At 40.2% G+C, this 72,089-nt stretch overlaps 1 long non-coding RNA gene across 1 annotated transcript; it reads right to left on the bottom strand.

The window, feature by feature from the left end:
* Positions 14,029–60,006, bottom strand: LOC110389273. The gene is made up of 5 exons (XR_002433103.1): positions 59,927–60,006; positions 54,770–54,959; positions 53,441–53,625; positions 22,269–22,324; positions 14,029–15,048 (listed from the first exon to the last, which is right to left on the bottom strand). It is a non-coding gene; the product is annotated as an uncharacterized LOC110389273 (long non-coding RNA).

Here is a 72,089-nt window from a genome sequence, read left to right as displayed (position 1 = left end):
TTCCATGTATGTGCAGTGCAATACACCTGGTCACTGCAGTCAGGGTCCTGCTAGAGACCACCAATACGATGAACAGGTTAGCTCCTGTTCTGGGCCTAACCCAGCACAGACCTTTCACACCCACAGGGCGGGCACCCTATCCTGTCACTTGCCACCTACAACTGCAATTAGATATCATTATCTCTGCTTACCTTTGAGCACTACTGTCAACTTCTGAGTGTTGACTGGAATTTAAACCCANTAGATATCATTATCTCTGCTTACCTTTGAGCACTACTGTCAACTTCTGAGTGTTGACTGGAATTTAAACCCATTGTTCCCAATTAAATTTATTTTCTTTGAATAAAGGCAAGCTAATTTTCCTTATGTTGTTGTATTGTACATTGTAATAGCTATCTAAAATGCCTGTAAAATGATAAAATATTTGTTTAGGTGGAAATGAAGTATATTCTTCTTGATCGTACTTTTCTTCTTTAATGGATTTTGTGTGCAAGAAATAAGAAACAACGATATCACAAAACCCACTGGTAAAGGCACACAGAACTAATTATTCAGTCTCTGTGGTTTTATGTGCCACAAATTCTAGCAAAATAATTTCATATTCCACTTTTTGTTGTTGAATGAATGGCTTCATTTGCAACAGCCCTCTACTTGCATTCCACTGTGAACCCCAGTTTTATTATCCAAGTGTGAGCTAGGCATAGCAATGGGTAAATTATTCTGAATCAGAATAAAATCATTTTCTTCCCACTCAGATGTGGATGCAAAAATGGACATAAAGATTCCCACAGAACAGCAAGAACATTTGTTGAGCCGCTTTTAACCGCTGAATTGCTGCAATTATCTAAAATGGTACAGAAGAGCTCTGCCCCTCCTCCACAGAGCTCAGCAGGGAAGCAGTGCTCATGGCGTGTAAATAAGCACTTATTTAAATACTTGCAGCGCAACGCGTTGACCACGGGCTGCCAGCAGCTCTTTGTCATGAGGTGTAACGGAAAACACAGCAGACACTGAAAGGTGAGGAACAAACACCCCACCGCCACCACCATGAAGAGATCTGTTTGCAGCAAGCACCATGGGTGCTGTGCTGAGAACGCAGGGAGCAGCTAGGAAGGGCAGTGGGCAGGGCAGTGGGCAGCAGCAGCAGCAGCAGCAGCAGCAGCAGCCCCAGAGCAGCTTGTGGCTGGCGTACTGCCACATGGGGAGCACAAGAACCGGCCTGTCACTCAGGACAGCTTCAGCACCAAGGCTTGGCTTCCCTGCCAATTGTGCTAAAACGCCACGGAAACAGCTCAGCCTCCAGTGTTGATCAGGAGGACATTCCTTTCATATTAAGCTGATGTAACCTGCTGCCTCATCTCCAGTGCTGCCCAGAGCAGCAGAGCGGTCTGGGCTGTAAACTGCGATTGAAGGCACTTGGACGTTTGCATGTAGTGTACTCGAGGGAATAGCTCTTGTATCAGCACGGTGCACAGCAAATTTATTAATTGTGGTGCTGTCTTCAAATGTTTGGAGAATCACCCCATTTGTAGGCCAATTATGTGATGTGATTTTCCTGCTTACTAAAGTGTTCCAGTTAATCCAGCGCCATTACAATTAATTTGTCCATGCCATGACCTCCAATTTTCCTATATTTTTCTTCTCAGTGCATTGCTACAGAGTTCAGACTGGTTTGCATTATGGGAGAGAGAGCTTTACATTAAATATATCAACAAAATCAATGTAAACTATTTTTCAGCTGAGTAGCAGTAGATATCTTCAGACCACTCAGAATATTTCTTCTGATATCAAACCAATGCAATACAGTACAGTTTGGGTAGTTCTGATTTTATTTATTTATTTATTTTACAGAAAACAAAATCTTTCAGGAAGAAAGAAAATTGTATTTTACTAGAGAAATCTTCAATTTTACAAGAAAGGCATCCTATACCTTCTGCTAAGGGCTGAGATAAGAATTCCTGATCAACTCTATTTTCAGCCTGAGCCATGCCCATCCATGCCTATACAAAAAATGTTCTGTATCAGCAGCAACAGCGGCATGGGGAGAAGCTATGATGTGCCCTTCCAGTGAGCTCCCATAACGTGGGAGGAAAAGTATCTCCAACAAGTTCCTCAGAACCTGGCAGCCCATCCAGCTCAGCTGTCTCCATCCCATGGCATCTCTCACTTCACCCTTGAGAATAATACCAATATTCATATGCAGTGCATCATCACATGCTACTCAGGCTTTTCAAGCAGCTCCAGAAATATCAGTTTTATTAACTACAAAAAATTATGTCTGGCTTCAGATCACACAAGTGCTTAATGACTTTTAAAGTGATTTTCTCAGTTCTTTTGCAGGCTGGGCTGTGGGTATGAGCCCTTTTGATAGATAAATTCATATGCAACAGAATGTTTCACAGACTGAGTAATTCAGTAAGCATTATCAACAACACAAGTGGCACATGAACACCAAAACATGTAGTTTGCTGTAGTACTGCAGCAGTCCAAGTGGTAATTATGGTCTTGGCACTTCAAATGCATCTCATCAGAAAATCATTCACTAAATATTTAAGGTAGGTGTAAGCAAATGGTCCTTCTATCCTGCAAAACTTTTCACTTTTTTTGTATTTGCCCTTTTTGGTTTGGATGCAGCCATAAGGTTTCAGATTCACTCACACTCCCTTGCCCACACACATACAGCACAGGTATCTCAAGTCCATGGACTGGTGATCCTGCAGTAAATATTTGTGACAGATTTTGCCCTCTCTGTCTCTCATTTTTGACCATTTATAGTTGATGTAATTAAGAGAATATTAAAGCACAAAGAGGTAACCTAACTGCAAGACATATTTCTCTGAATAGAATTTTTATTTTGGAAAGTTAATGTTTATACAAATATATATTTAAAAAAATAGAAGTGGCTTCTATTTTCCAGTAGAAGTTTTAACAAACAAAACATGGGTCACACCTGGGAATAATTTTCCAGACAAATGATATTTTTGGTAAAATGTTACTGGCTGGTTTTAATTACTAAATCTATTTAAAAGGCAGAGATAATGAAGGGCAGACAAAATTACCTAACTTCCTTGTTCTTGAGTCAATGGGAAAGACAGAAATAGAACCAGAGAGCCTTCAGCAGCACCCAACCCATAGTTGGCATCTCAAACACCAGAATAAAGTAGTGTCGGAATGATTGGCATTATGAGCCAACATTCATGGGCAGTTCCCACACTGTGGCATCCCTGACCGAACAGGAAATATCTGTGTTATCTAAGATCCTGCCACATGGCAATAACTGGCAAGCGCTGACTTGTTACCAGCACACTCTGTGCACCAGTGTTGCATCTCCAGAATGAAATTTTAAAATGATAACTTATTTTTTTGCTAGCTGAAGTCTAAAGATGATGAACATTGTTAATAAAATACTCAATTGCTGCAGTAAGATTATTTTTACAGTATAAGTCAGTTTAGCCTGTCGATTCTGACATAGAATGCTCTGAATAGTGACTAAGGTTCAGATATTGTTAATCACAGCACCTCTTAAAATCATGGAAAAACACAGATAAAGAAGTCAAATGCTTCAGGATGGCTACATTGACAAATATTTTCTCATGATAAAGTCACAGACTATGACTCATGCTATAAAGAATGTTTCTGAGACTGTATAAATATGGAATTTTCTCTTTTCTTTCCCTAAAAAATGTCAAAGACCAGATTTTGATCTGCTGTAAAACTGGTGTAACAACATCAGATTTAGCCATCCCAGGTGGTGTAGCAGAGGTTAGTCCCACGTACATCTATTCGCTATGTAGAGAATAGGAACTTTTGGCATTGTCTCCAGAGCTTTACAGAGCTGCAGAGTTCTACACACATGTGAAAGTGTGATCTGAAAATGTGTTTCAGACTGTGTTTCTGGGTCATACAAGTCCTTAATATTCCAGAAGGAGGAGAACTTGCAAGGCTTAGATGCCTGCTCTAAATGTATTTATTTGTCATTTTAATTTGTGCATTCATGCATTCTCTGGCATCTAAAAGTCTGATTCACTGAAAGTGGTTGCATAAACACACCATACCTCAGCTCTGTCAACACATTTCTTACATATGTTTCACCTGCCTGTTATATGACTAAAAGATTTTTTTTTCCAGAAAAACCAAAACTTTCCTAGGAGATTGGATAGTCATCTTTTATTTCATATATGACATAACATTAAAGAGCATTAATCAACTACCCAAGCACTGACTGCAAGGCACTTACGTTTAGTACTAAGGCAGAAAAGACATATATGTGAATTTCAGATCCTTGATTGGAGCAGTAACAGGGAAAAAATAATCATTCTACTCACAACTTAAGCAAATTTCCTCTGAAATTAATAAAATAATCCCCAGTGAAGTCTTTTAGATGTATGTAGCATTGTACAGTTGCATTTAAATAAAAACTTTGAAGATCAGAATTCATCTTTGAGGGGGTTGCTGGTCGCTGGGTAACCAGATGAATGAAGGGACTCTGAAAAGAAGTTTATAACATAGCTCAGAGATTCTGCTTTGTGATTCTTTACAGCTGGGTGCAAGCACAACAACAGAAATCAATGAGTTAATTTAAATTATATTCAAATTACTCCTTTGCTGCTTTATATATTTCTGTAAGACTCTGAAGGAGGCAGAACAGGCATTTCTGCTTCCTGCATCCAGTTGTGTGTTGTATTTGGTTGAAGGATGTGGGCAGAGATCAGGGTGAGAAGACAAACTTGTGTGGATACCAGTACCTAGGAACTACTGCCCTTGATTGGCCCTCTGGATTGGCCAATTCAACTCTGCTTCCTACCACTTAGAAAGCCCATTCAGACTTTGCCTCATAAAAAAAGCTCAAAAGGATGCATTTACTGAAGCAATCATGTGCCTACCTATCTACACTATTTAATCCAGAGTGAATTTATTCATGGGAAGAGGCATGGATTCAAACACCCTTGATAGTTAAAGGGATTTAGCAGCTCTGCAAAACTAATGAATGGTCTAAAAGAGGACTATCTCCTGTGGAAATTGTTCCTTTTCTCATAGAATTTATAAATATTGATTGGACTAGGGGTTCAAATACCATGTGTGGTTTTGTGGCTTTTTTTTTTAATTTCCTTTGTGAGTTTCCTAGTCATTAGGCTCTCCAATGCTTCCCACTCCCCAAAGAATCTTTAATTATACTGCATAAAACAGATGATCTTCATTACTCTTCTTTTTCTTATTATTAAAATAATTAGGAGGAAGAAAAGGAAAGGGATTCATGTTTCCTCAAAGGGAAAATGTGAAATGAATGGAATATAAAACATAAAATATTCTAATTATAAACATGACCTTTTTTTTTCAGTTTTAAATTGAAAAGTTTATATTGATTTAAGCAAAGTACATTTGATTTCAGAGTTTAAGACTGTGAACAGAACTTGAACTTAAAGAGACATGGCAAGAATTTGGCTTAACCTAAAGGTAAAGTCAGAGGCTGTCAACTGAGGTACAATGTGCAAGTGCAACCCCATCAGAATTTTAGTATTTCTTTGTTTTCTTTGAGTTTATCCCCTTACATTGGCATAAACTGGCAGCACAACACAGTGAAGGCTTAAGAGAACAGCACTGCACAAAACAAGGATAGTACAGTTTATTCATTATCAAAATAACACTATGTGATTATTTACTCGTTACACCTTGAGGTAAAAAATAACCACACTGTCAAAAAGGACCCTTTTTTCTTCTGTGTTTGCCTTCTCATGTTCAGCTATATTGCTAACGTGCTTACCACAATAGGCTCATGACTAGTCAATGACAGCAGCAAAATAACACATGTTCCCAGAGACCCTTTTAAAAAATTATTAAATGTGTTACAGACACATTGTGCCTTGTGAGACACAATGGACATGCCCACAGCGGAATATGTGTTTCTGTCTCTAAGATCAGCGTGTAAAGGTACTTTCTGAAGGAGTAGGCATTTATTCTGTTTTACAGAACATCATAGCTGACTGTTCTCACATTGATAGCATTGTCTTGATAATAAATAATTTATGTTAATGATTTATTTTATGATAATGAACGTCCTTGTTTTGCATCAGATTTTTCATTTAAACCTCTAGTGCCCTACATAAGCACATGTTCACACAGCTGTCTGCTACAAAATTTTCTATCAATCAAGGTCCTTGTCAGCTGGAAAGCTTTAAAACCCTTGGGTCATATTCAGTGATTCTACAAAGCAGGCTCAACTTGAGTAACATCAAATTTCAAGTTGCTTGGATTTGGTTTGGCATTTTAAGATCACAGCCATGCTTCTTTTTCAGTCTGATAAGCTACTATTTTCATCAGTGGGCATCCTCAAAAACAACACAGTTTTTAAATGAAAGACAACACAGCTTTAAATGAAAGAGAGAATAGAGGATTATAAGCAGGCTGATGATTAAACAATGTCATACTATTACTGAAATCTCCTGTCTCTACAGATCTGTCATATATATCCTCACTATTAATACTCAATACAAAGACTGTAATAGAGCAACACAAAAACAGATGAGGCAATTGAACAATTTTCCTAAAGCATGAACCAAAAATTATACATACACATCTACTGTTGAAACAGACACTTTATTTTTGACTCTGGACTAATCCATAGCATTTCTGCATATGCACAATCTGAAATTCTGCATAAAAACAGTTTCTGCAACTTTAATAATACTTTCAGTCTCAGTAATTACTTGTATTTGAGTTGTGAAAGTTTGACTCTTGCTTCTGCTTTAAACTTCCCTGAGTTCATACAGCTCAATTTGATACAGAATCAGTTATCCCTTCACTGAAGTGAAACGAACTACTCAGTGACAGTGTTTATGGTTCATTGTGCATCATGGGAAGCTGGTAAGAAAACTCTCATCACTGGAACAGTTGCTTTACAGACAGTCAGACACACACAGAGAAGAGTAGTTTCAGCACTAGTTCTCATGTTGACTCTTAAAATAATACTAACAAAACATCCATGAACAAGCAGTATGGAGGGAAATGATAGATTATATAACAAAATCGGGGGGGGAAAAGTCATCCAGACTTCTGCTAAAGCCTTAAGATTCAGGACTGCGTTAGTAAAATATTGCTGAATATGCCAGAAAAGCAACATTTGATTTTATTATATTCCAAAGAGAGAACAGTTATTACACTGATAGAAAAAAAAAATAGCTTGTAATTTAGAAATAATTATTTCTGCAACGTTTCAGAGCCTTTTCCATATTAAACTTACGACTGCATCTGTCCAGTACTATGAGGATTTATGCTGTTCCTGTCTCCAACCTGCATACTGGTGAAGGGAAATTGCCACAGGTTAAGCCCTGTTACTCTCAAATGAGGTACTTGGCAGCAGGAATCATAGAATCATAGAATCGTAGAATTGCTCAGGTTGGAAAAGACCTTCAAGACCACCAAGACCAACCACAACCCAACCATACTACTTTAACAACCCACCCCTAAATCATGTCCCTGAGCACCACATCCAAACGGTTTTTAAACACGTTCAGGGTTATTTTTCTCTCTTCAGTGAATTACCTCATGCCAAATTGATAAGTCTCACAGCAGCATTTGTATTTTCTAGGAAAATTAAGGTGTTGGTTTTATTTCTTCCATCTTAGCCTCTGTGCAATACTCATCCTGTGCCCACAATGAAATAAAATAAAATAAAATAAATAAAAACAGAACAAGAAAAGCGTTTTAAGACATGAAAGACATGCAACAAGCAAATCAGAAAATTCACTGACACTAATTTGCTAAAAGACAGTGCAAGATGTTTCACTTGAAGAGTCATTCTTGGAAAGATCTTGATGATATCTGTTAGCTTTACCAATCATTAGAGAGCTCACCTGAACTGAGAAAGCATACATCAGCAGTGCTAGCAGCAGAGTTCTGTGTGCTGATGAATGACCCACAAACTTCTCTGACTGTTCCACCTGAGGCCAGGAGCCAAGAGCAAGGGCAAGGCAATGAGGGAACAAGCCAGGTGATACAGCAATTCAGGGGATCCCAACAATAGTTGGGGAGCAAGAGGTAGAACTGCGTTCAGGCACAGCTACAACATGGCTCAGGGCAAGGCTAGGGATCTTGGTGGCCTGGGTGGTTTTTGAGTTGCTTGGTAAGGGTCCAACAATCTACTACAATTTTGCAATGTAAAGGCAAAAAGAAAAAAAAAGTAAAGGAAACTCTTCTTAATGTCTATAAGAACTATTATTTCTCCCCTTTGATGTTGTCTTCGTGAAAAGAGAAGGTCTTCCAGAAATATCACCACAACTGCTGTGCAGCATGTTTATTAGGCTCAGATAAACATTCAAATGATCACTTGAAAGTCAATAACCTTTCTTAAGATCTGAAAAAGTTGGATTCAGTACATTAAAGCTGATTTTATTTTCTGAGTGCTTTAGTATTTCCTGCTCCCAGAGCAACTCCAAAGAGAGCATGCATAAAATCTCAGGAGGAAAAGAAAGTAGGTTCTTTTGCATTTCCCATTCAACTCCAGGCCTGTTCAGAGAAGATCTAAGCAAACCTTTGGATTTTCCAGCACTTGTCTGAACTAAAGTGAACTCTTCAAACTTTGAAGTTTGCTCATTACTTTATCAAATGGAAGTCTGATTTATGTTTCATACTCACACACTGTATTAATAGCTCAGATGACTTACAGAAAGTGAAAATAAGGGCTGCATGTACTTATGAAAATTTGTTACTTCAAATATGCCCCTAATAGAATTTGCTGAGTTCATCAAGAGGCATCAGTGAGCTGTCAGTATGATTATGAAGGCCAGTTCTTTCCATATACAAAGTGCTGGAGGCAGAAAATGTACCTGGTTTCTTTATAAATAATTGGTCATATATCAACTGCAAAGACTCAATGTGCAGAGCTGCACGCGTGGAGTTTATTCAGATAACAGCAGTCCAGCAACTTTCCTCTCCATGCATACATTTGCATTTAGCAAGTTGAAACTGTGAAATTTTTACAATTTCGTACTTTCCTAGATGGCTTATTAAAAGTGTTGGAATGTTAATGCACAATAGCAGGGAGTGTATGGCAGGATTACAACACTAGAGAAACTGTACTATGAAGAAGTAAGAAGATATTAAAAACTAGACTCTTTTGAGGAACATTTCCAGGTGATAAAAAGTAATTTTTGTCTTTATTTTCAAATTAATATTACATTGCAAGCTGCAGCACAAGAAATACAACCTACAGACCACATCACACATGCAGTCTATCTCTGTAAGACCTGTTCTAGATAGCCTATGAGACAGATGAACTTTCCTAACTCTCAGAGCTCGTTTTCTTTCAAAAAGAGCCCATAAGCTGTTCTGACATCAGGTCACATCTAATCATTTGAAGGGCCAAGAGTGGCAAGAAGAGATGTGAGAAGGCTCCAGCACTTGCTCAGGTAGCAGTCTGCTTTCAGTTCTTTCAGGGCAAGGATGGACTAACTAGCCCTTTACCATTAGGCCAGTGCAAATCCATATATGCCAGATACCTCTGGGAAGAATCAAAATGGTCACATGTGCTGGTTGTCACTGATAAGACAGGGCCTCCCACTGCCGCATCTGTTGGTGCTGACCATCATTTCTGCCACACAAGGACACAGGGGATGCAAGCCTCCATAGGATATGTGGTGAAGTTCTGCTGTCTCCTCCTCTGTCACTGTTAAACTGAGGAACAAAGAGACATAAATTTCCCTGCAGAATAGACGGGCATTTCATGTAGAAGTTTGCTTTTCTCTTGTTCTTTATATCCTCTTAGATTTTCCTTCAGGCCTCTTCCTTCTGTGATAGATCTTTTGTTCTTATTATCTTTTCTGTGTTTGTGCCAGTTTAAACCCTCTGCGTACTGCTTATGATTTTCAACATTACTATATGAATATGTATTTCTAATCCCCTTTGTGGCTGTGAGAAAACAACAAAACATATGCTAATAAAATCAAATTATCCAAGATAGTGTTGGTTAAATATTGACCCAAATACTTTTGTGATAAACCAAAAATCCACCATGAAATCAATGGAGAATGTTATATTTCCAGCACTGGGCCAAAATTTTTGGTGCTGCAAATCATACCACAAATTGTAAATAATGTATTTGGGTATCATCAAATCATGACCAAGGTATGATGAAATCAATCTTTTCATTTTTAATATGCATTTCTAAAAGAGGCCGGGTATGTGTGATATCCCCATGTGGTTTTGGGTTCAGCAGGGTCCTTCCGAGAACTGGTAAATGTGGAGGCTGCAGGGGTAGAGGAGAATGAGAAGGGTGGATCATCCCCACATTGTGCTCCAGATGCCAAAATACCTTACTCTGGCTTTCTGCCATATCAGTGCTTGCCATGTTTAATGAGAAACACTGAGGGAGGATGCTGTCTAACTTTATAGACACTTTAAAAGAAGTCATGGGAGGAAAACCTTAGTGCATGCCCATTCCGGCACTGGAACAAAACAAAACAAAGCAAAACAAAAAAAACATGCTGGAAAAGTCTGGTGTAGTATAATGTGGTCTGTAAAACATGTTTGTACAAGCAATTAATTCCAAGATTCGAGTTTCCATTTGAGGGAAGGAAACTTATCTCTTTCTCCAAACATACCACTAGTGAAACAAAGCCTTTTTTTTTTTTTGTGTGTGTGTGTGTGTGTGTGTGAGAGAGAGAGAGAGAGAGAGAGGTGAACTGGAAAAAATAAAGAACCTAATTTTTACTTTAAAAGTTGTGACATGGTGCAAAGTATATTCACTAGGTAGAGAGAAAGTCTCTATCGAAAGTCTTTTTTGCAATTTAAAAAAAAAAAAGAAAGAAGTGGAAATTTTTAAATGCTAAAATGTTTTAGTTCAGACTTTAACTAGTTCATTTCAAAGCCATTAGCATATTAGCTGAATAAAAGCTTTACAAGAATCAAAAGCTGCAAGGTTCTTTTGACCTCATTGATAGGTCCCACTTAAACTAACCATGCATTTCTCGGTCTTGTATCTCCTAGCAAGGCAGTATGGTTCCTTGCTTCATGGCTGCTCTATGTTTATTCCACATTTTCCTTTTGCAGGACTCCAGACTTTCAGCGCACTGATATCACTGCATGGTGTTCAGTATAAAACTGCATATGCTCTTCTCAAGCAATTCTCCCTCCAAATATTTACTCAAATGTATAGGTCTCCACTGTCCTCCTCTTTCATTTGCCCCGAGAACAACTACAACAGGCTGACAGAGCAAGAAGTGCTGTGACCAGCTCCTGAGCTAGAAAGGCCCAGGAAGATTCTACTATGCACGGGCAGATGTAAGAGAAAAAGAGCTCAGAAGGGAAAATAAAAGCTGCAGGTCTCTGTCACTGCCTGGTATGTAAAATGCAAATAAAATCTAAAGACACTTTTAAAAATAAAGATGGTTTTCATGTGCACACTGATATTTGTTCCCACGCTGCTCTGAATTTCAAAAAAGACCAAAACCCTCAATTGTTATTAGCATTTGGCAGTTCAGACCACAAGCTTGCTAAGTTTCACTTTGTAGAGATTTGCAATTTTCTTGTTCTGTGATGGATAAAAACCTTGTGACCGCCTACACAACTGGAAGAAAGTGGAAATGCCACACACTGGAGGATTTAGGGAAATATAAAAGGCATTATCAAGACCATCTACCAACTTAAGCCAGGAAACAGAGATCGTGATGTATAAATCAATACTTTATTAAGAAGAGACATCAAAACTTCACTCAGCACAACAGATAAAATTCATCAGGACCAAAATGCATCAGACATCACGAACAGGCAGTTCCAAGATCTTTAACAAGCTGAGGCAACACATTACAAGGTTTCTCCCAATACACAGCTTACCACAGGTACTGTCAGGCAAACATCATGGGAATTGCCACAGGTGAAATAAATGGGAACATATACAGATCATTAATTTCCATGCCCTCCCTTTAACTTTGGCCAGATTGCTTTGGGGGTGATCTCTTTGAGAGTCAAGTAAGGACTCCAGTGTTCAGGTCCCACCACATGGGACCACAGCAGCATTTTCCCCAGTCTTTGATCTACAGAAGACATTCTGCTATCAGCAGCACTGCAATTGGTGTGAGTGAAGCTGCCTGCCCAGCTTTGGTTTCAGAAGTAGCAGGAAGAGAGGATGGAGTCTTCAAATGACAAATGGCATGTATATATTTTGACAGTCAAAGTATTGGGTAAGAATAAAGTGATATTTTGTCCAGTCTTATCAGTGCCTCGCTCACTAAGAATCACTCAGCATGTGCACCATGTCTGTCCACACCTTTGGGACAGGCCATCTCCTGCACAAAATCACTTCAGCAGGCTCCTCAGGCACTGGTCAGGCACCCCACCTGGCTGAAGATAGGTTGGCTGCTCTTGTGAAAGCTTCAGAGCAATTATTGGTTCTCCTGTACCTACAAAATGATACAGCCTGTAGACTGTGCTATTTTTCCCACACTACATACTCAGCTGTGCACGTAGCTACAGGAACATACACTACACCATCCAGAAATACTACAGTTTCTTCTTTTCCATCCTGTGCACATACTGTTCAAGAAAATGGTATTCCACAGTCTATGTGTGTCACATAGTCATAAGGTGCAAATAATTTTCATGCTACTGTGTTACTGTGAACACACAGAGGTGGTTGTGGTTGGGCCTCCTCCTGGGACAGAAAGTTCCCCTTTGCCCAGAGGGAGCAAGGGCAGGATGAGCCCCTGTTCCAAAGCTAGTATGGATTCTCTTGAAGGAACAGGAGCTGGAGAAGACACTTGCATGGTTGAACTAACATGGTGCTCTTGCACTGACAAGTTCATTTGATCTGAACTCTCTGCAGATTTACAAATTGTTGGAAAAGTCTAAGTATTTTACACCAAATTATTCCCGCAGAAACAGAATCATAGAGAATCATAGAATCATAGAATGGCTTGGGTTGGAAGGGACCTTAAGGATCATCAAGTTCCAGCCCCCCTGCCACAGGCAGGATTGCCAGCCACTAGATTGAGTACTAGATCAGATTGCCCAGGGCCCCATCCAACCTGGCCTTAGACACCTCTAGGGATGGGGCATCTACAGCCTCTCTGGGCACCTCACCACTCTCTGAGTGAAAAACTTCCCCTGACATCTAATGTAAATTTCCCTTCCTTTTGTTTAAAACCATTCCCCCTTGTCCTATCATTATCTACCCATCTAAAAAATTGTGTTTGTGACACCATTTTCAGTTTATACAAACACATGACCTGCAAATTTTCAAATGGAATGTACAGAGTTGCAATCAGATATTCAGCTCATGAATCTGATCATGTCTCTTCATTAGACTTTTCTTACCAGAGAAAAATACCCATCGCTTCACAGTCACACCTTTTCATGTTACTGCTTTTTGGCAGTATGCACACTTGTGAACAACTGTCAAGGACGAAGTAGAAGAAGAGTAAAAATTCATCAAAAATGTCTGATGAACAGCTCAAGAGCTCACTAAAAATTGAAACTACTGCTATTAAACCAGCATTGTGTGTTAGTTCCATAAAAACAAGGCTAGTTTTATGTTGTTGTTCCTTTTTTCTTAATGTTTTAAGAAAAATATGAAAAATTTAAATGTTGCATATTGTATATATTGTATATTTTATGAGGGCAGCTCTGAAAGTAATGCCTCCTGTTTTATTCTGTTGGCCCACAGTGTCAGAGATGGATGCTGGTGGTATGACAGTAGAGGTTGAGCCTTTCTGCCAATGTCCCGTTACATTTTGTTGCCATGTGACAGATGGCAGCAGAGGGGCAGTCTGACAAAATGACATCTGACATGGGAGTGCATATGAAGCAAAGGTGTGTCACCGAATTCTTCCATGCAGAAAAAATGGCACCCACTGACATTCGAACTCGCTGAATGTTGATGGAGACCAAACAGGATACGAGCACAGTGAGGCAGTGGGTGGTGCATTTCAGCAATGGCAATAGTGACAGTGGGTCACCTCTGCTGGTGCAGATTTTTATGAACACAGCATGCAAGCTTTTGTTCATTGCTGGCAAAAATGCACAGCTACTGGTGGTGATTGTTGAAAACAAAACACAAATAGTGTTATTGTGTTCTTTGTATTTCTTGTATTTTCCATGGAAAAATTAGGGGGCATTACATTCAGAGCAACCTATATATGTGGCCCAAGAAAATTCCTCTTTACTCAACGGGGCCTAGGCAAGCTAAAAGGTTGGACATCCATGCTATAGAGATTCAAAACCTAATACCTCTTTTGTGCTCCACAGTAATTTTTAAGAAAGAAAGGATTAAAACAAAATATGATTTTTTTTTAACATACCTTGTTTTCAAAAACCCTTCCCACAATTGTATTCTTTGAGTAGTCAGCCATGAAACAGCACAAGACTCTCCAGGTAACAGAAAGGAGGCTCTCACAGGGAGGTATTTTGGTGTTCTGACCTGAAGGACTCCAGAAACACAGACACAGCACTAGAGTAGGACAAGTGCACAAAATCTATAGTAAGCTATCCTGAGATAGCTTGACAATAGTTCAAACCCATACATAAGCATCAATTAAGAAGCAACAATTACTGCAGCCGTTACTCTTGTATCAATCTGCTTACTGAGGAAATTATATTTCTAAACCTAAATGCGCCATTGTGGCCAACACTGATACTTTTGGGAGAGTCTGTTGAAACATCTCATGAGAATGGACAATTTTTTCATTTTCTTTTTGTCAAGAATTCACTTCCATGTTGTCAGAAACCATCCAAGTATCTATGGGGAGGAGGGTGGAAGGGGGTGAATGGAGAACAATCCCGAAATAGAGAACTCAAATTTAACAGGAGAAAAAGAAAATCTTTAAGAAAATGGAGATAAATCTCAATATTTTGGGATCGGCTTAAAGCAATTCTTCTAATATTTTCACTTCCAAATATTAAATAAATTACTCAGTAGGTTTCGTACTTCATTTTATCTTATCTAATCACTCGCTCCGGTGAAAATACCTATTCAAATATGTGACATTTAAGGAAAAGATTTGTAGACCTTTCTGACTTCCATGAGTCTCCAAAGGGAAGCACTCAGCAGCCGGCAATGACCTGCCATATAGAAGAAATACAGGCAGTCAGTTTCTTCAAGAAGCTCTCACATGTAAAAGCATCGTTTCTGATCTAAAATCATCTTATTTTTCAGAGTTTTAGCATGGCAAAGAAAATACAGCAATTTAGTAAAGATATAGTATCAGAATCCAAATTTGGTCTCAATTATAGGTTTTCAAAAGGTATATAAAAAAACCTCTCATTTCACAACACTCCAGTTGTCTGTTGAAAACAGAAATGGCCTCCATTTATGGAAGAAAAATGCCTTGGAATTGACAGCTCCATCATTTAAAGGTTTTCTTTCTTGTGCTGCTAAAATACTTGAAGGACTTAGGGAAGCAATAGTGAAAGAATACACAATTTCTTCTGAAAATTTTGGTTAGACATATACTTGTTTGGAATTACATTTTTAAAATGACTCAACTTCTGAAGTCAAACATATGATTAAGAGTCTATTTGATAGATGCAGTCAGCAGTTATCTCACTTTTCCAAGCTAATGCATGTCCACACTAATCTATTACATAAAATTTATTTCTGCCAAGATGGAAAAAAAATTCTATACTCCTAAAACCTTTTAAAATCTTATTAGGAATATAGCAAAATTGGTGTAATTTAATCATTTTTACAAAACACACTGCATCTGTGCAAAATCAATCTATATTTCCACTTCTGATCATTTACACTTTCAGTTAAACTGTTATGTTATTTTCTGTTAGGAAGACAATACAAATTGTTTAATATCAATGTTAGAAAGCACTATTAATGAACAGGATTCATGGATCACTGTGGAAACATTTGTTTTGCAGGGAAATTGAGATTCCATGTTTGGAATGTAAGATTTATTAAAAATCATGAAGTATTGTAGCAGTGTTGGATAATCTAGGAATATGATTTTCAGAAAATATTTATGTAGCTACATAAAAGAGTACATTGCTTGTGTATTATGTACTAACAGTATAATAAACATTCATAGCCTGACAGTATGTTCAGTCTTTATATAAAGAGAAAGTCTGAGAAGTTTCCAGAGGGAGGGACAGAGAGACAAGGTTTTAAAAGTTCAAAATTTTAAAATATTATTTCATAGAATGGAACAACAGAAGGAATGTAAAGAAGGTAAAAATGAAACTAAAGAAAATGTGTTTTGCTTCTTTTTGTTTGTTTATTGGGTGTTTGGGCTGGGTTTTTTTATTTTTTTAGTTATAGCATCACTAGACAGAAAAGAGGCAGGGATGTATAACTTACAGGACAATGAACATCCTACATTCTTCATGAGCTCCCTAGACAGGTCAAGCCAATAGTTTTTATGTTTCCTTGATTTCTTCAGAAAAGACTGGGAATCAGGAGGTAGTCATGCAAATCAAAGTCAGCTTTTTAGCCTAGTTATCATAGGCTAGAAGAGAAATTTTCTGAGAAACCATATTAATCAGTCCCAAAAAATCATTTCCTTCAAATGAGTTACCTAGTTCATTTTCCCCAAGCCACTGTGAGCAGTGAAAGGTTTGTTCTCACTGCCCACAGCCTGCAAGCACAGCACCACAGCTGAGGTCCCGAGAGTACATGCTGGGATTGCTATCCTGGTACATTTAAACTTGTTTTACCAGTGGTTTGAATACTTACAAACAAGTAATTTAGTACTATTACTAAGTGGAGAGGTTTCTACTATTTAAAGTCCAGACATTTCAGAGTCTCAAATTCCAAAAGCAGAACAGAATGTTGTGTTAAGAGCTGCCTGGGTACTGCAGTGGCCAGCCCACTCACATTGCTGGAGGCATGCACAAGAGCTTCATAAGCAGCAGGAGAGTCTGACATTGGGGTGATCTGAGCTAGACCCATAAGAGGTGACCTTTCTGCAAAGACCTAGCAGAGCTGAAGGGATAGAGGCAGTGGATGAAGCCTGCCTTGCCTTCTCAGGAGATCTGTCATGATGAATTTGACGAATAGCAATGTTATGCGGAAACATTGGGACTTCTGATCTCAAACAGAGCCTAACAGGCTGACTGAAGTGGGATGTGCCCCACACGCTCATGGCTCAGTCAATATGAGAATCTTCTGTCTGGCATGCCACTAGTGTGACCAGCAACAGAACCTGAGGGAATGGCATGAAGCTGCAACAGAGGATGCTCACATTGGATATCAGGAAAAGGTTTTTTAGGAGAGGGTTATTAGGCTCTACAGGATCCCTACGGCAGTGGTCATGGCACCGAGCAGCCAAGGTTCAAGAAACACCTGGACAAATCTCTCAGACAGATGGTCTGATTTTTGAGCGGTCCTATATGGACCCAGGAGTTGGACTCAATGGACTCAACTTGTGGGTCCATTCCAACTTGAGATATTTTAAGTTTCCATGATTTTAATCTTAGAACATTTTATATTAAAATTTTAAACACGTTGGAAGTTAGTGAAGGTCTAAATAACTCATCTGAGACCATTAGCACTCAACTTACACTGGCTTCAAGGAGAATGGAGGATGCTCAGCAATATTTTGCAATCTTCAGTGCTTTCTCAAGTGCTTTTAATCCTTATCCCTAATGTTCTATTCCTACATGGTGCCAAACCAGGAAGCATGCTAGGGACAGTACACAGAGTCCCCCTCCAAGTTTGTCATTCATAGATATGTCCACTCTCACAAAAAAACAGCAAAAGCAGCTCTGGTCACACAAGATTGCATAAACACCAGACTTAAGGTAAAAGCTGGAACAGAACAAAAAGGGGATGATAACACATATCTGCCCACTGACAGTGTTACAACGACACTTCGTTCTTCACCAGATGTCATGAGTACAGCAAAACCACTGACACTGCCCAATGTTTTACTTGCATTGTCCACCAACAGAAGGGTTGCCAGGAAACCTGGACCCATTTTGAGGATGAAAACCTCTGCAATATACTCTCTTCTGGCTCTTCCATCACTGCACGGAGTTTTGCAAATGCTTTTGAAATTGCTTGGACCCTTCAGTGCTTTCACCAGTTCTAAGGAAAACACACAATCTCTTTTGCATGCAGCTTGCTTGAACAGTTTTTCCAGGTCAAGCTCTCTCACCGAGAGCTCTCACTGCGCTCTCTCCGCTGGCTTTCTGCTCACCTGCCTGACCGGGCATGACTTCCTGCCTGCTGTGTGAACTGGTGGCTGTGCTGGCACTGTGCGCCGGCTGGGGCCAAGATGAAGGGGGTTGATATTCTACAGTAAACTTCCCTTTTCCTATTATTATCATGGGCTGAATCACCGAGTGTAATATCTACTGCAGATTTCAAAATAACTGGAAGTAAAGTATTTTTACCACTGCTACAGTCATGTAAGAAAGCAAAATTTCAAGCTATGCCAGGTAACCAAAACAATCATGGACAGGCTATAAGTGCATACTTTATGTGAAATTTCATGTTGTCATGAAGTTTCTGAGATTCTCACACAAAACAGCATCAAAATAAGGAGGGGTGAGAATTTCAGGTGTTGTTAATTCTCCTTTGTCTACTTCCTGATGGTGTTTGTTTCATAAAAGCTCAGTTACATACCTGAGCCATGTCTACTCACAGTGAATATCTGCATGCTTATTTTGGTAGGTCCCCAAAGCATTACCATTCCAGGAAGAGCTGACAGTCTTAGCAACTTCTGTCAGCCGTGTTCTCAGTATGGCTCCTGTTTCATTGTCGGTAAGATTTTTTTTAATACAGTGAGACTTCTGACATGACTCATAGGTTTTAATATTCATCGCTCCCAAGGACTAGATGTAGACTGCTTGATTAATTTCATTTGCAATTTAAAGTCTAAAGACTTCTTGTCTTTGTTGTTCTGCTGATGTCTCAGTCTCTCCCAGAGCCTGTGATGGTTCCCAAGACGGAGGAATGTTGCACTGTTTGCAATCAGCAGTCTCACAGAAGTGATAAAGCTCTCTCTGGCACACACCATTACCTCCAGCTCCCCAAGAAAAATCAGTATAAGGCAAACTGATGCATGACCTGACCCTTGAAGACATTCTTGAAAGATGGTTTGAATCTCGGGGGCCTCAAGGTCCGACAATGTAGGGCTTGAGGACTTAGTAAGCAATAGCTGGGCACTACTACAAGTGTGTCTCAATTCTCCCCACTGAAAGTACCTGTTTATAACCTGAAATGAACATAGATTTTCTGAATTTTGTATTTTTAAACCCCTTGGTTAAAACAGTCTTGTAAAGAGTTTTAATTACTTCCAAGAGCAGCCAAAAATGCTTGACGAGGAACGTACCAAATAATTTTCCAGTCCTTAGGCAACCATGCGTCTTGAAAGGAAGACTGCTTTTGAAATATCTTTCAAGCCAGGCTAAAGTTAACAAACAATATTGAAAAAAGCGTACACATTCCCTCAGAAAAGGCACTATAGAGGTCAAGAACTCACCTTCCCTTTTAAGGGAAACATGATGTAAAACATGAACTGCAACAAAAAAAGACTGTTTTCTCACATTTGCTGAGCATTCACCATCTGAGATCATAAGCACTTCTGAGAATAAAGCATATTTTATTAACATATTCCGTGAAACAACAAATGCATTTGTTGAGGTTTTTAGCAGTTGTTTTTTCACTTCAGTACAATCCTAGCACATCTGGATCAAGTATACAATCATTGCCCAGATGTGTAAAACTAATTGAATTTTCCCCTATCAGTGCTGTGCTTTAAAACACCTCATAATCATTTCAGCTTTTAAAATAGGCAACAACCATTTCACAGTTCACCACCTTCTAAGAGTGATCTTTCTCTGGTAGGCGCAGTAACATATTAAGCAAATCACTACTGATTGATTAGCCATGACAGATCTTAAGGGACATGAAAGATACAACCAGCTGTCTAAATAGCAGACAATATTTTATATTAGCAGACAACCTTTATCAGGTTTAGTAAGTCCCTCTACAGTTTTCCCAATGTATAATGCCTTTTCTGCACTGAAGCATGTATTTAAATGTAAGCACAGAATCAGTCCCAGCAAGCACAGTTGAGCAACATCCATACATAAATCTAAACACAAAGAAGAAATACAGCCTTTTATTCCGAAATAGTACTGCAGATTGTATGAAAGAGCTGACATGTGAAACTGAAATCCAAATAGCTCAAATTTCAGTTTTGCAATAAAGTTTACCTACAGCAAAGGAAGCGTAAAATTTCCAGAAATATACTGAATAAAGTCAGCAGTTTTAGTTATACTTTACTGACTGAACTAAATTTTAGCCTCCTAAAAATAGATAAACAGTGGTCTCAAATAAGAAGCAACTGCTGTTGCATGAACAGGAGTATGATAATCAAACCATTATATTAATGAAGTATTAAAAACTTTATAGAATTTTTTAAAGTGTATTTCAGGTACTTTCTGCTAACTGGCTACTTTCACTCAAGAGAATTAAGGACTGTGAAAGATAACTGCTGTTATCACACAGCAGAATGTGTTTTAGAGGTAGTCCTGGTGTTGTTGAGAATGTCTTAAAAAATAATTTCTATCACAGGAAGTGTTGGTGTTGATAATACAGCGGATGAGCTTCTTGCCAAAATAAACCAAAATGCTATTCTGTCAGAGTACCTACCAAAAAAGTCCGAAAATCTGAACTCAAGGGATAAATCACTTGCAAAAGCCAAAACCAGAACTTTTCATTGAGTCCTGGCAGATCTTGCAAACTTAGCTGTTTTGTTTCATTGGAGGAAGCAGAGCTTTGGCCATTGAGTTAAACAAGTCCAGCAAAACAATCCAAGAATTCCAGGCTCCTCCTGCTCTGACCTCAAATGCTGGAAGCCACCCTCCCCCTCTTATTGCTGTGATTCTTGTAAATCATGGATCTTATTTCCAGATTCCTAAGTTCACAGGAACTGGATGTACATGCACTTAGGCTCATCAGTGCAAGATGGCTGGATGTACATAGGCTGGTCTTTTCAGAAAGAGGAAGCCTTCTTTCAAGTTCTTCATGGGCACATTATGAAAACCATAGGCATGCTTTAGATTATATCATTCTTGCCATCTCTGTGTCATTGCTTGAAGGCATAAAAATTCCTTCCTCTTCAAGTTCTCACAACACACCTGTTTGGACAAACTTCAATTTCTCTGAGAAAAAAAAATGTTCACAGAGACATTTTCCTTTGACCTGGGACTCCACCTTTTCCCCGAGGTCAGCTGGCAAGGCCATATCCTCCTCAGCTGTTTGAGTCACGCCCAGTAATCATAACTACTAAGCAACTAGTTATTTGGGCTGATGGAGGTCTCTAGTGGAAAATAAGCAGAAACACAAGTTCATCTCTTAACTCCAAGATAAGATCTGTCTGAGGAAAAAAAACACCAACGTTATCCCTCATCCAGCAAATCAAGACACACAGCAGAAATGTTTTGCTAAACAATTTGCTCCAGAAATAAAAAAGCACTGTTGAGGAGTAGTCTTCTTGGGCAGGGTACCGCCGTTGTGGAAATCAGAGCCGCGGTGTGGTTTGGAAGAAGGAACACCTACCGTCATCTTACTTTGGCAATAAATGCTCAAAAAATATTTCTTCTGAACAAAGCCAAGAATTCATGGGCTTGTTCAAAATGCAGTAGCTTGTAATCTGTGGCTCCACATTGCTTGTCTCAGTGGATAGAAAATATTTTTTCAAGGTGGAAAAGGTAACATGATTTTTAAAAAATTAACTGCATTATATACATGAGAACTATTATGCAACTATATAAATTATCAGGAGTCCGCTAACTCCAGTAATTATCTCAATGGGTAAACTGTTTGAAGCAGCACACAAACTAAAACAGCACAGAGTGACTCAGAGTAGCTGAGAGTAAAAGTTCCATCTGGGAATCATGATGGAAAAATCTGCAAGCAGATGCCCTACCTACAAATCGAGGTAAACACCGACCCAACACAGACAGCTTTGTGTTGCTGTGCACCAAAAAAGGTAGTCTGTACATATCAGGAGAAAAGAAAGCAAATCTCAAACAACACATGGATCTGAACTTTTCTTTTGGCAAGTCAGGTTATTTACCAAAACTTGCTGATTTATAAGAAACTGTTATACTGTGATTTACAACTATCAATGATATACATTCATCTTGGAAATAACTGTTCTCTAAATAACTGTTCTGTTCTACGCTAGCATCTCAACATAGACAAAAATTAAACCTTACAAGGGAGAAGAAAGTTCAGGGCACCTGGTAGTTCTAGAGAACTTCTCAACTAAATTCAGCATAGCCGTTGCAGTTGGGGACATGGAAAATAATTTTCCACTTACCAGTAGGATTTTTCATCTCCTATTTGATCCTAGGCCAGATTTCACACATGCTTAAACTGAAAATCAGAACAGTTTTTAGTTAATTAATTATTCACTCTGATCCAGTATTATTGTTTGAGAATAGAAGCTAATGTTGATTTAATTATAGATTTTTTTTTTAAAGTAGCCAGCACTATTGAAATTCAAATATATCCACTTCTATGGCTAAAGAAGAGTGCACATGCACACAGCTATACTAATTTAACCAATGTGTATCATCAAAATAGCTTGAGGAAGGTAAAAAATATTGTACCTATAGCCAACTACAGAGCAAAAAAAAAAAGAGTTAGGGAAGTGGACTCGTTCTTTTATTGACCTCTTCAGTGTTGGGTATTGTTTTTATGCAAGTCAAAATTAATCCGGTACTGGATGCACAGGATCAAGCTACCCAGAGAGGTTGTGGAGTCTCCTTCTCTGGAGATATTCAAAACACTTCTGGATGCTTCCCTGTGCAACCAACTGTAGCGAACCCGATTTAGCAGGGGGTTGGAACAGTTGATCTCCAGAGTTCCCTTCCAAACTCTTGGCGATTCTGTGATTCTGTGTTTTACTCATGCTCTCTTACTGGAATTAATGGTGCAGCGTAATGCAATGAGAATGGAAAAGAGAGATCATCAGAGAATCACAGAATGGTTTGGGTTGGAAGGGTCCTTTAAGATCGCCTAGTTCCAACCCCCCTGCTATAGGCAGGGACACCTCCCTCTAGACCAGGTTGCTTAAAGCCCCATCCAGCCTGGCCTTGAATGCTTCCAGGGAGAGGGCATTCACAACCTCACTGGGCAACCTGTTCCAGTGTCTCACCACACTCACAGTAAAGAATGTCTTCCTAGTATCTATTCTAAATCTACCATCTTCCAGTTTAAAACCATTTCCCCATGTCCTCTCATTACCTGCCCTTATAAGAATTCCCTCCCCAGCTTTCCCGTAGGCCCCCTTCAGGTACTGGAAGGCCACTATAAGTTTCCCCTGGAGCCTTCTCTTCTCTAGGCTGAAGAGCCCCAGATCTCTCAGACCACTGTCCTGACACCATTTTTATTTTTTATTTTGCAGAATTTCTTTCAGTCACATACACTTTTCCAGTAAGATAAATTGATCTTATACAAAAGTATTAGTTTCTATGCTCCTTATGGTCCCAAACTGCATACATGAATAAAATATTAGAATTAAGCAAGTAACTCACAGTCAACAATTTCTCCCTTCTTCAATACCTTCCAAGAGGACATTCTTTCCCTACTGTTACACAATTAAAGGGCATAATTCTAGAAAGCTGTAATACAGCTGAAAAGAAGTAACTGATATTCAAGAGTCAGTTACTTTTATTGTATGGTGACTGATCCGTTAAATCGTGGTTCCATGTCAGAGAGGAAGGCAAGAAAATTCAAAGAGGAGGAATTGTGTTTATTTACGTAGTGAATAAAGGTCTGCATCCTCCCACCAGCGCCTCCTCACAACAAGCCACAGCTTAGACTTCAGCCCCCCTGGGCTTGGAATTTTACAGCTTACTGCTTTGTGAACACTTGGACAATATAATCAGAGGTCTTCACATTCCTTGTAAATGAATGTGAAAGAAATGCAAGCACAGCTCAAAATTAAATTCAGGATAGATTTTGTAGAAGTTGTTTGTTTTTTTTTTCTTAATATTCACATTACTTCAAATAACAGGTCATCATAAAAACATTAAGACTACATGAAATTGTTACATATTTTCAGCTACCTATCTATTTACAATACAACCCACAATTTAGCAATTTACCCTAAAATTCCCTTCAGGGCAGAGACTCGGCTAAAATTTCCTCCAATCTTAGGAAATGTGATAAATTAATGGTTAGTATAGATGTTCTCTTGGCCCTGGATACCCTCTATACAGAGATGAAGTGTTACTTTTTCTGTCCTCATATTACCCTACTGGCATTTTTCAAGATATGATGAAGTGATTTTTTACAAATAAAATCACTCTGTTGCCAAATGTAATACTTAAAGCCATTACAAAAACTTCTAAGATTTAATTTGCATTGTTTGTTTTGATTATAAATAGATTGGTGCAATACTTGAATTGTCAGTTTACTGAACTGAAACCTCTCCTTTTATTTAGCAACAGAAAACTGACAATATCTTTCAAAAGGGAAAACAAAAAAAACTACTGTTAGCTGTTAGCAAGGTACTGGATAAGGAAAGCAAATACTTTTTTCAGATAAAAAAAGGATAACAGTCAGGACCTGCCTTCAGCTGCCCATTTGTAAGGAAAGCAGACACTGACAAAAAGTTCTCATTGTTTTTCTCATATGAATTATTTTCTTCATCTGGATTGAAATATCTAATGAATGCCTGTGGAACAGGAGAAAGCATATCTATAGTAGGATTTGGTTTCTCAAAGCTAAAAATCAGCATGGCTTCACCAAGGGTAAGTCCTACTGGACCAACCTAGTGCCTTCTATGATGGCATAACTGTATCAGTGGACAAGGGAAGAGCCACTGATGTCATCTGTCTAGACATCAGTAATGCCTTTGACACAGTTTCCCACAACATTCTTCATTCCAAATTGGAAATACACTACTACTCCACTTGGACTGCCACAAGTCCATGGGGCCAGACGAGATCCATCCGAGAGTACTGAGGGAGCTGGCGGAGGAGATAGCCAAGCCGCTTTCCATCATCTATCGGTGTTCCTGGTCAACTGGAGAGGTCCCAGAAGACTGGAGACTTGCCAATGTTACTCCCATCTACAAGATGCGTTGTAAGGAGGATCTGGGGAACTACAGGCCTGTCAGCCTGACCTCAGTACCAGGCAAGGTTATGGAGTTGACTGTCCTGAGGGAGATCATGCGGCATTTGCAGGACAACCAGGGGATCAGGTCCAGCCAGCATGGGTTTGTGAAGGGCAGGTCCTGCTTGACCAAACTGATCTCCAGTCTGGTGGATGAGGGAAAGACTGTTGATATGGTCTACCTAGACTTCAGCAAAGCCTTTGACACTGTCTCCCACAGTATTCTCCGGGAGAAGCTGGCAGCCCGTGGCTTGGACAGGTACACTCTTTGCTGGGTAAGGAGCTGGCTGGAGGGCCGGGCCCAGAAAGTGGTGGTGAATGGAGTTAAATCCAGCTGGCGACTGGTCACACATAGTGTTCCCCAGGGGTCGGTGCTGGGGCCTATCCTCTTCAATATCTCTATTGTTGACCTGGATGAAGGCATTGAGAGCACCCTCAGTAAGTTTGCAGACAACACCAAACTGGCAGGAAGTGTCGATCTGCCTGGGGGTAGCGAGGCACTACAGAGAGATCTGGACAGGCTGGATCTCTGGGCTGAAGCCAATGGGATGAGGTTCAACAAGACCAAGTGCCAGGTCCTGCACTTCGGCCACAACAACTCCAGGCAACACTACAGGCTTGGGGCAGAGTGGCTGGAAGAATGGGTGGAGGAAACGGACCTGTGGGTGTTGGTCAATGCTCAGCTGAGCATGAGCCAGCAGTGTGCCCAGGTGTCCAAGAAGGCCAATGGCATCCTGGCTTGTATCAGAAATAGTGTTGCCAGTAGGAGCAGGGAAGTAATTGTCCTTCTGTACTCAGCACTGGTGAGGCCACACCTTGAGTACTGTGTCCAGTTTTGGGCCCCTCACTGCAAGAAAGACATTGAAGCCCTGGAGCGTGTTCAGAGGAGGGCGACGAAGATGGTGAGGGGTCTGGAGCACAGGCCTTATGAGGAGCGGCTGAGGGAGCTGGGATTGTTCAGTCTGGAGAAGAGGAGGCTCAGGAGAGACCTTATCGCTCTCTATAACTCCTGAAGGGAGGTTGTAGTGAGCTGGGGGTTGGCCTCTTCTCCCTTGTAAATAGTGACAGGACAAGGGGGAATGGCCTCAAGTTGCGCCAGGGGAGATTCAGGCTGGACATCAGGAAATTCTACTTTTCTGAAAGAGTGGTTAGGCACTGGAATGGGCTGCCCACGGAGGTGGTGGAGTCACCGTCCCTGGAGGTGTTCAAGAAACCTTTAGATATAGTGTTGAGAGACATGGTTTAGTAGGGTTATTGGTGGTAGGTGGATGGTTGGACTGGATGATCTTGTAGGTCTTTTCCAACCCAGCTAATTCTATGATTCTATGATTCTACATGGATTTGATGGGCGCACTGTTCAATTTATGAGATCGTACCCAGAGAGTGGTGATCACTGGCTCAGTGTCTCGATGGAGATTGATGATGAGTGGTGTCCCTCAGGGGTCAGTACTGGGATGAATACTCTTTAATATCCTCATCAGTGACACCAACAGTGGGTTCAAGGGCATCCTTGGCAAGTTTGTGGATAACAACAAGCTGTGTAGTGCTGACAACATACCTGATGGACAGGAAGCCATTCAGAGAGACCTGGACAGGCTCAAGCAGTTGTCCCATGTGAAACTCATGAGCTTCAACAAAGCCAAATGCGAGGTCAGTATCAATACAAGTTGGGATAGAAAAGGATGGAGCACAGCCCTGACAAAAAGAACTTGTGAGTACTGGTGAATGGCAAGCTGGACATAAGCCAGCAGTGTGCCCTCACAGCCCAGAAAGCCAACCGTATCCTGGGCAGCATCAAAAGCATGACCAGCAGGTCAAGAGAGGTGATCCTGCCCCTCTACTCTGTGCTGGTGAGGCCTCACCTGGAGTTCTGCGTCCAGATGTGGAGTCCTCAGTACAGGAGATACATGGACCTGTTGGAGCATGTCCAGAGAAGGGCCACAAAAAAATGATCCAAGGGATGGAACACCTCCCCTACAAGGCTAGGCTGAGAGAGCAGGGGCTGTTCGGCCTGGAGATAAGAAGGTTCCAGAGAGACCTAGAGCAGCCCTTCAGTATCTGAAGGGGGACAGACATTTTAGCAGGATCTGTTGTGACAAGACAAGGGAAATGGTTTCAGACTAAAAGAGGGGAGATTTAGATTGGATATGAGGAAAATGTTAAAATGGTTTTTACAGTAAGGGTAGTGAAGCACTAGAACAAGGTGCCAAGAGAAGCGGTGGATGCCCCATCCTGAATACATTCAAGGTCAGGCTGGACAGTGTCAGCGCTTAGTCCATTTAGAGAGTTTTCTCAGTTATTGTGGCATCAGAATAGCTGACAGGACAGGGCTCTGGTTAACCTGATCTAGCTGTATGTGTCCCTGTTCACTGCAGGGGAGTTGGACTAGATGAACTTTCATGGTCCCTTCCAACTCAGGCAATTCTATTATAAGTAATGCTCTGTCATAAACCCAGTCTCAGACTTCTGCTCATTTTCTTTCCCATACACTTTTGCAGAGCACTGATCTTGTAGAAAAGATAGTTATCAGGAAAATTTTTAGAGATACCACTCACACTGCCAGATCCAGACACTGGTTGGAAAGATGATGGCCTCCATCATTCACCAGCACCCATCCCAGAGATGTTACCTGCAGCCTTCTGCTGCTGGAGAGGTTTGCACAAAATCACCCTGAATGATTGAGGCTGGCAGGATCTCTGGATTTCAGGGTTCGTCCATCTGATCCAACCCTACTAAAGTAGGGACACCCAGAATGGGTTGCCCAGGACCATGTCCAGGTAGCTTTCAAAGATCTTCAAAGAGGAGACTCCACTCTGTGAGCAACTTATGACAGTGCTCTGTCAGGATAGGAGGGAGAAAAATTAGGACTAACTGAAGTTTAAAACTTCCCCACTTGATTTTGCTAGACACAGTGAGAAGGGAGAAACACAATTCATGGCCAGTGATGCCATGCAGCACCACAGGGTAGAAGAGCAGTGATAAGCCACCAAAGGGTCATGACCCCTTCTACAGGCACAACTCTCAGAAGACCATCTGTCATCCCAAGGATGCACCACCTCAGAACTTCACAGCCTGCTACTCATGTATCCCCAGTGTGTGAAATATATCCTGTTGCATTAGGAGTTACCAACCAGCTAGTGCCAGGTGCTTGGCAGAGTATCTCCAGAAGAGCCAAATATCTGCCTCAGACTGATTTCAGCTATGTTGATTAAAATCAGGTGAAAATGTGGGAGCAAGAGTTAAGAAACAGAGGAATGCATTTTGCAGTTTATGTTGCAATTTTGAGGTTCTCTCAACAGCAGGAGAGAGAAACATCTGGTAATAGCAAATGCCCTGAAGACAAAGACACCACATATTAATATTATGGGAACTGTTCAAGACTGTGTTTAGTATATGCGAAAAACCATTTGCTAATCTGATGCAATGAAGTGCTTTGTTGAAAAAAAAAAGTAGAATAAGAAAAGCCAAGTGCATGCTGTGTATTTCACTCCCTAGAATCCAAGCTCTGGTAACTAAGGAACAGCAGGGACATGGGCAGAGGGGTCTGGGGTGGATCACAAGAACAAGAGACCAGCATCAAAAGCATCCATCTGCTCCCACGTGGCCACACGCAGGAGGGTTTGCATGGTGTAAACTGGTTTGTGCAACCTGCAGAGAAACCCAGCTCCAGGCCAGACTCACTTGGGAAGCACGTCAGCATGTTTCCACTGAAGTCAAATGACTTTCACTCCCTGACAGCAGTGCCAAAGCGTTGTGACCTGTGTCATCCCATTTGCCATGCTGCATTTCACAGCACTGTGGGTCGTATACATTGTGTGCCTTTGTTGGACACTGTGGACCTTCAAGTTTTGTGCAGTTAACAGGTGATAGTATGTGTGTGTGTGATTAAACAGCAAGATCATAAGAAGCTTAAGATTTGCTGTGATGAAAGTGTTACATAAATCATGAATATGAAAACCAATGCATCAAATTTCTTCCCCTCTCTTTCCTCCTTTCTGTTCTTTAAAACCTTATCTGTAGATAAAGGAAAAAATCTTCTCTGTACTACGTCTCTCTGGGTTTTAATGAGTGAAGGCTCTCTTTGTGTGTACTCATGATTTTGCCAGGTTCCCAGGGAGGCAAACACGATGGTGTCATCATAGCTTTGAAACTGGAGGCAGATATCAGGCAGAGCATGTCAGGACAACTTCTGAGGTTTTAACGGGAAGCTTTAAGGGTGAAGAAAATTGGAAGTGACCTTTATACAGAATTACTATGCATGCAAGTAGGCTTAGAGAGAGAAGAAAAGTTCAGGGAAAGGTTTCTGTTAGGTTTTACTCATATTTGAAGCCAAGTAAAGCAACTTCATTTCCCTAAGAAAGTGCTGCCACAGAGCAGGACAAAAATGTAATTTAGTCAGCAAGAACTGTTGAATGTTATAGCAGAAAACATTAGCAGCTATAAGCAAAACTACCCTGCATTTTTACTTGCTGTACACATGACCAGTTCCTGTGATACTTTATTATCGCAAATTAATATCTCACTATAAGAAAGTAAGGGAAGGGTGGGCCTAAAGAGCAGGAAAGACTCAATGAGTGCTAATGAGCTCCAGGACTCTTACCAGGAAAGCTGTGGAAGCTTCTTTCCTTGAACTTTTAAATAATTTCTGTCAGTATCCCGGAGGAAATGTCTTTACACACCCCTTGCAATGATCTAAACAATTTTTTTCAGTTGTTCTTAACTCTTTGAATGCTCTAATCCTTCTTAGGAAAAAATTCGTAAGTCTAAAAGAATAATTGTATATGTTGGTGGAAATTAGTGTTAGCTTTGACTTTTGATATTTTTATTTGCTATTTTATTAATTTTATTATTTACTTGAAAAAGGAAAGAGAAATAAATATAAAAACAGATTCTAATATCACACTTACAGATTTTGCTCTCTCCCTCATATGCAAGAAAACAGATAAAATGAAGAAAATGCAATAAGCAATAAGTGCAGTAAATTAAAATTCAAAGTCTGACAGTGGTGTTTGTTTATACTCTTTTTAGCCACTTGATGGGCCACCTTTTAATGTTCTTTGCAGCACAGGTAAAGAAAAAGTAGAACAAAAGTTAGCTTTTGGTGGAGTTTTGCTCTGTCATTTTTGCAAGAGAACAAACACTACTGCAGAATTCGTTAGGGTGGATTCCCTTCAAGGGAAAATATAAGACAGACCTACTTCGCAGTTCAGGACCAGAGCAAATCATAACATCTGGCCCACAAAAAAGTCAGCTCTAAACCTTCACATAATTTTCCAGATGGCTGTTCTCACCAGCATGTGCCTCTTCATGGAAGGAGTGCTGCAATCTGCTCCATGGAGCTGGCTGCAGCACCCACCCATGCCTCCTGCTCCCCCAGACAGGATGGCTATCTGTTACCAGTCATTCTCCCAGATGGCTAACAGCAAGGGTGATTGAGCTGAACAGTACCCTGAAGATAAATAGATTCCCTGGATTGTTTGGTGGGGATGGGAAGAGAGGAGTTACTCCCTGGGACAGCAGGCTGGAGGGGCGCAGGCTCTGGGGCGAGGAGGAAACAGATGCAGGTGCCGCAAGGGGAAGAGAAAGGAGCCATGCACTGTACAGCAGTGCTCACCTCTAGGTAGGGAGGGATGGGAATTCTCATTCCAGATTATAAATGATTCCTGTGTCAATTGATTAAATATGAAAACCTAAAATTCATGACTCTCTGTCGTTCCTCACATCTCATGTCATGCTAGGGTTCAAAGAGCTTCCTGACAAATCTGTGCCTTGAGCTGCAATCAGAGACCCGCATTATTCTTCTCTCAACTTCAAATGGAGTTTTGCTTTACCAATCAGATTTTTAACATAATCACATTCCTATATGGGATCGAGGCCCAACAGCATGAAAAGAAAACCCTCCTCTGCCAATCTGAAGAAAACATCACACAGTAATTGAAGATTAGCAAATCCCAACACGTATGCCTCAAATGGAGGCTGAAGGGCATGTTCACAGCAAATACATTTTTAATATACTCTTCCCTGCTTCTCTTTGTAAGCTGCTTGTTTGTTTGCAAATACAAGCATGTTCAGTAGCTGAATCATAAACCCAACTGTTGGCAGACTCAGTAAGCACAGTGCAGTGTTTCTCTCACATTTGGTCTAACAGTGGCACAAGGCAAATTCTTCAGTGCTGCAAAATGTCAGTTGGGAATTGAACAGGAAGACAGCACTGCCAAACCTATAACGCATCCACTAGCAGATACTGGTTTTTAATTTCATGAAAAAAACAACAATGATGTTTGCTATTTGTGTAAAGAATTAGAAAAATATTTAAAACCATTTTCCAAATACTTGAATAGCCCTTCTTGTCTTTCTTTCTTTACTCTAGATTATGTAACAAAATTACATTGTGTTCAGTTAACAGCATTCATTCTCATTCAGTTTAGATAAATAGGATCATTTTGACTCTAGTTAAGAGGACAATTTGTTGGGATTGTAAAGGGATATGAACCCAAATCCAGATTCATTTAACTGAAAGTGGTTAGTGAAACAACATACTCACATACTTCTGCGTTTGCTGTGCTCATTTTCCTCCTTTTTTTCCATCCAACATGTACTACATTTTCTAATCACATACATAGTATTCATCTAAACAATAAAATACTGATTATTTTTTTAATGTGAGAAAAGTAGAGCTTTGCAAAACCTTAAGCAATTTGACTAAATTACCAGTTCCCCAGGAGACTGGAGATTTATTTCTTAAACATTAAAACAGTCTCTTTGGATGGCTTGAGACTATAGTTTCTTGACCTTGCAATTTCATCCATAGAAATAAAAGAAAAATTCCCTTGTAAAATTTCTTATGTGATGCTAAGAGGTCAAGAAATGACCCCCAGATCCTACAATCACTGGGAACATTTCTGAATTTGTTTTTCGAGACTTGGCCTTATGTTTGGCAGAGTGTGTAAAGTGGGTCAAACAACTGGAAGACACCTTCCAGGTATTTGGAAATCATAGATTATATATCTGGGAACTTTCTTACAGTCAAAGTCAAACACCCGCTCAGTGGATTTAAAGCAGATGAGATGGAGGCAGAAAGACACCTGCAACAGGTATTGCTAAGCAATTCTCTGATGACAGGTTTGAAGTACAAATTACAGGCAAGTGACCCATTACAAGACAGGGTTCAAGTAATAGGTAGAAAAATGTGCTTTAAATCAAAGCATATTTTTGTGATATCACAGAATAAACTTCAGTGGAGGTTTGAGAGCAAGGAAAATACGGATCTGTTGTACCTGTGATACACAGGCTTAAAATGAAAGACATGGAAGATCTACTATGAAATATTTGCCATGTTTTCATTGTGATTCTATGGGAAAAGGGAAGGGAAGAGACCAGTAAGATTGGTAGTAGCCTGACAGGAAAGCAAGACCTTGAGTTTTTTTCCTATCTCTGAGGATCCTGAAGTAGAAGGGTACTTGGAGAGCAGCTAAATGGAAAGGAAAAGTGACCTGTCATGGTTTTATGATTTTCAGTTATTGGTATTCTACACCATAACATCATGTAGTGTATGTACCCGGTTCTCAGAAGAGAAGGACTACCACATTCCCCACGGGACTTTGCTCCTCTGTTACCGTTTCCGGTCAGAGGGAAAGATAAAAACTCGCAGATCACAAGACCTTGTTCTCTTTCGTCCCGTCTCTCGTCCTGGCAGCATCTCGCTCCCCAGCCGTCTTATCGTCAGTATTAGAGTAAGGCCTACCTTGATTTTTGGACATTCTCTCTCATTGTGTTGGGTTTATTAGCTTAAATTGTAATTATATTGTATTATAGTGTGTTATTTTGCATTCCGATATCTTACTTAGTAAATTAGTTTGTTTCTCCTCAGATTGTTGCCGCTGTTTGCTCTCAGGGCCATCTCCTTACCCTTTTCCCCTTTTCCCTTACCTGGGGCGTGGTCAGTGGGTCTCCCGTCCCATTCGTCATGGAACCGGGCCGAACACCCGTAAACTGTTGACAGTGACCTTACCAATAACACTAAATTTTGTATGCATCTTTCCTCAGACCAAATATGATCCTGTGTACTCTCTGCCTGGCGGGCGCCTACAAGTAAATAATTTCCTTAGCTATCCATGCAGTTTTTTCCATGTATGGACAGTCACAGAACCATATTCCAACATGTTTATTTCTCTTGCAGTTATCTCTGCTGAAAAAGATTGTGAAAAAAAAAACAGAAGACTTGGTATGATCAGGGAACTTGTCAAAGACAACAGACACGAAAAATATCACACTTATCTCTGTGCAGACAGCCCCCATTTCATTGTATCTGTCTGGTACAGTCTCCATGCTGACTCATGCTATGACCTCATGGGAAACTCCTCTTAAAAGTGAGCGGCATTTCTGCAATGTACATATGATATGCAGGATGTCATTACTGACATCTGAATTCAGTAGTGCTGTTATCCTAATGAAACAGCTAGAAGTACATTTTCTGAGATTCACTGATATATTAATCAGAAAAGATAAGGCATTAAAGAAATATGGGGAGGAATGATGAGGAGAATATTAGGGAAAGTGATAGTAAAAAGTGGCTTCATTTTTTTCTCATATTGTATGTATGAGCATAAGAGGAAGAAAAAGAGCTGAGAAATTCTCCCTTGTCTCTCTTTGCCAACTTTCCTTCACTCTTTCTGATTAAGAATCACTGGACAAAAGAAAATTGACCAAGGTGCAATAAGTCATCCTCTTCTCTGTGACCTCCTGACTGAGTGCCTGATGTACACGTGCACAGCAGAAGTGCTTGAGGGTACAGCAGATTGGACATTTTCTGACAAAATATTTTTGTTGTCAGAAAGAAAGGACTCATAAAAGGAGAAACTGCTTGTGGGAAGAGAATGGCACTCAAGAATCTCTCAATTTTTAAGACAAAAGCTTTGTTAAGAGATTTATATTTGTTAAACCAATGAGTTCTGACATTTCCATGATGAAATCTTCACTTTATTTTCTAAGTCAATTTTTTGTTTGGAAATTGAGTTCTCAGAAGTGGTTTATAAACACAAAAGGTCAAAACACCTACCTCTCCATAAAGAACTATTGCAATCCCACTCTAAAATGCACTCAGTAAATTAAGGTACCTTCTTCCACGTTCAGCATAGGAAGTATTTCCAACATCTCAAAGTACCCACAAAGAAAATTCTGAATTAGTTCTTTTACTGTGGTCAAGTTTGAGCAAATTCATACACAAGGGAGTCCTGTACTCACTAGTAAGCCCCAAAGGACCAGGGTTCCAAGCATAGCAGAAGATGCTTATGTTGAATATTGAAAAGTTCTGAAACACGTCAGGGTACTGAAGAGTAATACAGGTGCAAAAAATAATGGATCTACAGATCTGCATACTTACTTTCAGTTTCTGTCAATGGTTTACGGGCGTTCGGCCCAGTTCCATGACAAAGGGGACGGGGGATCCACGGGCCCACGCCCCGGGAAAAGGGAAAAGGGGAAAAGGGTAAGGAGATGACCCTGAGAGCAAAGAACAGCGGCAACAATCTGAGGAGAAACAAACTAATTTACTAAATAAAATATCGGAATGCAAAACAACACACTATAATACAATATAATTACAATTTAAGCTGATAAATCCAATACAGAGAGAGAGAATGTCCCAAAATCAAGGTAGGCCTTACTCTACTACCGACGATAAGACAGCTGGAGAGCGAGGTGCTGCCAAGACGAGAGACGGCGGAAAAAAAAGATGAGGTCTCGTGATCTGCAAGTTTTTATACTGCGAGCTTTTATCTTTTCCCTCCGGCTGGAAATGGTAACAGAGGAGAAGAGTACCGTGGGGACTGTAGTAGTCCTTCTCTTCTGAGAACCAGGTATATCCACTACATGATGTTATGATGTGGAATACCAATAACCGAAAATCACAAAACCATGACAAGTTTCTAAAAAACTTTTAAGGTTTCCTTTCTTTAAGGACAGATAAAAAAAAAAACTGCACCCATAAATACTTTCTGAACTACAGTAGTAGCCCGCTTTTTCTGCTTGCCTCCCATCTGATTTCCTGCTCTTCCTCCCTCTCAAGAAGAGCAATCCTTCCCTTTCAGGACAAAAGCTAGTGATACCCTTTCATGTATTTGCTTTCAGAATAGGTCAGTAGGAGATACCTTTACCACTGTACTGTGCATTTTCATCATTCCCCATAGTGCTGACACATCCAGGAGAATCTGTGCAGCCACCACTTCACAGAAGCACCACCTTGCCATACACATGTGCTGCTTGTATCATGAGATCAGTTAGCTCTTCTTGATGGAGCATGCTACAGTAAGCAGCACTTAGACTGGTCTCATCATGCAGGCTCACCAACATTTTTTCAACTGGAAAACAATTGTGAGAACAATGGAGTGCACATCGCTGACAATAGGTGCAATGTCATTTACATTTCTGACAAGCTCTCGGTGTTGCTTTATTTCAGCAGTTCCTGCCTCCATTATGAGACTGTGCCGAGTGATGAAATGCTGGCTCCCTGACAATAGCTGAAGCAGGATACACCCAGTATTGGTTGAACACAAGGTGACTTTCCCAGCTTGTAAAGGCCTGGGAAAAGACATGAATAATGCTGGCATAAACCACAATATCCAAAAGGAATTGAGTTCTTCCTCACGCATACGCAACAAACAAATAATGGCCAGGAGGATAATGCTGTTGTACACAAGGCCACACAAGCTCAGAGCTAGAGTTCTCACACCTTCCCCACCTGTTGTTGGGAAAGCTTTCTTGGGTTCCTAGGGATTTTCCTGCAGAAGAGGTGGAAAAATTCATTCATTTCTCAGGAAATGGTTTAGAAACAACACTGTAATAGGCTGCTCTGAAAATAATGCATCCTAATTATTTCCATGGAAACTTCAACTGATACAAAGAGCACGAAAACATTACTTGATAGAGAAAATTCTAAGCTACAAAATACTCTTTTTCAGCATAGTCACCACCATTAGCTATGCATTTTTGCCAGTGATGAACAAGAGCCTGCATACTGCACTTGTAAAAATCTGTACCAGCTATAGGTGACCCACTGTCGCTGTCATCACTGCTGAAATGCAGCAGACATTGCTTCGCTGTTCTAATATCCAGTTTTTGCTCTCCAGAAACATTCAGCAAGCATCGGTAAATATCAATGGGTGCCAATTTTTTCAGCGTGGCGGAATTCAATGACTAAGCTTGCCTTCATACGCACTTCCATGACATCATTTTGTCAGATTCTGATGCCATCTATCAGACAGCAACAAACTGAAATGGAATATTGGTGGGAAGATTCAAGCTGTACTGCCATACCAACAATGCAGTGGACTAATGTATTAGGAGCATTACTTTTGAAGTAGGCCTCATACTCCTGCCAGGCTCAGTGCTAACCAGTGAAACCATGGCAAACCATTGTTGACTGCAAGTGGAGATATGGGATTGGGAGCCAAAACTTCAGTAGTCCAAACTCCTCTTTCCAGATGAAAGGGAGTCTTGTGTTTGGACAATGTCTTGTCCAGATTATTTTACAGTCCTTATAAAGAGCTGAAACCTGGTCTAAATGTTCCAGATTAAAAAAAAAAAAAGAAGAAGAAGAAAGAAAGAAAGGAAAAAATGACAAAAAAGAAATAAAAGTAAAGGAAGAAAGAAAGAAAAACAACTGCTGCATTGGAAGCCCTTCATAATTACTCCTCTATGAAGCCTGAAGCATGACAGCAAATTCGTTTCCGGGAGCTAGCACATGTTTGGAGTGTGTGTGCTGGAGACAGAGCTCAGAGGCACTATGGTTGCTACTCCTTTCTCTGGGGCTCAGGCATTCCCAGACAGCTGTGGTAGGAGATACTTCCATTTTCTGCTGAGGAAGGTGTTTTAGGAGAAGGGGAATTGTGATTAAACCTCCGCATTATGATATTTTGGTGGTATTTAAAATATTTTCCTGCAGAAGATCTGGGCATTGGTGCCTAAAATGCTTGAAGACAGTGAAATGGTTAGATCTGAGGAATTTGTTCTGCATGTCATCCTGGATTAAGTATGTTACACTTATTTTGTACTTAATATTATTGGCTAAGACAACTGATTCATGTTCGTGAGTGAGGAAAATTAGCCCCTAAAGCACCAAAGGTTTTTTCTGAATTGCTGAGCAGCACCCTAAATCATGATTTATTACTGATTTTAGCCCTTTAACATCCTTTGTGACTGCCAAAGAAGATGCATATGTATCACAGGTAAAAGCTCTTTGTATCAAAAAATGTAGATTATTCATTTTCTACTGCTGTTTTACTCATTACTATGAGATCTTTGTAAATTCTGAATAACATTTGAAAAATTGACTCTATTTTTTTTCATGACCTCACCATCCTAGCCCAAATACAAATGTTGCTAAAGGAAGAAGAAAAAATAACCAACAAACTTTATACGAAGGAGTACTGCCTATTGCACTCACTGCAAGAGTAAGGCCATTAAATTTTTTGGAGGACCCTTGAAAAATCCTCCAAAAGGCTCTAGAATCAGAGTCTGAGACTTTGCTCTCATATTCTCATATTCTCTTCTGGCAAAGAAGCAAAATTACAAATGAGGGCATCAAGATGCAGCTAACTCTGTAAAGAGTAAAAGCAATTCTAACATTAACACTATGTGGGAGAAGTCTGCTGCCATCTGGTTTCATTTCTTGTCTTTCCCAGAGAAAAGGGAAAAGATCTGAGAGGGAGAAGGTAGAGTATGGCCTCCAAGTGGAATTTTATTGCTCTACCTTTAATTTTGGAGGTTGAGATCTCTTATTCAGATAGAAAGCTTGCTCTTCCAGAAGTTCTTTTGGTAAGAGGTTTCTGATATGGCCCAAAGCAAAAAAAAAATGACAGTGTATAGAAGATTACTAAGGAAAAGTTTGATTTCAAATGTTTTTCTTATTGCTGGATGATTGCATGTTATTTTTGTCTCCAGGAATAAAATTGGCTAATCATGCCACTGAGTCACTGTGCTTTGCACCTCCTACATCATAGAAATAAAATGCTCCCATTTTTATTTATTTATTTTTATGCAGACTAGGAGTATGCTGCACAGAAGCACGCACTTACATACTTTCAGGAGCTTCACTTGCAAAGCTGCATTCTTTTAATTACCTGCATTCCCATAGTTTAGCATTGCTCATCAGAGCTGTGTTGTTTATAGTTTCTGATTAGCAGAACTTGACTCAGGACAATTGCTTTCTTTGAGCATAAAGATAAAACCCTTCACTGCAGCATCTGCACACGTTATTGATGTGCTGTTCCTTTTCATTAATAAGAAAATTAAAGTAGCAGCCCACACAAATTCCAGGAGCAGGTAATCTGAACGTGGTAAACTTTGAAGGGTAGGATTCAGTGAACACTACAGTGGAAATGTATGATGCAGAGAACTCTTTAACACATCTAAAAAGAGGCTAGCTAACACATACAGGCTTTGCTCATGTCACAGACATTTTATTTTCAATACAGACTATATTAGGTAGTGAGAAACAATTGTTGAGCATAGGCTGTGCAGAATGGAAAAGGAGAAGGAAGGAGTGTTTTTGTTTCACAGCACAGTGAACAGAAGCGAACAGGTCCGTACCTTCTTCAGAACAAAATGGGTGTGTGATACAACTACAGAGAAAGCTCAAGGCACATGCAGGCCCCAGGCAAAGACTGAAGCAGGATTTCCTGCATGCATGTTTTTGACATGCAGCAATGCCTGCACTGAGCTGCTTGGGCCTATATGCCACAATCTGGTTTTCTGCATAGTAGCAGATCCTGATGCTACAGATGCTGGTACAGTCAATGAAAGGGCAACAGTGACAAGAAGAGACAACAACACCAGCAGGTTCAGAGAGGTGCAGAGCCCACAGAAACCTGCAGCTTCCAGAAGAACAGGGCTCAGCAGTCCTCTAGGTCTCTGCAGCTGTCAAAGGACATGGGTAAAATCACAAATGAAAAGGAATGCTTGAACAAAGGCATGTTTCATGTTTGCTTGTTTTTTTTTCGGGGGGGGGCTTTTTTTTTAGGGACAGGTCACCTGGTGTCTGGGAGAGTTAATATAGGAAGCAGTGGAATGATGGTGAATTGGAGCCTCGACCTAGAGCACCTCTCTTACGAGGAAAGGCTGAGTGACCTGGGTCGGTTCAGCCTTGAGAAAAGAAGACCCAGAGGGGATCTGTCAGTGTCTACAAATATCTAATGTGTGGGAGGCAAAGGGACGAGGCCAGACTCTTCAGTGGTGCGTGGCGATAGGACAAGGGGAAACGGCCACGAATTGAAGCATAGGCAGTCCCATACAAATGTGCGTAAGAACTTCTTTACAGTGAGGGTGACAGAGCACTGGAACAGGCTGCCCATCCACCTGGATGCCCACTTGTGCAACCTGCTGTAGGGAGCCTGCTTTGGCAGGAGGGTTGGACTCAGTGATCTCTAGAGATCCCTTCCAGCCCCTACAATTCTGTGATTCTGTGAATCTTTGCTAGACATTTCTTCTGTTGCTGTTGCAAACATGATTTCATTTGCCTTCAAACACTTTTGTTTTTAAAAGCCTGCACAACCAACCACAGCCCGAAATTCCATCTTATTTTCGCACCTACTGACATTTGCTTGTCAATATTCAGGACTCTGGCTTTGGTCCCTGAAGTTGAGGAGACTGAACCGTCTGAACTTGGCAGACCTTATAAACACTTGTGGAGTCCATTTCTGGCTACAACACTGGCTGTCCTGATTGAGCAGAATTGGCAAAGCAAAGTTTCTCTCAGCAGCTCCTTTCTAACCATGCTGGTTGGTAGAAGGAAGAATTAGATCATTACAAATTAAAATTTTTGAAAAATAGACTTTCTAAGGAAGTATCTCGGGGCAGAACAAAAGTGTGGCAAAGTACGCAGAGTAGAGGTTTGGTGGAGAATAAGAAATGCCCTGGAATAACTAGGAGGTATGTTGTAACAGTGGTATGTCTGAGGAAATAAACTGATGAGAAACTTAGGAGAGATAAGGAAATGGCTAGGGGAATTAATAGATATGCCTTGGGAGATGAAAAAAATTGTCAGAGCCTCCAAGAGAAAAGCTTGGGAAGGTAGTAGCACTGACTGCGTGAGGGAGGATGAGAAACAGACTGGAAAGGCCAAGATAAGCAGTAGGAAGATGAATAGCAGGAATAACCAAAAGACAATGCCAAGCATGAGCAACAAGCCAAGAAAGCCAGCAGTACTGTTAAGAGTCTGAGAAATAACCTTGGGGAGACAATTAACATGAAAGCCAAGTCATGAAAGCCAGGAGCAGTGGTTTGGAAATCAAGACATAAGCCTCTTCCTTCAGGTCACATTGAAAACTTAGGCATTTTCTGGTCATGGAGGGTCTTTGCCTAGGTTTCTCATAGCAAAAAGATGATGATTTTATCTGTTTCTTTAATATGCATCTTGTACGTGCTAGAATTATAAAGCATAATGGCTTTCAGTGCAGTTGGTAGAAACTATGAAAAATTGTTTAGAAGTCTTATAAAATCACAGCCTTCATTCCAATGTGGGCTCTAGAAATATGAAATCATTCAAACCACCATATAAAAAAGAAATAGTTATAAAGTCTACCTCCAGGATTCACGACTGTAGGAGGGTACGTGATCTCTTCTAGCTCTTGCGGGGATTGTTAGCAGCTGTTGCAATCCTAGTACAAATACATGGTTTCTCTCCTCTTTAACTGATTTATCACAGCATGTACCTGGAGAGAAGCTGAGGTACCACAGCTCCCTTGTGCACGAATGTCCTTAGCTACTACTCTGCACGTAGTGACTCAGCACTCAAGGAAACCTCTAATTATGGAAGAGAGTAAATCCAAAAAGCTCAAGCTTTGAATTCAAGAAAGTGAATCCACCTTTCCTCAAGCAGTTTGACATCTGTCTCTGCCACAGAGACTTATTTCTGGGAATCACAATTTCACCTTCCTCAGCAAGAATGTATATAATGGGAATTTTCTATCCTGAACAAGGACATTCACCTGTTTGCACGACAGCAGCAAATCCCTGGCCACTTTTCAGACAGAGATATTAGAGAAGCCCTATCAAGGCAACTTGGTGATATCAACAGTTCTTTCTGCCCATGTATTTCTTATGTCCAGGGAAAGAGCATAAATATGTATGGACATACATAGTACTATTTTTCTGCACATCCTGAGTCTAATTCTGCACAGAATATTTGATCTTTGCAAAGATACTTAGCACAGTGCACAGTTTGAAGGTCACATCAGGAAGGAGCTCTTGGAAAACTCAGAGCTACCTTATCCTGGCACAGGGTATACAGCAATGGTGAGTCCCATGAATTTGTAGCCTTACTGAGATACCTTTCACTTACCCATGAAACTATTGGTCTATTTCTCGTCATGTCTGGTGCTTTTCTCAGTCCCTTGCACTATAGACCTGAATTGTCAGATGCTTTGATCTAAGGATCTCACGCAAATACCTAGACGGAGTGGTATACAAGGAAATACAAGGGAGACTCCTTCTATTTAGAAATAGTGGCAATTAAAACAGAGGCTAGGTTTGTGACTTTCCCAGGAGATAGTTCTTATCAAACCTTTCCAGAGAACAATGACTGATTTTCTAGCATAGTATTGTGACGTGCTACTACCACAACTTTTGATTTCACGACATCTAGATCTGTAAGGACTGGATTTACTGTGCAAATAGAAACAAATACTGCTTTGAGGAAAGTTGCATTTGCTTCCCTGCTCCAAAATTAACTTTTCAGTGATTTGAAATGGGAATATTTCAAATTTATTAACCCAAAATCCTTGCTATTGACTTAACACCTATGCTTTTTTCTTAAAATATCTCTTGTAATAGCAGTATCTTTTTGTTCCTGTCTCTGCACTTTTTAATTAGAGTAATATAGGAGAAAAGTCTAAACATTTCTTCTCAGTTATCTGACATTTTCTGTGTTTGTTCACTCACGTCAATATGGTGAGGAACATTTAATATGCAAATAAATGAAATGGCAATGTGAGTAATTTTACACCTTCATATTCTGAACATATTAAGTCCAGACTGGATATTAGCATCAGCCGGTGAGTCAGCTCCTGTGCACAGAAAGAACTGGGATCATATTCAACATACAAATTTCTACCTTTTTTATTAAAATGCAAATATTTGTTCAGAAACTATAATGATTAATTGCCGTGAAGATTGCATTAGATAAAAAATGAGTCATAGCAGTGAAATACTGACAGAATAAAGCCTCTTTGATTATTTTTTCCACTATGAGGACTGGATTTTAATATTATTCACAAAACTTCACCTTAAGACACCAGTTCATCTTCCTTATTACAATGACTGTGGTAGTAGCCAGCAGTGGCTACTTAGGAACATGACAAATAGGGCAAGCACTATTTGACCTTTCTCTAGATATATCCTCTCAGTTTCTCTCCTTTAGTCATTTAGGAACTTGTCAATCTGGAAGTTTCTAATCGGTTTATCATTTTAACAGATCCATGCCAAGAGGCATCTTAATTTGATTATATACTTATTGGAGAGGTAGCTTTTTTTCATTTGTAACCTATAACTTCTTATCCAACCTCGCCAAGCAGTTACATTGTGAGAAATTACACTCTACTCTCTTTCTCTGTGCTATTTATGATTTCCACATTTCTGTCATATCCCACACAGTCGTGTATTACCTGACATTATCTGAGATGAAGAGTTCTACTTTCTCCTCACATAGAATTAATTCCATACTTCTGATCAGCTTTGATAACCTTCTCTACTTTTTACTTTTATTGCTACTTTTCTGTAACACGATGACCACAGGGTTTCCATAGAATATGCAAGGCCCAGGAAGATGATTGTTTTGCAGTATCAAAGCATTTCTTCTGTTGTTTTTTTTTTTCTTTTTGTGTGTGTGTGTGTGTGTGTGTGTGTGTGTGTGTTGTTTTTTTTTTCTTTTTTTCTCACAGCCAAATTAGTGACAAAGCTAATTTCTCTACCTGGAAACCATCCCTTTCTTACACCATTACACCATAGAACTAGAAGACAGCAATAATTTTTAACACTATTATGGGTAGTGGAGTCAACCCTTATTGAAGCAATGTTTCGAAACCTTTTCTGAGGTTTAAACCTTTAGAGGCTGTTTTGCACTTACAATAAATGTTATTTTTTCCCACATGCATTACTTCATACCTAACACCATTAATCTGCCCGTTTATCATCCTGTTATTTCATTGTTATGAGATCTTCCTGTAGCTCTGTGCAGTCCGCTTTTAATTGGATCATCCCAATAACTGTGTATAATCTGTGATCTTTGACAATTCACATTTTATCCCAACACCAGATCACTTAAGAACAAGTTGATCAGCATAAGACTGTACAACAGAAGTGTGAGGTGGACCTTCACTTGTGTTGACAAACTCCTTTACTGTGAAACCTAATCTTTTTCTTTACATTTCATCTGTTAAATAGTTAATCAGTCACAGGGAAAAAAAATCTATTATTTCTGTGATAAACTGAGTTTCTTTAGCATTCTTCATTCTTCATTAACCTTGTAAAGCTTTTTTATATTCAGATTTTTACTTCAAATCTGCATATGGACAAAATTTCAGCTCCCTCAAGGAATCCTAGTAGGTTTCCAGGGCATGACGTGAAAAAAATCATCCTTCCAGATCAAAAAGAAAGCCATATAATCTAATGTTAGACCATGGCTAATGTTTGGTTCCACTATTTTATTATCATTAATGTTCAGTTCTATTATTGTATTAGAGTTTTATAAATGTTCAGGGTTCAGAAGCCAGCCTTTTTGGTCTGTGCCTGCAAAGATATTTCTTCATGCTTTTTTAAAAGATTTATGTAATACTATTCATTTTCTATCTTTACTGAACAATGTTTAAGTAATATATTAGTTGTTTTACAGTTCTTGTGTAAACACTATATAATCTTAGTGATTTTTGCTGTTCATTTTATCAATGTCTTATAAAAGTTTATTGTTTATTAGTTTGTGATTTACTTCGAAACTGACAGTTCTCTCTTAAGACAAAGAGACTCCTTCTCCATGATCAATACTGGTATAAATAAGTAATCCGGTTTATCTCTAGTGACACTATTTCTCTTGACTGTTCCTTTGGACTTGGTTGTCAACAGCCAAATAAACTGACTTTGCTCTCTCTTTTTTCCTTTCTTAAGTAACGTTAGTATCTCCTTATTTACCCTCATCATTTACCAATCTTTAAAAGGGTTGCGTGTAATGCTCAGTAATTCCTATGTCTCATCCATAGGAATTGCACCTTCATGGTATGTTGTATTCTGTCTTTCTGTATATTAGTTCCAGCAAGTTTCTGGAGTGCTTACACTAATTCTTATTTCTTTGTCTTTAGATAGCAGTATTTGATACAAATCTGTAGAGAAACTGACATGACTTTGCACATGTATAAATCTGCATGTTCTACATATTTACATTATGGAGTGCAAGGTTTTTTTGCTGTGGCAAAAACCAATATGACTAAAAGGATGAGATAGTTATGTATCAAGGCTACGTTATTTGAATCAGGTACGTTAAGTGTGCTAACCACATCACACATCAAAGAAGTAATGATTAAATATCATAGGGTAATTCCTTCTCAGACAAATTATCACAAGACATCTCACAGTGGCATCACTGAGCTATGAGCAAAAGTGTCCATAAGTAAAACATCAAACTCTCATTATCACTGACGTTGCTATTGAAGCATGTCATACAGAAATACTCAGATATCATAAATGGAGATTAAATTATATTCAAATTACAGTAACCCAAAGCAATGTAATCATCTTAATATTGCTAGGTTTATATACCTTCTCAAGATGAGAAAGGAAATTTTAATGTACTTTTCATGTTTCTATTTTTTTAAAATTTTAATTTATTTTTTAAAATTTGTTGCCAAATCATTTTCTTTCATCATTCATGCACAGTGCTTTACCATTATAATCAGGTTGCATTAGAGTGCCGGGCTAATTTTCTTCTCCAAAAGCTATTGAGTACTCACAAAATGCATGGCTATTGTTATGATTTTAAAGGCTAATGCCAAAAAAAAAACAATTTTTTTAGAAATGCATGAAACATAAAATACACTTTTGGAAACAGAGAAACAAAAGGCCATGAAATTAACAACTATACAAGTACAGAAGGAGTAGCAGATGTGAATAGTACTCAGTGCTATGGCATGTTCACATAGTTACAGAGTTGTTAGCTGCATGCTCTCTGTATAGCATATCTGGCTTGTTGTTTAGGACAATTGGCATGAATCCAGAGAGGCCTCCTCTCAGGAGGTAGTTAATGAAGACCTAGGAACTTCTTGTAGTCTTTATTTTCACCACAGTTTATATCTACCCTGCAGCTTATATCTACCCTGGAGCCGTACCGAAGGACTAGATTTTGATTGTAAGATGCTTGAGCAGGTGGTCTTTCTCTGTGGTATATTTACACTGCTGGGAAAGAAGTAATAGTAGTTTCTTAGGTTGAGGTTGAACTTTCCGATCTTAAGGGTCTTTTCTAATCTGAGCAGTTCTATGATTCTATGGTTCTGTGATTCATTAAAAGCAGCCTACACCACCTGAAGTTATTACAGCAGGCTTCTTGGCCCCAAAGTTACCACTGTGCAGAAGGTCCACCAGAAGGATGACCTTACACATCTTCTTAAATAAGTACTCATTTAGGCAATCCCCATGCAATGTACTTAATCCTGACCTTAATCCAACTGTCACTCCCAAAACAAAGGGTAACTTTCAGGTAGGCTGAAGTATTCAGGATTAAGTGCAGCCAAAAAAAACAAGAAAACCATGCAGAGATAGCTCTGCCCAGGAGGGCAACAGGTATTATGTCTCCCTCCACATCCTTACCTACATAAACACATTAACCACTCCTTTCCAGGAAGGTGGAGCAAAAAGTAATATCTTCTGGATAGCTGTGAGTTTTTCATACATAAATAAGTGCTGCATCAGATAAAAGAAATATGAATGTTGCAGAGGGAGAGTTAATAAAAGATGTAAACTTTTCAAATTCCATAATCTCCCTCAAAGATGTACCAACAAGAATCAGGATGCTTACATTCACTGAGTTCAGAATAAAACCTCTTTGGAGATTAAGCACTGTTACTCATGCTGAACAGGTTTACCCAGCTCTATAAAGACGGGTTGCTGTCAGCACTTCACAGTGCATTCCTGGTGCAGCAGTCTCCTTACCTTTTGAACTTGCAAAGGCACTTGCACAGCCTACCCAGTAAAATAAAACACACAGCATATCAATAAATTCAGTTTTTAATTAGCTGTCCTTCCATCTCCACTTCTAATACTGACATATCTTGAATGGGCTTTTTGTTATTATTATTGACTTTAGTCTTTTGAAATATTGCTGAGTGGTATACCACAGGGGTGGAGGTGGAATTAGATTCAGCAGCAGTTATGCCATCATCTGTTTGGTATGTTACTTCCTTTCACTCTGATGTTGGGAAGATCACACCCAGCCTTTACATTCCTCTTCAACAAGTTGTGTCAAGGAAAGGAGAGAAAGGAAGCTGCCCCACATACCACTGAATATCAGAAAGGAAGGCCTTAATTAGGACAGTGGGAAGTAATTTCTACAGAAATCAGCCCTTCCTTTCCTCAGTTCCAAGTCTGGCTGCTACAATCATTACAATTACATTGTCTTAAAGAGTGAGGACTCAAAAGATAATTAACTATTCTCTTGGGTTATTTAATGTTTTTCGCTTACATCTGGAAGGGATACTGAATTCTTATCTTAAGCAGTGACAGCAAATCCCTAAAAATGAAAGACTATTGGAGGCTATTGGAAATGAAATAATGGAGCTTGTTTTGGCTGACATTTCAGAGTGAGGTTAAGTGATTAAAACAGACAACACACCAGACAATGCAAAGGAACATGCTTGGTGTCATATAATGGCAGTACTTTTCCAACTAATCCAAATGAAAAATTCACTCTTCTTTTCTTATTCACAAATTTGATAAACATAAATTCTTTATGTAATTATCTCCTGTTCTTTGATACTGGCAAGACCTGCAAATAACCAGAAGGCAGAAGGCCATGAAATGCACACTCCTAGTCATACATTTGCAAAATTTCTGCTTAAGGAATTATTAAAACTTTTAAAATAATCAGATTGATCTGATTTTGTAGTGATTCATATGTAAAACAAAGCATTTTTGTGACTCATGAAAGTTTACTTAAAACTGATAAATTCACCTTCAACAGCAACGTACAAAAATCCTTTGAAGTATGCCTATAAACCTACATGAGAGTTTAATAATTCAACATTAATAAAGCATTTGTACTATTTTCCATAAAGAAAAATTCTTAGTCTGAGTCAAACCAATTATTTTTCTCAAAACATCTTTGTTGTTGTTGTTGCTATTTGATGAATTAGGGACCATGAGTTTTGATAGTGAAAAGTGATTTATCATAGAATCATAGAATCACAGAATGGCTTGGGTTGAAAAGGACCTCAAAGATCATTGAGTCTCAACCCCCCTGCCAAGTGCAGTGTCGCCAACCACTAGACCAGGCTGCCCAGAGCCACGTCCAGTCTGGCCTTGAATGCCTCCAGGGACGGGGCATCCACAACCTCCCTGGGCTACATGTTCCAGTGCGTCACCACCCTCTGTGTGAAAAACTTCCTCCTAATATCTAACCTAAATCTCCCCTGTCTCAGCTTAAAACCATTCCCCCTTGTCCTGTCGCTATCCACCCTCACAAACAATTGATCCCGCTCCTGTTTATACGCTCCCTTCAAGTATTGGAAGGCCACAATGAGGTCTCCCCGGAGCCTTCTCTTCTCCAAACTAAACAAGCCCAGTTCCCTCAACCTTTCCTCATAGGAGAGGTGCTCCAGCCCTCTGATCATCTTGGTCGCCCTCCTCTGCACTCGTTCCAAGAGCTCCACGTCCTTCTCGTGCTGGAGGCCCCAGGCCTGGACACAGTATTTATGTTAAGCATGATTTATGTTAAGCATCTCTCATTCTTAAACAAATAAGGTGGCTCTTTGAACGCTTTTAACCTGTAGTCCTATTCTTGCATCTCAAATAGATTATCTTTGAAAAGCTCCTTCCAAATGAACTATTCTATTCTATTCTGCAAGCAGAAAATGAATATGACCAGTCATCTCAGTAGTGTTAGAACGGCTTCTAAAACTGAAGTCACAAAAATCTGTGTAGTGAACAAAGGTGAGCCTGCTGCTGTTTCATAGTGCCCACTTCCAGTGATAGGAATGTGCCTACAAATTTGGAAACATAAATGCATCTTCAAAAAGATAGGCAAAGTGCCACACAATTTTGAACACAGTGTCACAACCATTTCCAGGAGAACTGACAGATATGCCTGTGTGAACTTCCAGCAATTTATTCATGAGAATATATATATATACATATATAAATAAAGAATTTAATCAATGAACTACCTAGCCATTATTCTCTACTAGACACCTTCAGTTAGCATGAAGGTTATTTCATTTTCCCATACATTTAGCATTGGTCACAGACCAAGCCACAAAGACCACTGTTGCTGTTTTTGCATTAGAATGCTTCAACTCTCAGGGTCTGATGCTTATTTACTTTAAAAATGGCTTATGGTTCCCTAGTTTTTTTTAATGATATTTTTAAAAGGGAGTAAATGTGACTTATTCCAACTTTAGAACACTTCACCTTCAGGACGGGGTAAATTCTGTTTATGGGATGAATACTAGGTATTCCACTACAGTGGAAACTTGTGAAAATCTGTATCCATTCATATACAAATCTTATGGAGTACAAGAAGGACAATATTCTTTATAGTATCTTCAAGTGGTTAGTAGAAAACTGACTCCTCCACCAACTCAGAGAAAACAAGTTACCCCACATACTTTGGATCATAAATGTCTTTATCACGAACAGTTCCGATATACTTATTTAAATAAGACCCTGCAAGATCTGAACTATTAAATAATGCAGCCTTTCCATTGACACTTTGAGCCTTTCAGCCTATAGATATTTTTATAAATGTTTATGCATCAATTCAAAAATACCATACAGCAACCAAAGTAAATAAGGAGTATTGCATGTGAAAAGACAACTGTGCAGTTCAGTGTTTCTTTCAGCTAAAAGCATAGCAGTTAATGTTAGGCAAAGTGTAAACAAGTGTGGAGATAATAAGAGAAAGGATGCTTTTGTGTGAAAAAGAAAACTAGCACAGTACTTAGTCAAGGCAAATACACAAGTATTATGGAAGTTACTGCAAAGTTTGCTGTGTTACCTAAAAAGTAAATCTATTTATGACTATGAAAAATAATTTTCTTAATAATGGAATTACATAATTTAAAGGATGATAAATACATTCAGTAAATACAAAATTTCTTAACTCTGTCTTTCATTTATGCCACCAAATGTGGGTAGACTCAACAGTCTGGCATATAATGCAGATTTCAAATAATTTCCAGATTTTCAGTAAAGGAAAAAAAGACAAACATGGTGACAGAGCTAATTTTTACTGATGCTAGAAAACCAAGTCCAAATTCTGCAGGAGATCACACAAATTAAATTTTTTTTATGGCCTCAGCCAGCTCCTACGCCTAATGTATAATTGGCCAGAATAATCTTTATCACATTCAGAAGTTTAGGGTTATATCTAAATGTCTCTTCATTGTACTGGCAGAGGCATCAAGCACTGCTGGTACCTTCCCTTTTTTCTGAGCGCAGCGTAGGTTTCAGTTTTCCATACAAACAAGTGCTTTGTTTCCATGTAGCATTGAGTTTAATAGTTGAGCTTATAGGGAACCTAAAAATATATATTTTTCAAAAATAATCTAGATGTTGTAATGTTCCCTGCAAACATCAAAAACTTCTAAAATGGGTAGATTGGAACAGTTGTGAAAGGATCAAGATTGGTTCCTTAATGCTGACAAACCATTCCTCAATATGAAAAGAAAGAAGATAGCCCTGCAGGAAGGTCTTGCATAGTTGCCCTGGACAAAGCGTCCACACTTCAAAAACACTTCAAAATAAGAAGTGGAACAATGCCTGTAAAATAGCGTGTTACCAGTGAACAATAAGGAATAAGAAGAGAAGAAAGGATGCTGCTACCCAGAGCTTGTTCCATCATGTATAAACAATTTGTACCTAATCATTTACTGTCCCTTACATTCTCTGCCTTTTCTAGAGCTTGCCTTGAACCTGAGAAAATAAGGCACAGGAAAGGCATTCTCTATAAGCAGAAAGAAAAGAGAATCCAAACATAAACAACTGCTCTGGCAATGAAGAATGTCATCTACTTGCCCACATATCCCTTCCCACAAATACTCTCTCTAAACACCAAAAATGGACACCAAACCTTGGCCTATGAGGGGGTTAAGATGTTCATGTCTTGAGGACTGCCTGGGGGATGTCCTGCAGAAAATCCAGATGTCTGGATTCTATCTGTAAACAGATACTCAGAATTCTCTAGGGATTGCAGGATGTTTGATGTTGCCAGTTTAACAAATACCTTTGCTGCTATACTCAAAGAAAAATACATAGCAGATATTCTGCCAGCTGTGCTTTGACGCATTTAGGGTTTGGGAGGTTTCTCTGAATTTTCCTATGAGAGGCCATGAAGTGGCCAAGAATTATGTTCTTTCCTTTAAAAAGGTAATTAAACCACATGAAAGTTTTAATCAGAAAAGTCTCATTTCTATATGAGGAACTCTGCTTAATTTAAATCTCAGACATGGCACAATGATTTCAATCCATTGCAGAGTTTTGAGCCCAAGAGGCAGGATTAGATTTTTGTCTTGCCTCTTTCTCTTTTGGAGAAAAGAGATTTAGGATTAATGTCTCAGTCTTTGTAAAATACCTACAGCAAAAACATGGACTAAGTTCTCAATGGTATAGTTCTCAAAGCAGACAGAAGTATACAAAGGCTCAAATCTTTAGGTTTCAGTCTCCATTAGTAAAAGAAGAAAACATCTTTTTGGACGCTATTAAATGGAAGATGAGTTTTACTTGAGATAAAATATTCTCATATTGAAAATCTAATTTAATTTAAAACTACATCACAAAGGACAAAGTCTGTCTTATATCACACAAACAAAGGTGGTCAGACTATTTGGGTATTATTAGGTAGCTTAGAGACCTGGCTGAGTCTCTGGGGACATCTCTTCAGGTGCAGCAGCTATTCACTCCTTGTTTCAGACATTATTCTCTATTAACCCACACCACCATGGTTTTCAGAAGATTTTGGCCATAAATTATTTTTCTGGTCATATCAAATTGAAGAGAGAACTACAGGCCGGTGAGCCTCACCTCTGTGCCTGGGAAGATCATGGAGCAGATCCTCCTAGAAGACATGTTAAGGCACATACGTGACAAGGAGGTGATCCGAGACAGCCAGCATGGCTTCACCAAGGGCAGATCTTGCCTGACCAATCTGGTGGCCTTCTATGATGAAGTGACGGCATCGGTGGATGGGAGGAGGGCGATGGATGTCATCTACTTGGACTTCTCCAAAGCCTTTGACAGGGTCCCTCATCACATCCTTCTCTCCAAATTGGGGAGGTATGGATTTGAAAGATGGACTGTTCGGTGGGTTAAGAACTGGTTGGCTGGTCGCAGCCAAAGGGTTGTGATAAATGGTTCTATGTCAGGGTGGAGGCCGGTCACGAGTGGTGTCCCCCAAGGCTCAGTCCTGGGACCGGTGCTCTTCAATGTCTTTATCAATGACATAGACGATGGAATCGAGTGTACCCTCAGCAAGTTTGCAGATGACACCAAGCTGAGCGGTGCAGTTGATACACTGGAAGGAAGGGAAGCCATCCAGAGGGACCTGGACAGGCTGGACAAGTGGGCCCACGAGAATCTAATGAGGTTCAACAAGGCCAAGTGCAGGGTGCTGCACTTGGGCCAGGGCAATCTCAGGTATTTATACAACCTGGGGGAAGAAGTACTTGAAAGCAGCCCTGCGGAGAGGGACTTGGGGGTCCTGGTGGACAAGAAGCTGGACATGAGCCAGCAGTGTGCGCTGGCAGCCCGGAGGGCCAACTATGTTCTGGGCTGCATTAAAAGAGGAGTGGTCAGCAGGGAGAGGGAGGTGGTGGTCCCCCTCTACTCAGCTCTTGTGAGGCCCCATCTGGAGTACTGTGTCCAGGCCTGGGGCCTCCAGCACGAGAAGGACGTGGAGCTCTTGGAACGAGTGCAGAGGAGGGCGACCAAGATGATCAGAGGGCTGGAGCACCTCTCCTATGAGGAAAGGTTGAGGGAACTGGGCTTGTTTAGTTTGGAGAAGAGAAGGCTCCGGGGAGACCTCATTGTGGCCTTCCAATACTTGAAGGGAGCGTATAAACAGGAGCGGGATCAATTGTTTGTGAGGGTGGATAGCGACAGGACAAGGGGGAATGGTTTTAAGCTGAGACAGGGGAGATTTAGGTTAGATATTAGGAGGAAGTTTTTCACACAGAGGGTGGTGACGCACTGGAACATGTAGCCCAGGGAGGTTGTGGATGCCCCGTCCCTGGAGGCATTCAAGGCCAGACTGGACGTGGCTCTGGGCAGCCTGGTCTAGTGGTTGGCGACACTGCACTTGGCAGGGGGGTTGAGACTCAATGATCTTTGAGGTCCTTTTCAACCCAAGCCATTCTGTGATTCTATGATTCTATGATTCTATGAAATTTCTTTATAGTCCAGATCATAGACTTCTACTATCTCACAGAAGTGTAAAAGCACACTCTTTGTCCCAGGAACTTGAAGCTTAAAAAGTCATACAGTCTGGTAGCGCAATGGCTATCTTTCAAGAAAAACTGTGATCATTAAGCCAATAATCTTACTATGATAAAGTTAATGTAAAGTACCAACACATATTTTACCCTGGAAAACACAACAGGATTCCAATGTCTAAATATGGGGGAGAGGTTTCCACATTTCATGTAAAATCTGTTTTCTAAACATACTTGAACTTTGTCTATTCTTCTGTACACAAGGAGGAGTCTTTGTGAAGTTTTTAGTATAAACATTTCCTCTCTGCATCACATAAGGTGAGATTACATTACTTGCAAAACAATTTCAATGGAGAAAAAATCTCCATATAAGAGAAGGTGATTTATTGATAGGTGCAGGTAGTTTGTTATCAAACCAGTTTTTGAGGTTTAACTATCACTTTCATTTATAGTGCTGACTTCAAAAGAAACATTTGCTGCATTAAAATATTGATTAATTCCTCCCCACACCCTGTCCTCCCCCGACAAAGCTTTCTCCTCAAATGCATGAACTGGGAACCACTGTAATTTCTGTCAGGTAGCAATGTGCACAGTAAACAGAAAATTCAGAAAGGACTGAATTGCAGGACTGTAACTGAAGTTGAAAGGCCAAAATGGCAAGTGTATGAATGATGCTGAAAATCACAAACATCACCTTGATGGAGTGGTTTTGGCTGGCCTCAGAAGTTCTTTGCATGCTCATCTTGCATAGGAGTTGTTGAAGCACTGAAGGGAAATATCTTCCTCTCCTGCATTTGAAGATCACAAAACAAAAGGCATCGATGCAAGTCAGCCAATCCAGAATTCAAATAATTCTCACTCCTTAGTGTGTTGACATATCTGCAAAATAATTAGTATCGAAAATATACAGAAATAAAATAATGTAAGCAAACACAACCCCCCCTTTTACTTCATAGACATTGTCTCTCACCCCTAACTCAGAAAAGTTTTACTTAAGGTGGTCTGCAAGATTTTATTGCAAGATGGACACTAACCAAACTGCAGCATCAGCATTTTGTTCAGTGCCAAGTAACATAATTAACATCACTCCTGAACAATCCGCAAAATAAAGAGGTTACTTAAAAACACAGTATCAGCTTTGTAAGATGAAAAGATGGAGATAACTACATTCAAAATATCTGTATAAAGTCTGTGTAAAGACTTCTTTATTTTTAAATTCTCCCTCCTCTTGTTCCAAAAAATCTATCTCATGTGAAATTATGGTCCAATACATATCAGAACTGAACTTTCCTAGCTAAAATGGGGATTTTAGCTAGGCTGCCCTAAAACAATATTGTGGCCTAGTGTTAACTGGAGTTCTGAAGGTGGAAGACAAAGGAAGAAAAGGGATTGAGATCTGTAAATTATGTGGGAAGAGAGGAACAAAGGGAATCATTACTGGAGATATTTTCTTGAATGAAACAAAAGTTTCTCTTTCCCCACCCCTCAATTCTGTTGACCACCTTGCTCATCACATGGGTTGTTTCCTTGTAAATTACGGTCGTAAATGCAACTGAGCTGAAAAATTGTTTTTAGCAGCACTGAACGTATTTCAGATTCTACTTTTATGCTGTTGTCTTAATGAAGGAAAAGAGAGACAAAGATATGGAGGAAGAAAGAACCATAGAATAATAGAATCATAGAATGGCTTGGGTTGAAAAGGACCTCAAAGATCATTGAGTCTCAACCCCCCTGCCTAGTGCAGTGTCGCCAACCACTAGACCAGGCTGCCCAGAGCCACGTCCAGTCTGGCCTTGAATGCCTCCAGGGACGGGGCATCCACAACCTCCCTGGGCTACCTGTTCCAGTGCGTCACCACCCTCTGTGTGAAAAACTTCCTCCTAATATCTAACCTACATCTCCCCTGTCCTAGTTTAAAACCATTCTCCCTTAACACGACACTATTTTCAGACTATCTGAGTGACAAGATACAGCTTAGGCAACTCAGTCTTTCTTATTTTTCTCCCCAGAATACCTGTCTTACATTTACTTAGCCTCCAAGCTCTGCTTTCTGAATGTGCACACTTCCTCAGAATGGTAACAGATGCAGTTTTATTCCCTCTTTACATTAAGTCTGCATTATGTTTTCCTGTCAGGCATGTCGGTGGATATGACTGCTGCGCTCTAACACCTCTGCTTCATTTCCCTGGGACAATCAGATAATCACTTTGTTCCTGGGAAGATGCAAGGGAAAGAATTAATGCACACAAAACAAGGGTTACGCCTTCACAGTAAACATTATCAGGATGAACATGCATGTGGGATATGCAGACAACAACAAAACTACCAAACGGAATTCATATAGATTAAGTATGAGACATCTGTTCCAATAGCTGTCTTTGAGTGAAACAGCACTGGCAAAAAGCCTACAAGTCAGCAGAAGTTGCCAACAGGATTTAGCAAGAGCCTTTTTGCTAAGTGTATTGGTACCTTAAGCTGAAAATGATTTAAAATACAAGAAAAGTTTAAAATGCTAAGTTAAGATAATGAGGTTTAAGAGCAAGTAGCAAAAAATGAGGCCATATTCAAGCAACAGATTATAATAGTAGCAGAACCTTGAATGACCTGCTGTTGATGTTGCTGTCTTCCAAGAACCTGGAGTCAGTTTATAATCTCATGTATGTGACATGAGATTGACTTGAAATTAACCATGTTTAAAGCACACCCATCACAGGTCATGGCCTTAGAATGGATCATGAGGAGCTTTAGATCCCTCTGCCGTTAGTTTTATATCAGCTGGCTGAAACTCCAGTAGACCTGTAGCTTCTCTGTGTACTGTAAAGTGAGTCCATCTTCATAGGCAAATGTTATCTTGCTGCCTCCTAACTTCTGAAAAATTTTACTTAGCAACTTAAACATTGCAGTTTTTAAAAAAGCAATTACTTTTGTATTTTATATAATAGAGTATGATTCTGCATTTATCCTTAATGTTGGCAGAAGAAAACATTTCAAATCTTTCCACAAGTACAGTTTCTTTTGTTCTCTGGCACTGACTTCTCCCACTGAGAGGCTGGACTTGGCTCAATGGAACAAATGTGTAAGCCAAAGGAGCAATATCCATCCTCACAAGGGCAAAAATTTTCAGGTTTGAGAAAAGTTTGAAAGGGAACAAAATGTCACATCAGAGCCACATAAATCTAGCTTTCCAGATATTCATTGGTGGAAACAGTTGCTTCATCGCTCACGTTAAAATTCCCTCAGTTTTCATCATCACTTTGTAGCCTCTTCTGATTACACAAAATACAGAATCCAACCGCTGGATCTGATAGGGTCCCTACCCTGCTATAAAGGATTTCTCTTCTTTCATATTTATCCTTCTTATTTTATCATTTTCTTCAGTGGATCCATAGCTATCAAAAAGATCTCAGACAGTGGCAGCAGGTAGGCTGTCTCCATGCTATTCCCATAAATGTATTTCTAGTCAGAGATCTCTGTTAGTTTCATTTCCCATATGACAGCTGTGCTAGAAGTGTAATTCCAAAACCATGTCTATTGCGTTACCCAGTAAACACGTTTCTGGGGAGATTAGTTGAAAGGCATTTCGGTGTTCTGCCACCCACACCCTGCAACCGCAGAGCAATTTCAGGTGAAATAAAGTACTTATATTTTTTGGAAACAGCAAGAGAAATTTCTATGAATTTATCAAAAAGCCCCAACTCATGCAGAAACTAAGGAAACTTGGCACCAGGGGCATTTTGGCAACAATTAACGCCTTAAGCCTGTTGGCTCTATTTTCTCTTGTTACTGTTAACTGGTATTTCCAGGAGCGTTGATATGCTTAGCATCATAGATGGAGTGAACAGGTTTCTCTAGCGGGTTGTAAATGGAGGCAAATTACACACATACGAGCCAAGCCAGTTAGAAAACCTGCCTAGCTGAAAGTCACACAATGTCTACCACTCTGTCTTCTTTAAAATCTCTTTTGCAAAAATCTCATTCTTCAGCGAAGCTCACCAATACAGCTAGTCTACATCAGTCACAATAACGCTGTCATGCTCTCACTAAATAACTTGAATTGGTCACCTAAAAAAAACCTGTGCCCTGAATTTTTCAGTACACTACATTTGATTCTGGAACTTTAAACTAGTAGACCATTATGTTCTCAGTACTTAATACATGCAAGGGAACAGAAAAATGACCTGAAGAATACTGATTCTTCATTTTCATGTAGCAGTAAACTCATTTGTCATCTATCGTAACAGAAAAACTTTTTTTTTTATTCATCTTCTTATTTTTAATCTGATAGTGTCAGTACAGAACTCAAACCAGGAGGAATTACTTCAGATATAGTAATCGTCAAAAATCTTCTCAATTAAACCATGGTAAATATTAATCACTATAAGGGAAAAAGATACTGAAATACTTCTTCAGTCAGCCAGTTGTAATTTCTACATTGCTTTTAATACTGAAATACAGTGAATTCTAACAGCACATGCTGCCTCAGCATGAGAAATAGTTTGGAATCAGTTCTCTTTTGTGGCGGTCACCAAAAGAGACTGGACTGCACAATGTATAAGCTATGCAAGCCTCTGGAGAGGAAAGGTAAGCGCATTAATATTGACAGAATTACTTCTTCCCATTCCTGGATATGGCAATGTTTTACAGAAAAAGATTTGTCCACCACACCCCTCATTCACATTTATAAAGGGAAGTAAATTAAAACCCATACTCCCAAGTCAACCACAAACATGATGATGGGAGGTAAAAGGTACCTGTAAACAAGTGAATGAAAAAAACAGTCATGATGCTATACTGCATCTCCTCCTATTTGGCAGGCCATATGAACATACATCTTCTTTTCCCAATGCACAAGTTAATGTAGCTACGGAAAACAACTTTCTGCACATGAAGGGTAACTGCAAAAACTAACTTAGGAACAGCAGAAGTGTTCTCCTTCTATTCTAGGGTACTGAATACAAAGGTAATAAAACTTTTCTTTTTCCTAAGAAACCATATGCTTTTGTGTAGAAAATGCAAGTACTTGTACAGCAATGGAGATCTTCCTGAAATGGCATGGCTTGGCCCTCCATTCTGAGCAGACAGCAGCATGAAAAGGCACTGTTCTGCAGGCATAATATGGTGCTCATGAAAAATATCCCAAAAAAGCAGCAAGGGGTGACTGCCTGAGCCAGGTACAGTTGCCTTTAATTTCACTGCTCAGAAACGAAAGGGAGTTGTAGGATGTGACAAGCCTTAAGTTTACAGAATTCAGTAAAAGGATGAGTAGGAACATTCTTCTCCCCATCAAACCTTCAGCTTCACAAAGCTAGAGCTGAGCTGAGCTGAATGTTTGTCATCTACTGAAAAGTTTCAGAATTACAATACATTTGCTAATTGTAGATGGTCATTCCCTGTTTGCACACTGATTGCCCAAAACTGGGAATGCTGCATTCCGCTTGCTTCTCTGGCATACTCAGAGCACTAGCTGATATAATACACAGCTTAATTGTGCAAACCACTTTCAGATGATTGCTGTATTCAAGTATAGATATTTCTAGTCCGTAAACTGCAAACTTACATCTGAAGGAATATTCTGTACCAACACGAAAAGAGTGTTATGTTTTGAATCATACTTATCACTGCTCACATATTCTCAGCATCACAGAATCACAGAATCATAGGGGGTGGCAGAGACTTCTGGAGATCAGCTAGTCCAACCCCCCTGCTAAAGCAGGTTCACTACAGTAAGTTGCACAGGAAAGAGTCCAGGAGCGTTTTGAATATCCCCAGAGAAGGAGACTCCAGAACCAATCTGGGCAGCTTGTTCCAGTGCTCTGTCACTCTCAGAGTACTTTTTCCTCACAATTGTATGGAACTTCCTATGTTCCCATTTGAGCCCATTAGATTGACCACTGAAAAGAGCCTGGCCCCCTCTATTTGACTCCTGTTCTTTGGACATTTATAATCATTGATAAGATCCTCCCTCAGTCTTCTCCAGGCTGAACAGTCCCAGGTCTCTCAGCCTTTCCTTATAAGGGAGATGCTCCAGGCCCCTCATCATCTTTGCGATGCTCTGCTGGACTCTGTTTATTAGTTCCCTGCCTGTCTTGAAATGAGGAGCCCAGAACTGGACACAGTGCTCCAGATGTGGCCTCACTAGGGTAGAGTAGAGGGGGAGGATCACCTCTTTTGACCTGTTGCCCACGCTCTTTTTAATGCACCCCAGGATACCACTGATCTTCTTGGCCACAAAGGCAGACTGCTGGCTCATGGTCAACTGACTGTCCACCGGGACACCCAGGTACTTCCCCAGAGAGTTCTTTTCCAGTAGCTCAGCCCCCAGCCTGTACTGGTTAATCTTCCTCAGGCATAGGACTTCCCCTTCTTGAACCTCATTAGGTTTCTCTCTGCCTGTCCATGTCTCACTGAATGGCAATGCAGCCTTCTGGTGTGTCAGCCACTCCTCCCACCTTCATATCACTAGCAAACTTGCTGAGGGTGTGCATTCTATCCCTTCATCCAGGCCACTGATGAAGATGTTGAACAAGACCAAACCCAGCACTGACCTCTGGGGAATATCACTACTTACAGGTGTCTAACTAGACTCTGTGTAGCTGATCACAATCCTCTCATCTCTGTCAGTCAGCCCATTCTCAATCCACCTCACTGTCCACTCATCTAGTCCAAAATTCCTAAGCTTACCTACAAGGATATTATTGGAGATAGTGTCAAAAGCCTTGCTGAAGTAAAGGTACACAACATCCACTGCTCTCCCCTCATCTACCCAGCTGGTCATGACACCATAGAAGCCTACCAGATTAGACAAGCATCATTTTGATTAACAAGCCAGTTTATAAATGTTCTGGCCTGAACTGTTCAAAATAATCAAACAGATATGGAATAGGCGTATGCAGCAGCGTGACCTGAGGAAGATGGCTGATGAGTACCAAATAATAAACATGGTTGAAAAGAATAACCGTAAGTAGATATGCATAATGACAGACTCTGTTAGCCAAAAGTATGTATGACAGCCAGTACACTAAAAACACCAGAACCCAATGAGTCAGCAAACAAAATAAATCTTAAAAAAAAAAGAAAAAGGAATTTTTATGAAAGCAAAACAGGTCAAAGCAGAAAAAGTGATTATACTTTTTTACAGAGCTATGATACAAGTATTTTCTGGACTGCATGCAGTTCGTACCTTTCCACTCCATGGTACATGCAGAACACGGTACATCTGGAGGAGCCCTGGATGATGGCTTTCAATTTTTGGAAGAGTTTCTGCAAAGTAGAAACCAAAGAAGTTCACTTTTGATCTTTTTAGTTCGGTATTCTGATTAAATCTAGTTAGTTGTAGATTTCTTCAGGAGGAATACTTGGCAAAATTTAAAAAAAAAAAACAGTAAATGGAAATCAAATACTACAGAAACAAGCTGTGGAGAGAAAATAGTAGAAGACTACAAAATGATAAATACTATGGAAACAGTCTGCAGAGAATGATTTTTCATGTCTTATCAGAATACAAAAATCAAGAGGCACCCAAAGAAATTATCAAGAAATGCTTATTCCACATAATTCCTTAATTGAAGCTTGGAATTATTTACCACAGGATGTTGTAGAGACTACAGCATAAAATGAATTAATAAAAAAAAAAGAGAGAGAGAGCTTTTTGGAGGATAAACCCACTGGTGGCTATTAGACACAATGGTCCGGATGCAAACTTTAGCACAGGAAATTCTTAAACTATCAGTTGCGGCAGGTGGGGATGATTACTTGACATATTCTCTGTTCCTCATTCTTCTCTGTTAGCATTCATTGGAGTTCATTGGCTGCAGAAGGGTTATTCACCGACTGGACATTCAGTTGCTTTGTAGGAAAGTTCCTTTCTTAAATTATAACTCATTTACTCTGGTGTAACTACAAGCTTGAGTCTCCACAAACAACTACACTACCATATCATGTTCTCCAATTTGCACAGATATCCAAAGCAAGATAGGCATTCTTCTGAAAATGGAATAAGAAATCTCGCTTTGGGGAAAATGCCACGGAAAAGAAACACCAAGTTTTGCATGACAGAAACCTTCTTTTGCAGGGAATAACAACATCTCAGTGAACCCTATGTCCAGACAGGATTTCTTCAATTATAAAACTGCCACAGTTATATCTGTCTGACTTCACCCAAAAGAGATCCAAGGAGGTGTACTGGAGGTACCATATATTAGTAACCCCTAATTTTAAATATCTGAGTCTGAATTATATCTAGTCTCTATCAAATAATGAAAATACTAATATACATAGGTAAAATATCACTAAGAAAATGAAACCAAGAGCTCCAAGTGGAGTAGCTACCAGCAGGTGCAATACTGCCTTTATACTCCTGTGAATGACATGAAAAGTAGATCTTTCTGATTACATATTCATGAAAAATGTTATGGTAGTACTTCTGGTATAAGGTGCCTTAAAAATGCAGCTTACAGGTATGCTGCAAGAAGGTTGCGCTCTTACTCCTCAAAATGAGAGAGATTTGTTTGGAACATTTGTGGCTGCAACAACAAAAATACCATGCCTTTTGACCTGCAAGGACTAACCCCAGAAATGTGACGTTGCTCAACAAAAAAGACCACAGACTTTCCCAATTACTGGGAGGAATGAGACATGCTCTAGTCTGTGGAGAGATTCTAATATGTAGATTGTTAATGGCAAACACTGAACTTAACTCTAAAGCAACCTCAAAATTTTGCTTACAGCCCCAGTTCCCTTACAATTTCACTCATGATGGGTTTAATACTGCATGGAGTGGAATGCTTCTGGGGTGGTACAGAAACATTCAGCAACATGCAATGCTTTCATGTAGTAAAAAGAAAAGTCCAGGATATGAAACCTCAGAGACTGACTGAATCCCATTGAGCTAATGGGTAAAACACTCTTCTGTGCTCATTGTTACCGAATAACAGAGAATGATGGCAGCATGGGGCTGTCAAGAGCACAAATCGTTAGGAGCAAGGCGCAGGACTGGCCTATGCACAATTAGCTACACATTCAGAGGGACCAGCAGCTCAGAGTAAATAAAATTTCATCAGTCAACCATGTAGCTTTTTACATATGAAACAGCATGGTAAGATACATTGGACTCCAAATAACATATTGTATGTAAAATCCATTTGCCAGTATACCTACACCCTTACAAACTGCCTATTCTAACATAGTGTTACTCATTAGTATTCTCCTCTATAAAACTGTAATTCAAAACTTCATTGCTGTATTAAGGAGCATGATAATGTCTGGTCAGTTTACAAAGAAATTAATTATCATTTCCTTTAAATTAAAAACCTTATGCTTGTATATTTGAATGCTGCATTCATGTACTATTAAATGTGTGTTTAAAAAGAAAAATGAACACACACCCAAATGATCAAAAGAAAGTTAATTGCTGAGACTGTCTTATGATAAGAACTGACGCAGTCAGCACTTTGAAAATACAGCTTAGAAGAACCGGCACCAACAGAGAGGGTTTCTGTAATGCTCCGGTATTTACATTAGGAGAGGTTTGTGCAGAGAACAGCAGATTTTCTGGCTGAAGGCAATCAGCTTGTTGCGGGGGTCAGTGAGGAAGGAGGGGCCAGCAGGGAGTTCCTGGTGCATGGGCAAGGGACCGCGGGGCGGTGGGAATGCACGGGCAGGAGTTCCTCTCCACCAAGCTCAAAGTGCAGGAGGAACAATACTGAGAAAGGAGGGTGGTTACACCCAGGTCAGCACAGATGTACAATCCCCCACCGGCATTATCCCCCACCAGGTCCTGGCTTTTCAATAACATTACACATTTGTGGTTGTGAATGGCAGAGTACTGTTTTATTGTCCAACTTTGTGATTTTAAGTGGAAACGTATGAAAAGATAAAATTCACATAAACATTAGTGACAAACTACAAAGGGAACAGTCCTTGTGCATTACTGCAAGGCAAGCTTTGGCTGACATCCTTGTAACCCCTTCATATTTTCTTTCACAAGGAGACCTGCAGCTATTGCAGCACCTTTCAGGTGCCTGTGCTTGGCTCATGGTCACTTCAGGTTGCATGCCGCCCAATTCCCACAGTTTCCCCTCCACCCCACCCAGAGCTCTCTGCCGTACTACACTCTTCCTCAGTTCTCTGTTAATACCAGTATGGGGTGTTTTTACACACACAGGGTAAACGTGGGCTAGCATGAACAGATTTCTGATTTCTCTCAGCCCTATGGGGTTTTCTTACAGGGCAGCACCAGACAATACTATACAAACAAATTAATCATTCCCTCTTCTGGCCCATTTGAGAATTTTTTAATGTTATGTGTAACAATAGCACTTTCCCTCACTGCATGGCATGTAATAGGCCAACCTGGCAGTGTTTGCCATGGTATCGAGAGGTCACTGTGGTTAGGTGGCTTCCCATCCTCTCTTCAGGATATAAGCTTCATGCCCAGGCCCTAAAGCTGCAGCTGTTTCCATAGCAGTTTTATGCTGCTGGACACATTAAAGCTCTACATCACAGCACTATGGTTGTTTGCACTTTCAGCTATCAGCCACAGAGCAGTACCATGACTCCACAGGTTGCAGACATCTGCTCTGAATGAGCTGTAACCTCTCACTTCATTCATGCCTTTGCAGCAGGTCTCCAGCACAACACCTGCTCTGCTTTGTTGCTATTTACTCCCGGCTTTCTGTGCAGCCCTGCCTAGCCCCGTCCCTCTGCCTCCAGCTCCAGCTTGTCAGTGACCTCTAGAGGCTCACATCTCTCCTCATGCCCTGTCTCAAAGACAGCTCAGAATCAGGGCTCACCACTGCAGTTGCTCCTATCCACCCTTCCAAGGAAAGAGCTATTTCTGCAGATATAGACCAAGATGCAGAAAGGCCACCTACCTGTGAACTGCACATACAAAATCTATGCTTGATTTTCCAAGAGGGAAGCGCACAAAGTTGATGGGTAAAACCCAGGACAGAGAAGGACCTGCTGAGCACATTACCAGGCACAGCTGTATGCAGAGATGAGCAATGAGCTGCTCACACAAGTTTTAGCTGCTTAACAGCAGTGGGAAATTCATGGTCATTGTAAGGTCTCCTTCATGGAAACCCTGAGTAAACTGTGACCCCTGTTTAGTGTGGTGACAGCAGAGTTACTGTGCCACAGAAAGCACCGTGGTCCAAAGGATAGCTTCTGGAGAGTCACCTTAACTCAAGTCTCTAGGTAAACAGAACATGAAAAAAAAAAAACCATAAAATGGCCCAATGACAGAATAGGGAAAATGATCACAGAACAGGCACTGATTCATACACACACACTCCACAGTCAGCAAGCTTGGCTTTTCTCCTCTTAAATAGAAGCACAAACAGCCTCACCTTGTATATTTATCTTTTCAGAATTAAAAAAAAAAAAAAGAAATTCAAGAGCAAACAAACCCTGCACGCTTCACATGCTCACTTCTCACACTGCATTTTTGTTTCCATTCCTTGTACCCACAAGTACCTGTAGTGAAAGGCAAATTTCCATTTTGAGGAAAACTGAGATCTGAGCTGCAGAATCCTCCTTGGGAAAGTCATCAGCTGTTGATGCAGTTGTCAGTCTCTAGTTTCCTACAGTTTATGCACAAATTCTACTTCATCTACGGCAGAACAATTTTTTTCCCATTTTCATAAAACCATAATAGTTTGTAGAACGTATGACAGCTTGGATTGCTAGTTCTGGGGGAAAGAGCCATTGCATGCAGAGAGAACATGAAGTAGACCATAGTAAAACACAGTGCACAATCTCACACGTGGGTAACAGTGAGCTGTTTGGCACAAATCAGATGCATGCACTTGTGCTTCACCGTGATTAATCCCCAATGACAGAACAACCTCCAAGCAATCTGGGAATGTAGGACACTGAAAGCCTCAAGAATCCAGAAAAGAACATTTGGATGCATGAATATATTGCATATATGTATGCAATATGCAAAACCATTGCTACAGCTCATGAAGTTGTCCTTCTGTGTACTACAGATGCTTCAAATAACATTGCCAGGTGGAAAATAAGGGCTGATCAGGATTAAAGAAGGGTATTTACATATATACATGCATCCCACAAACCTTCAGATTCCTGGAGTGTCTTTACTGAAACTGAAGAACCCAGCTTCCAATACTTATTGCATGATAAAGCAAAAGCACTAGTTCTCAAGTGCTACTTTCCTTCCAGCACAAGAAAGAGCTTGATAAGTTGGACAAAAGAGAGCAGAAAGCGCTTTAGCTCATTTGCTACCAGTCTTCGTGATGGGCATATTCCAGATTTAATTTTATATTTTTTTTAACTGAAAAAAGCCACCATTCTAACCTGCTCCTCAAGCATGATTCCAGCCTCAGCAGTAGTTATGGACTAAAATGCAGCATTGAGGAAGTGCCTAGCTAGTTTCATCATACTCCTGTGAAAGACCTACTGGCCTGGCATTGCCTCTCAGCAGCCTGTGTCTGGGTGGACCAGACCAATCCAACCAATTCTGCCACAAAACAATAACAGCTAATGCCCATGTGATAATCACAGGCGCATGACTTATTTTAAGCGCTACAGAGGTAATTAACAGCCTATCAGCTCTCTCTCGAATATGCCTTTGTTCATATTGCTGATAAATAGGCATCTTTAGGTTCACCATGCAAATCTTAAATTCAGCCAGATAATAAACATAGTTTTTTTCTGAAACTGTCAAGCACAAAGCAACAATAATATGAGCTAATAAAACAGTCCATCAAGAACATGTTGACAAATTTTGAAAGACTGTTTTATAACTTTAATTAAAAAAGATAAAAAGTTATGATTTCTCTAGTAGACTAAGCAATTGCCATACGTGTTACTGGTACAACAATATGCATCTAGAACAGAAACTCCTAAATGCTGTAGGTTAGTGCATTAAAAGCCTAGAGAAAAGGCTGTTGCAAAAGAGAAGAATTTTCTCCACTTTCTGCATCTAGCTTTTTATTGATTTTAGTACTTTAGTTCAGCTTCCAGAGTGGAAGAAAAACTGAGCTTTCATTTTCTTCATGTAATGATATTATATAACGACAACCTGTGAAATCCAGTTTTTGATGTTATGTCTGTGAAAATGACAACTTTAGTTGTGGAAAAGAGTGAGGGAGGGGATGTATCTCTTAGTTTGCCTCTAGTTTCCTGGTCAGTGCCAGAAAATACGGTCTCTCAAACACAGGCAGTATTCTGCACACAGAGAACTTCCCTGGGGGTCAGAAAGGAAAAACCCAAGTAAAACTGAAGATCTTAAAATATATGAGGGTTTCTCCAAAAGTAATGCCTCCTGCTTTATTCTGTTCACCCACAATGTCAGAGGAGGGTGTTTGTGGTACAACAGTAGAGTCTGAACCTTCCCACCAATATCTCATTACATGTTGTTGCCGTGTGACACATGGCAGCAGAGGGGCACTCTGACAAAATGACATCTGACATGGGAGTGCATATGAAGCAAAGGTGTGTCATGGAACTCCTCCACACAGAAAATATGGCACCCACTGACATTCATTGATGCTTGCTGAGTGTTTTTTGGAGCCCAAACAGTGGATGTGAGCACAGTGACGTGGTGGGTGTTGCATTTCAGCAGTGGCAATAGTGACAGTGGGTCATCTCCATTGGTGCAGATTTCTTGTTCATCGCTCTTGTTTATTGCTGGTGAAACTAATATGCATAGCTAATGGTGGTAACTGTGTTGAAAAAAAGCATTTTGTAGCTGAGAATTTGCTCTATCAAATAGTGCTATCGTGCTCTTGATATCTGTTGCATGGTAATATATAGGAGGCGTTACTTTTGGAGGTCCCTATGTATATATACCCCATTCTACTCACATATTGTTTTATCACTCTCCACTACAAGCAAGCAAGACACAGATTAGAGCAAGGAAGGAAAAAGAAGGGAAAAGAAAAAGGACAGAAGAACAGAAACAGACCACCACATTTACAGCACTGTGCACAGCAGCAGGCCTGGCTACAGTATGCATAGGAAAGCCTGCTGGAGAAATCACGTCATGTGTAGGGATAGATGTCAAGTTTTCTTAGCCAGGGATTAGAAAGATATATTTGTTTCCAAATAAGCTTAACCTGCACACTGCCAGGAAATGGCTTAACGAAAGCTGCCACTCAGCCTCGTTTCTTTTGCCATGAAGTAAAAAAAACAGCAGCGCTGCTGGAAACACTGACAGCAGCCACTGATTCTGGCTTTATCTGCTGGAGCTTTCTCCTGGCGTCGGCACAGCCCTACCAGACCTACTGCGAGCTTTGTATGAGCCAGGGGTAGTGCTCCTCACTGCCCCAAGCTCCTCTCTACCAGCAAACCAACACCAGCTGGTCACCATCAGAACAATCCTATGTCAGCCTGCCAGCAATGCCCTCTGCCTTTGTTCAAGGTGCACAAAATGTTGCTGTTCAGCTGCACGATGAGGCAGAAAATCTGTGCGGTCACATTCACACAAATGGCATACTAAACACTCAAGGAGGAATAGCTTTGCGATATTTGTAGATCATAAACATCCCTTAGATCGTGCTCTGCTTAGTCAAAAGCTGGGAAGAATCATTGGATTGAGTCAGTTTGTGTGACTTTGTACTGGCAAGAGAGTTCAGAGGGAGTGGAGGAGGGACATGTCTGGAAATCATGCAAACTGAAAACAAAACTAAAGCGAGTATGACTTAATACGGGAAAGGGAACCAAAGCCGAAATGTAACCACTCACTTGAAGTGAAGTAATGAACATCTTTTTTTCTCTGAAAGGCCCTCTGTCACCTCAGATAAAGCAGATTAAAACCTAGATTAAGATGATGGAAAACACAGAGTGCTGACTGTGGCTGGGGCTTAAAAAACATGTTTTCAAGATCCATGCGGAGTAGACACTCATGTTATGACAGCACAGCACTGCAGCACAGAACCATCAGGGAGGGCCTGGGGAGCAGGGAGGCCTGCACACAATGCCTCATCCCTGCTTTCCTCACAGACTTCTCCAGCCACCACCTGGGATATTCCCTCAATGCTGCCAAAACTTGTGGTGATAGTTAAAGGGTGAAGAAGAAGAAGTTAAAGGATGAAGACATAAAACTCTCCCGTGGATGCCACCAGGCTGCTACTGGGTGTGCCCTCCATCACATAGCATGCTGCAGTTAAGAAATGTTTCAATTCATGAATTTGCTGAATTTTAAGCACATATTTGCTTGGAGTATTCAACCCTAGGACTGATTCCATCCCAGCCAGCATAAATGCAGACTTCAGTTTAGGCATGTGCTGTGCAGAGCTGCAGCCTGAGCGATATGAGGATGGTGGGATAAGGAGTACTTCTTGCTTCCAAAGTTCTGGCAGTAGTCAGAAGCAGTCTGTGAAAAGCTGGTGCAACACACGCTGGCACAAAAATACAAAGTGACTGAAGATCTCCTATCACTGGGATCCCTACCTCAAACCTTCCCAAAAATTTGTCCTTCCAGTTATTCAAGTTTAATGTAATATATGTTTACACAGCACCTGGTAGTTTGTTAAGCAAAAGCTCACTCATAAACCTCTACAATTAATACTGAGCTTTTTGTTGATTTGTCTTTTTTTTTTTAATTATATCTACTTTAGCTTTTGTTAAAAGTACCATTTTCATGTTTTCTCTTTCATTTTGTAGGTGAACACCATCATCACCAAATGTCTGGGCTCAGTAATTCTGCATTTTTGTCTGGGATTCCACCTCACTTGACTGTCTCTAGGCCATCATCTGAGAGAAATGATATTTTTATCCCTTATGTAGCTACTAAAGCAGCCACCATGGACAGATTTTATTGTCTTACAATTCTAATGGAAGCCTGGGAGAACTGCAAACTGCAGTACTTAAAAATGTCATGCAGGAAAGCTATCAAAGTTTGATACAGTCTTTCTTACTTTTTTTTTTTTCAAAGTAATATACATCCTTTAAAAATATTTAGCTTTTTTAAATAAAAAATACATTAAAGTATGTCAAGGTTAAAAATATTAAAGTATATTCAGACATTCACAAGGGTTTAGATATGTAGTATTCTCATAACCAAACTACAAATAAGGACAGGCTCGAGGAACAAGAAGTTGTGCTGGATAACAGAATTAAAGAGTAGGGGACAACAATTCAGTGTCCAGGTAGATTCAGTTAGGGGTGACATTTCAGTAGCTGATGGTATCGAGCATCCTGGCAGTCCAGGCAGCAGGATACAGTGCACCCTCAGGAAGTCTGGGGGTGACACCACTAGGTGCTAGTGGTTTCCCACAGTAGGGAAGGATAGTTGAGCTGGTAGTCCGAGGGGAGGGGTGACTTCACCGCTCAGACCTTCTGTGTTCTCATCCAGAATATAGTTTTTCCTATAATCTCATGAGTATTGAGGGATCAAACTATGACTGGTTTCTCAAAAGAAAGAATAGTAGATATCTGAAGTGAATTGGCCAAGAAAAACTCAAGAGTAAGTTTGGATACTGACCTCACCGTCCTACTGAGAAAAACAACTAACCAAGGAGAAAAATAAGTGGGGAGGGAGGAAAAGACAAGCAGTATTATTCTCTATATTACCCTCCTCCCCTCTATCCATTACACAGTTCTTCAGTCTCCTTGTGAGCAAATAAATGAAGGGATAACAAGCTTGAGTTAGCCTCATGATAACCGGGAGGGTGGAGGTCAAGAGAGAACATACCTTCAAAACTTTGGTCATCAGGGAGCTGAAACACAGAGAGAGAAGGGGATAGTGCCAGCAAACGTTTCCTGTTTTGATCCAGAACATACAGTATAGGCTCCTGCTCTTATCATGTGAAAGCTCTTCCTTCCTACTTCTCTCTTTTAATTCAAGAGGTCAAAGCAAACTGATCTGTCTGAAAACAAGCAGAAAAGGAGCACGGACCCAGAGCTTCCACTGGCAACCAACCACTCCCCCCCGATGCTAGCCAATGGGCACTGTCACATACTTCATGGCTCCTTCCATACCTGGTGGCCTTTCCAGAGGTTCCTGTGCTCCCTCTCTCACACATCCAGATCACTCCTCTTTCTGCATTTTCCAGTCAGCAGCAGACACAGCTCACATTTATCTGGCATTCTTGCCCCTCACATGTAAAGGGCCACCTTTAGATGGGTGAAATTATGAGTGTTAATCCCATTTTTAAGGGGAGTTTAGTCCTCAATTTAAGCACTCCTCTTTGGCAGGTCTTCCCCTCTAACAGGCACCTGGTAGAGTATTGGCAGTGGCACAGCCCCAGAAGGAGCTGGGGGAAGTTGGAGTCAGCCATCAAGACGTGGCATAGCTGGTTGGAAAGGGGCTTCTCTACAAGATCCTTGAGAGAAAAGAGAGAGTTTTGTTATTTGCATTGATTCACACACAAAGATGGAAGGGGCAAAATGTTGGTTTAACAGACCTAGAGTGTCTTTGGCACTAACTGGTCTTGCTTGGAGTCAGTTTATCACCAACTCTAGTTCTGCTGCACTCTTACTTGAGGGAGAAATCTCATCCCTCTGTAGCTGCTACCCCTTTTATTTGCAGGCTCAATCACTGTTGTTATATCCAACAATGTCAGTTTTTGAGGAAATAAATAGGCAATTGATTTTAAAATATGATACTGGCAAAATTCAGTTGCATATGAAAACAAGTAATTAGTCTCAGAATACTAACAAAGTCTTAATCAGCTCACTCTGTTGCAAAATAATCCCCACCACCTCACACCTCATTCGTAAACAGAAATCTACCTGAAATGGACCTGAGGAAAAGCTGTCAGTACTCAGTCCAGCACTTGCACCACACCTACCTGCAGCTTCTGCTCTAATGTCTGACTGAACGGAACCAGCAGTGCTGGGACTCCACGCAATCCCACAGCAGCCACCGCTGTGGCACAGGTCCTGCCAAGAGGTGCTGCCACTTCCACCACTGGGAGAGTCACCCTCATTACTCCCAGCCCTGATGCCTTGAAACCAGATTCAGACCAGCTCTACGTTTTCTGCCCCAGAACCACTCAACAAAGCTGTCAAAGATTTTAGGGTAAGAGCAAAATTTCTGCAGATGGTATCTAATTCAAGTTTGCCACTCGAGAACATATTACCACCCTTAAACAAACCCTGTTTGATAAAATTTCCAGCAATAAGTAACAAAAAACAATAAATAATTGCTGTTAAGAACCTCTCAGCAAAGCTACGGTCAACGTTTTGTGGAACCTGCACTGAGATAATGCTCATTAAAATCTCCAAATTTACCAGGAATCAGCTTCTTCCCCATTCTCCTAAAGGGTCAACCAGAGTTCATGTTTTGTCTCTTACATTTCCAGTTTCCATAAGCACTTTTTTCTTTTTCACTCCATGATCCTTGGAGGCTCCATGGCACATAGAACAACTAAAGCTTCCATGACGTCATTTTTTCATCTCGGTGTAATATGCTGTTTTTGTGGCATGGAAGCTGATTTTTCTACCCTGTTCCTATTGTGATTCATGCATGTCCCATACATCTCACTCAGGCATCACCTCTGGACAGCTGTGTTCTTTAAAACCTTGTTTGGAAATCTTAATTCCATCAGTACTCTTTATAGAGTTACTCATTTCTTTTTAATTATACTTTCATAGAATCATAGAATGGCTTGGGTTGGAAGGGACCTCAAGGATCATCATGCTCCATTCCCCCTGCCGCAGGCAGGGCTACCAACCTCCACATCTAATACCAGACCAGGCTGCCCAGGGTGCCATCCAACGTGGCCTTGAACACCTCCAGGGATGGGGAACCCACAAGCTCTCTGGGCAGCCTGTTCCAGCACCTCACCACTCTATTGGTAAAGAACTTCCCCCAGTATCCAACTTAAATCTTCCCTCCTTCAGCTTTCAAATAATTTCCCCTTGTCCTGCCATTATCTACCCTTGTCAAGAGTTGACTCCCTTCCTGTTTGTAGGCTCCCATTAGGTACTGGAAGGCTGCAGTGAGGTCACCCCACAGCCTTCTCTTCTCCAGGCTGAACAAGCCAAGCTCACTCAGGCTGTCTTCATAGGGGAGGTGCTCCAGCCTTTAAAATAATACAACTTTAAAATAATAAAATTTAAGGTCATATAATTCTAGTTTTATCAGGCCTGTGCAACTCTAAAAATGATCTCTGACTAGCAGGAAAATAGTTTATTTTACAAAAGTTCAGAGAATAATGCACCACAGCCTGTTATGCATTTACATTGAGATGCTGATTTCTTTCAATATGCTGAAGAAGAATTACCTCAAAGATTACAGGATGAAATTTTTTCAGTTGAATAATTTGTTGGCTGAAAATGCAGATTTAGGTACATCTGTAACTATCTGCAGAAAGGCATATGATTTACTGATTAGTTTCTGCTGAAAGAGCCTGGAGAGAAGAAAAGATAAA

This window comes from Numida meleagris, chromosome Z (genome assembly GCF_002078875.1).
Source record: "Numida meleagris isolate 19003 breed g44 Domestic line chromosome Z, NumMel1.0, whole genome shotgun sequence".
NCBI classification, from domain to species: Eukaryota; Metazoa; Chordata; class Aves; order Galliformes; family Numididae; genus Numida; species Numida meleagris.
This window is presented reverse-complemented; position numbering and strand designations above follow the sequence as displayed.